Source organism: Python bivittatus, unplaced genomic scaffold (genome assembly GCF_059951505.1).
Source record: "Python bivittatus isolate LINGU-HERP-01145 unplaced genomic scaffold, Pbiv_v1 ctg000020_np1212, whole genome shotgun sequence".
In the NCBI taxonomy this organism is placed as follows: Eukaryota; Metazoa; Chordata; class Lepidosauria; order Squamata; family Pythonidae; genus Python; species Python bivittatus.
Window position 1 is genome coordinate 35,870,379 of NW_028277030.1, and position 70,786 is coordinate 35,941,164.

The following is a 70,786-nucleotide window of genomic DNA, read 5'->3' on the forward strand; positions in this document are numbered from 1 at the left end:
CACTCTCGAATTTAAGTGTGGCATCTTCAGCCAGCTCACCCACCTTCCACCCCTCCCATCTTTCCCTACCTCCCCTTAACTCCGCTACAGTGCACTTGAATTCAAGGTAGATAGATATGATGGCTGAGGGGAAGTAGGGAATGGAGGTGTTGGGTAGATTGGCAGATGACCTGGCAAACAGGCCATATGAGAGGAGAGACATGCCTGCCTTGGCCTGCTCAAATAGGGTTGAACTGCCACAAATTATATGAGGTTGAGATCTACAGACCAAAACAGCCATTCTGTAAACTGTAAACATACTGAGCAACCGAAGAGAAAAACGGATCTGGAGCAGAGGTAAAACTACCCAAAATTGAACAAGCCATCATTTAAATTAACTAAACATTCCCTGGCAACTAGAGCTGGCTTATTCCAGTTCTCTGAGGCTTTGGGCCTGAACCCATAGGCCCAGTGGCATCAATTTTGTCTAACGTGCCTGCTTCTTACAACACCTCCAGCCAAAAACTCATGTGAAGAACCAAAAAGCTCCTCCATTTCTCTCCTCCTTAATGCTACTCCCCTCCATCAGATGGGCAATGTCTGCGTTGGTCAATACTGAAGAGTCCTAACAAGTTACTTGAACGAAGTTCCCCCTCAATCCACGACAATCCAATTGCAGGCAGAAGAATTCTGAAGCACTCAATGCTTGCTAATCATTTTGAGACCTTGCAAGGGCTGGAATTAAAAATGGGATGGTCACCGAAGATGGCAGCACCTGCTAGCTGATTTTGACGGAGCTCAAAAGAAAGAAAAGTTTGGACATGTTGTTGTGGAATTTTAACTTCCTCTTTCCAAAAAGACTTGAAGGAGTCTTTTTGCCACCAAAGATGAACACGGGTCTCCCACTACAGTCTCTTTACTCTTGGTTTCTGCAAATTGGAGCATCAGGCAGAACCGGTCTGGGCTCCAAAATTAAGCCGCGTTAGACGTAGCTGGTACTTCGATAGGGCACTATGAGGACATCCTACGCTTGAAGGCCAAACCGGGAAGTAAAAAGTGCAATCTTGAAAGAAGACAACGGAAGCTATTTCCCTAGGCAGCCAAGGAACTCAACAGCCTCCAAGGAGATTTCAGTTATTTGGAGCGCGGGGGGGGGGGGGGAGAAGGAAAAAGCTCTCTCCTTTTAGAGCCTTGTTCAACTGGTATTAGCTTCCTTTTTCCACGCGGTGGCAGGATTGCTCTTCCCTTTACCTGGGTCAGCCTCCAGCACGGATGAAAAAGCAAGGACAAAGGAAAGGAGAGCAACCCTCACCTCTCGCGCCGAAGGCGAAGCCGCCCGGTCTGGGGAAGGAAAGCGCAGCTTCCCGCTGGGCGGTAGGGGGCGCTCGAGAGCGTCGCCTGGTGGGAGGCAGACCGGGCGGGAAGACCTCGGAGGAGGGTTTTAAGGAGAGGGGGGCGGCCTCGCTCCGCGTCCGTATCGAAGCACAAGGTATGTGGGGGGACGGGGACGGAGGAGGAGGAGGAGGGAGGAGAGAGAGAGAGAGAGAGAGAGAGAGTTCGGCCGGAAGCCCCTCTCCCCGAAGAGCGGGACTGCAGCGGCGCTGCTCAGCCCAGGGAGGAGACGGCGGTGGCCAAGAGCTGATCGCCTGTTTTCTCTCCGCATTGGAGGGTGGGATGGGGGTCCAGCTTGCTTGGCGATTGCGAGACGTTGCTGAGAGCGTGGGAGCTGAGCAGATATGCTCTGATTTGCCCACTGTGGACGAACAATCATATAGAAATTAAGCGTAGGTTTTATCGTCTTGAATCGGGGCTTCGAGTATGCCTGGAAGCCGGGGGAATAGGAGTCGGTTGCACGCATCCAGTCAATATTTGTGCCTTGCAGAAAAGATCTGGTTAACTAGCTCTTGTTTTGTCACTTGGGCATGTACACAATTTGTCTTCCTGCTTCCGGTGGGTAAATCAGTGCTGATCTCCAGAAGCAGCATTCCTGGTATTCAGGGATGTGATCAGTAAGTCTGTTCTGTGTATGGGGGTTTCAGGGCTCCCTAGAAGTGATCCAGCTGTATTTCTTAGAAAGGGTCCACCCCTCATGAAAAAGGCTGCCAAGTTCACATCAAGGATAGGCCCCAAAGATAAAAACCATATAGTAGAAGCAGCAGTCAATACAAGTGCATGTGAGACTCCTATGGTTGTTTGAAATATGAGATGTCTACTTGGTGCCCAGTACAAAAATGGCAAATATCCTGAGATCTGTAGGAGAGTTGGGCTTAATTTGTACTTTATCAATAAGTCAAGATTTAACCATGGCTTATTGAATAAAACATAATTGGCTGAGTTTGCACAGTGCATTAAGCCAGAGTGCCCAACTGATGAGTATCCGGCAGCAGCACTGAAGATATTGTGATTAGCTGTGCTGTGAGAAATAAAACAGGGCAGCCATCAGGTGCCAAACAAAGCCTAGTCATTTAACATCCTTGCTTATTACAGTGTCATCTGTTGGTTGCACCTTAACATTTATGATCTTGCCACTTCTGGTGTTGGAACTGAGTCAGTGTTCCTGGGACGTCTGAAAACAGCTTTCCAACCCCATCTCTGAAGGGCAGTCATTGATTTTGTCACATGTAGCAAATTACAGTGGGAAGTGCTGTGGCCACTCCCATTATATAACTCTGGGAATTTGCAGAAATAAAGGTACCAGCATCCCAAAAGGCTTGGAAGCAATCAGATATGCAAGAATTAAAGTGGAAAGAAGAGTCAAGGAAGAGCCAAGAATATGGGGTTTAATATAATAGCAGGCCATGATATTAAGAGACTTTCTGTATTAGGCTTTAACAACACCATCTTACTAGCAGTTGGTTTTTTTTTAACATATATATGAATATTATCATTTTGAAAAATTGCATGAGATAGCCATGGGACTTGGGGCAATGACCAGTCCATAAAACACATTGCATTCATGCAACTAATATTGATTAACCAATTAGATAAACAGATCATTCAGATTGCTGTGCATCTTACATAATATATGACAAAATTTGACCATACTTAAGGAAATAGAATCATTTGCATCTGAAAGTAAGATTTAAATAAAACTAACCAGAGTAACCATTATATTTATAGGGGTGGGGTTAATGGTTCATGAGTGTTGGCATAAAATGAACATGTTTGTTGGTTCCAGTGGTTCCTTCACCACATGGGCAAAGTCTGGATTTAAATGGGGTGCCCTTCTATCTCCCCTCTAAAACTGCTGATGGAAGTACATTAAACCATGCCAAGGTTAAGGCCCTCCTTAATTTGGGGACAGTAGTTTGGTTTAAATACCTGGAAGGTCTATAAGGGGTACAAGGGTTACTTAGAAATACATCTTTAGAAAGGGAGCTCAGGGCTTAATTGTACATTCTTGCCCTAGCATGTGCATTTGAGTTAAGGAGAAACCCCAAAGATCCAGTTTTATATGCATCGCCTTGGCCCAAGAGGAGAAAAAAGTTATTAAAAAGAACCCAGGGAATTAGACCTACTGGGGAGAAGAGCAGTTTGGTCCAATATGTGAAAATATGTATCCAGGCACTGGATTCCATCTTCCTAATGCCAGCTTCATGATGTAAACCCATGGGACTTGGAATAAAGTCCTGAAGAGCTAAGCCCAAAGGGGCAAAAGAAGTGCATGGACCTCTTTGGGCATCAGATAATGTGCCTGGACCTAGCTGAATACACTCAAAGTGCAGCAGGAATAGACAATGCCCTTTGGGTGTAAAAGAATTCTTGGAGGGCTGGCAGTTTGAGAACTTATCTGTTTAGCTAGAGCACGAAAGCTGGCATTAAGCCGGGAAAGAATTGTACCATCTTTTATTGCAAAATTGGGCACAGGGTAAGGCTATCTATTTACTCTAATCCTTACATAAACCAGGGAGTTAATTAATACCTCCTGCTACTCTGGCCTGTTTTCTCAGAAGATCTGGTTTCACTTTTACTGCTGCATGGTTGTTAGAACATTTCCTAAAATCCTGCTCTAGTTTCTCTCCTGTTGAGTTTGATTCCTGGTAATTACATTGCCATATCCATGTTGTTTTGTTGGTAACAGGGTGAAAATGATTTCCTGTCACCTTTTTCCAGATGTGTTAAATTTTCCATCTAGCCTTGGGATTTCTTAGTGGCTTCCCATTCATGTACTAACCAGTTCTGACCTTCTTGAGATAGCCATAGTCATTTACAAACTGCTTCCGTTGTGACAAAATCATTGTCTCCTCCCTCCTCTTGAATTTAGTTTTAGTGTGTTCACTTTAATATTCTGTTTTGTCCTCCAGACTTTTCACCATGAGTGTGGATTGGATTGGCTTTGGTTATGGTATGGTCGTGGCTCTTGGAGGTATCGTAGGATATATTCGCAAAGGTAATCGTGGAATTGTATGATAGAGAAAATGATGTAATTGTTTTCTGCTGTTTCTTCTGCATTTTCTCAAATATTTTTGTTAAGTTATACATTTTTTGCAATACATTGCTCATAAGAAGATAAAAAGAACATTTGTAAAAAGATTGGACATATTAAGATAGATTGAACGAAATCAATATAAATGTGGATATTTGAAAAAAAATCTAAAACAACTTAAAAGCTAAATGACCAAATTGCTAGACTAAGTGTGTAAGATATTAAAACATAAAAGGCACTAAAATTCTAAAATAGTGTGGGTTTTTTTTTTTAAAAAAAAAGAAATGTTACACATAGTTCAAACCTTAAAAATACACCGTTAACGAGAGTAGAATAAAGTTTTGTTTCAGAGTTTCTTTTTCTGGAATGTTAAAGGCCCTGTGAGGAGAGGGGGATTCTTGCTTCTCTTTTTGAAGAAAAAGAAAAATGTATTTAATAATGATTTTAAAAAATGTTCTCCAATCTAAAAACATTCTGTTCCTTACATTTTAATATTTTCTTAGTGCAGCTGCATCATTTTTCAACTGAAAACTAATAGATAGTATCTAATTCTTCCCTCTCACTGACAGAATGGCTTTCTTTAGCAGAATTGGAATAGATCTGGAAAGAAACAGGAGGCCATGGTGAGAGAATCCCATGGTAGGCAATATTAGATTACAGGAATGTCATGTGTCTTAATAGATTGGCTGCATGCTGTATATTTGCTCTACCTTTTGTAAATCTGAAAACCCTGCTTGAATTTCCCTGGAGCAGGTATCAAAGAATAATGGAAAGTTGGGACAGTTATGGAACAGAGTGCAGAAAAGAAAGTGATTGGGATACAAGGGCATAGAAGCTTCAGAATGAGTCTGTCCCTTGCCCAGCTTCTCACTGCACACTTGAGTTTCATCCCTGAAAGTTTGTTTCAGTAAGTTGGAGTTTAATTCAGAATAGCTGCTAATGCTGCATTGGCATAGCCAGAGGTCTCAAGAGCCTTTATACACTGTATGTCCCATGTTATTCTTTGGATCTTAGCCATTCATATATAAGAAATGAAACTCTTGTTTCTAGGTAACTTTTTCCAGAGAGAGAGAGAGAGAGGATCTTTGTCAAATTTTGTCACTTTGCATCATTATTGTCCCTTTTGTGCTCTTATTACCTGTTTACAGAAGAACAGGGTGAAAATATGCCAAATAATTAAATACATTTTTCAGGTTCCAAAAATCAAAGTCACATCTTTCAAAAACAGATGTATTCTTAAAGAGATAGTGTAAGACTTTTTTTTTTTAACTTATATATATCATCTTTATTTCAGGCAGTAAAATCTCATTGGTTGCTGGCCTTTTCTTTGGCTTGCTGGCTTGTTATGGAGCATATTGGGTAACTCATGATCCCAAAGATGTAAAGATATCATTATGTGAGTATCCTACTTCTTTGAAAGAAAGGCTACTTCTGTTTAACAGAAACAATTTTCAGTGTACTTTCACTATATATTGGGGTTATTATCTGAATAATCATAAACTGAAAACTAGCTGCCATCATATACATTATTTGTAATAACAGAACATGCAGAATAAAAGCTTGTTGCTGCCTCTAAATTGTATCTATATTGCATTTAGTTTCGATGTGTAAGATTGAGATGAGATAATTGATCTATGCTCTTTAAGGATGAGGAAACAATAATTGGCAGGGAGTTTGTGCTTGTGCATGTATTCACTGGAACTTTGAGAATTTCTCTGTCATGTGCATAAAGCAACCTTTGTAAAACGTGGAATTGAATGTTTTATCATTCTCAGTCAGCTTGCTTATTGGCTAGATTAGGTGAGATGATAGAACTTATCGACCCATATTTCTGACAGCTATCAAGTTGGAAACTAGGTTATGCACTCTATGCATTCACGTTAGACACTCTGCTACCATTTAATTGATATAGTATAGTATATCACATATAGTATAGAATATTCACATGACTCTGCCAAAATGTGTCTGATTCACACAACAAGATGTTTTGTTTTGTCTTGTCTTAGAATACATTGTGGGCCTGCCCGTTCTGATTGCTTACCATGGTTTATGGCTTAGTATGGTGGGAACATTCCCAACTATATTTTATTCAGTCAGACCTCATGTTGTAGCACAATGTGGGGACCCAGCCGACTGTTCTTAGTTGGCCATCTTTACCCAGAGATCATTAGGTAAAGTATCTTGTTGGGCCTATTAGAACTTCCTGTGCCGTTGATGAGATAGCATCCTGTATTTTGTGTAGCATATAAACCAGCCCTTAGAAATCTAAGCCTTAAAAAATCAATAAAATGTTCCTGTAAAACACAGGTTTGATCATATGCATTCAGTGTCATTAAACATCGCGGCATGCTAGATCTGGGGCAGGCATTATTGTGCCTACGCACCTCCTTTGGTGCTCCTCAGATCCCATGTCTCATCTGATCCATTCAAACTCTATGCCTTTCTGTTTCTGGAGAGTAAACATAGCCCCCGCCTCTACCCCAATCTGTTGAAATCAGGGTAAATAAGCAAATATATACTATATATTCTGAAAATCTCATATTAAAAAAATCAGGTTACTGATCAAAACACATTCTTTGAAAGGTACATGAGCTATTTCTGTGTTTCATTAGTGAAACTTTGTAAGATATATTTTGCTGCCAGAGTGGGTTGTGTATTTAGGAAAATATTTATGGAAAAAGAACTCTAGAGATCTCTATTGTTGAGGTAGAAAGATACAGGTTCGGCATTCAGGTTATAGGCACAAAGACACAGTCTGTCTTGGAGTATGTATAAAGATTTCTAATTATAAGATGGTGACAGTGTAGAAAAAAGTGCTCTTGTGTTTTAGAATTTTATGATATTTGAGTGCTTTTTTGTTTCAAGAGCTATCTGTTTAATTTGGAGTGATTTTAATTTGTTGCTGTAAACTATTGTGAGAATATAGTTGAAACACAGCATAACATTTGGTAAAATAAACATTTTGTATGTTTGCCTGCAGTCACAGCGTTTATGCTTACCACTATAATGGGAGTGAGGTTTAAAAGGACCAAGAAACTAATGCCAGCTGGAATCATAGCAGGTCTAAGGTAAACTGCTTCTGCTTTAAGATGCCATCCAAAGTTTCTTACCTAGTCCTCAGTGACTACAGTGGGGCGTACTTAGGATTACAGTTGTGTACAATTGTACAGCATGTGATTTTAAATATTGTGAAAGAGTTTCTGGGTGCAAATGAGGCTCCTTAACATAGAATCAGTTTATAGATGACTGAATGCTTGTTTTCATCCAGCTCTAATTATGCTATTTGAGAATGTCAGAGTTTACATTCTGGAGCATTCTATTTCACACTGAAATAGGGAAAGAGTGTGTGTGTGTGTGTGTGGGTGTGTGTGTGGAGAGAGCGAGAGAGAGGTTGTGGTTGTGGAATTCAGTCTCCTGACTTCAAAAGGAACTATTACACAAGAACATTATCTTTAAGAGTTGAAGTTACGCTTTCAAATATTGGACTTTGGACGCTATCATTCCCAGGCAAGGTTCAAGCAAGCTTAGATTATAGTGGTTGAGGCCCAATATACATGAGCTGCACCAAGTGGGGAAGCCTGCTTTTAAGGGATATCTGCAGTAGAGATGTGCAACATGTTTCACTCCAAACCTTTTTGAGGGTGAAACTTCACAAAGGTCCCTGTTTCCTGTTGAAGCTCTCCATTCAGAGCAGTCTCTCTCTCTGTCTCTCTGTACATACAACCCTGAGTATGAAAATGTAAAACTGTTCATGTCTTAACTGATCACTCATTTCTTAATTTTCTTCTTTTGTTTTTCTGAACATAGCCTGGTAATGGTTTTGAGACTTGTCTTCCGGCTCATATGAGAGAAGGAGTTCTTCCAGATTTCCATGCAATCAGACAAAAGGTTCTTTGAATTATGAATGTCCCTTCTGAAAGATCAACCATTTTTGTTGTGATAATTATGATATAAAGGCGGTGTTATTCCTCATGGACTCAGAATTGCATTCATTCCTTATGTATGTGGGGCTGCATTCTTTAATGTTTTAAATAACATTTTGTTGGCTTATGTCTTTGTTCAGACCAGTGACTGACTTGGTCTTTAAATTATTATTTTAATTTGTGGGATGAGATTTCAATTTATGCTTTATTCCCCCTGGAATGAATAGAAGCCACAGGACTTTTAAAACTCAGGTTTGTCATATATAGTGACACCTAATAAAGTCATACCCAGTCCTGGATGATGATAATTTCATAGATCCAGGTATGCAGTAATACAAACTTACTTATATGGATTATATCATATTTCAGTTCTGTTAAAAGATTAATAAATGCTGTATTAATTTCATATAATACTAAAAACATTTTTAGCTTTGAAACAAGTCTTGCTTGTGTCTTGAAATGCAAAAGTTAACAAATTCCATATTAAAAATAAAAACACTTTAATATTTTGGATATAAACTCTCTTGTAAGTTTTTAACTTTCAGTATTAAAGTGATTTGAATAAGATAAGTGACTAGAAAAAAATGCTAAGTTATAGATGGGGTGGGACAAAATACAATATATGTATTTTTCTGTTGTCATTACCTGACCAAGCCAAAGGTTTGTTTAGCAAGGATCCCCCAAAATGGAGAGGTTAAAATTCATCTATTTTTAAATTGTTTTCAGCAATGTAGTTTCTACTGCCGAGGATAATCTACTATGAGTAATCCTCCTGATATCACTGGTGTAAATAATAGTTCCGATGTATTTACTTTAAATCAGTGCTCACCATCCAGCAAAGATGTTAGTCCAACTTAGCTTGTGGATGAAGTTCATGTTTGAGGGGAATGCTAATTATGCTTACATTGGTTTGTAGATACATCATAAATTATAGAACAAAATCAGCTTGGTCAAAATCTAAGCATAAATAATGACTCCCTCAAGTTGAGGTAGACTCTTGGTGAATACAAGAACCCATCCATGTACTTTTCTTAGCAACATTACAGAAGGGGTTCACCATTGCCTTTTCGGGTTTTTTTGTTTTTTGTTTACTTCCCAGACTCTCTTACAACCCTAATATTTCCTGGTGGATTCCCATCCAAATGCTAACCACATCTGCTTGTTTAAGCCTTTTTCAAGATCAGTCAAAGTCAGCTAGATGCTGCCATCTGCTGTGACAGGTATAGATACGTCACAAATAAATTAGCAAACTATATACAGAGGTGGCAAATGGTCAGAGGATACCAACAAATAGAATGCATTGCTGTAAATCTACAGGATTAACTTCTAGATAGACATGCACAGGATACATATTAAGTGGTAAAGGAGAAATTTATTGAGTTGTTAATCATTACAAAGGATAATTTTCTTAAGTTATTACTGCATAGGAACAACTACAAAGGCAAGGGATAATGATGTTACGAGTAAGGAATCCGTGATTTTTGTTAAGTTACAAACTGATAATGTACATGCTTGGGTAAGGTAGATCTTACTTTCTGTATCTGCCCATGTAAAAAAACAGCATTATACACTATAATTTTAGACAGAAGGCCTTCAAAAATATTTTTCATGTAAATTACTGATTTTTCATTGTTTCAAAAGGATTGCAATTATAACACTAAGAGGAATTGCTATTTTATTTATCTTTCCAACAATAGTTATAATTAGCAATATATTGGGAAAAAATGTAAGTTAGCAGAAGTATGCCAGTATTTGCAAAAGCCTTCAGATGTTGAATATCTTTCTGATTTGCATAAGCATGTTGTCATCAAATGGGGCTTTCCTTTGACTTCCAGGCTGCAAGAATTTCTTTATTGTAGGGATATTGCTTATTCTTGTCTTGAAAGCCTAGAGGAAGGGAGGGAGGGAGGGAGGAGAAAGGTTTACAGCATGAAAATGCTAAGTATTTCTAGATATAAAATGAAAACGTAAGTCTAGCAATCATTAAATGTTGAAGTATTAAAAGTTTTAAATGCTAACATTACAGAGTATTGCACAGAAACATGACAATGGGTAAGGCCAGAAATCTTAATTTCAAAATGTTCTGAAAAGTAAGTAGAAATTAGCAGAATAATGCATTGTCTGTCATACCATTACTGTGTACAAGCTTGAGGAACTGGCTGTGATTACAGAAATACTGTGAGATTTGGTTTTCCTTTTCCCTCCTCCTCCAAATCTATACAATAAAATTGGTGGGTTCCTGGCGTAAATATAATTCCTCTGCAGAAACAGATTCTTCAAATAAAGATTGTGGCTCCCTAATAACTGGTGTTGCAATGCTAAGAATCATGTATGACAGAAAATATGTAGGTTTATAGTTCCTGACACTTGCTTTGCAATCTATCTTGGAAGTTATTGATGGAAGCCCCCAACCATTACTCCCTTCCAGGATTTAGAGTGCCAAGAAGTCATTGGAAAGAGAACTGTAAATCTCTTTCTCTTCTTCCTTCCTTCCCTCCCTCTTCTGTCTTCTCTCTACACTCCCCTTTGCTCACCAAATCACCTGATGGTTGGGCAACCATTGGAAATAGTGCAGAAAGCTTCAGAGGAAGGAGGAACTAGACATATTGCTCAGCCCTCCACTTCCAGTCACAGAAGCTCAGTTTAGGATTCAGGCCAGCATCCTTGTTGTCCAATTAAATATTGGATTGTAAATTCCTCATTATTTGATCTTTATTCAGGTGGCTTAAATATTGAGCAATCTATACAGGAACAACCTGCAGTACAAGCTAGGCTGCATAGAAAGAATCTGGCAAAGTATCAAAGAGCTGTGATACTTCATGTTGTATGCAGGTGAGTGGGCGCATTTTAAAAGGAACTTTGTGTTATTGGATCTTTTAAATTTATACCATATATATTTGTTTGCAACTTCAAAGAAACATAAACCAGAAATAGTATTGATGAAATGTGCCACAAGGTCCTTCTGCAACTAAATTGGGGAGATCTACCAGTGTGGAGTCTGGTGGATCAGGCAATATACACATTTAAGAAAGAAATCAAGAAATCATGCTTAAGTTCTAGGTCTTCATGAAACAGATTCAAAATCCTGCGCATCTTAGATTGCAAAAAAACTGACTACATGATCTTAAACTGAGAAGGAAGATTGAATTAACAAGTTATGGAATGTAGTTAAAAACTGCAAACGTCTGACATCCTATTACTTATCATAATCTTGCGGGATCTTGTCCTCACCACTGTATGGCATCCCCCAGAAGGCCTCCATGGGATGCAGCGGATATTTGACATATCTGCTCTGCTCCAACAGCTCCCAGTGGTTTACAATATAAACATTGCTAGATACATACCACCAGTAAACCAATAAAAAGAAACCAATCCCACCTGACATCCTGAGTACCAAATCTGAAATCCAAAGTGATTTCCACTGCACAGGGATGGAGCAACAATGGAAAAACATTGTTTCCCACCCCCATGAGGTCTACATAGATGGAATCTGTCGTCATCATCATCATCACCATCATCATCTAATAGCCAGAGCACCTCCTGTCTGATGAGTTGGTGACTGGGAGAGGGTTACAGAATAGAGAGGAAATCAACAGCAAGCTTGTCATTTTAGTCAGTATAGAGACGTGCTTCAGTTGATCTTTTGAATTTGAACAACGCATCTTATTTGTATGCCTCTTCTAAACATTATATTTTGAGTCTAATCTCCCCACATTCCACTAAGTCACATTAATAGACTATACAGAAGTGCTCCAAAAAGTTCTGGTGATGGCCACAATACTAGGTGGGATCACTCACTACAGGATCATATTATTTCATATTATTTCTTTAGGAATACCCAAGTGATATACCAATTTGTGATGCACATCCCCGAACCTCATGTAAGGAGGGAAGTATTAGTATCTGAAATGAGCAGACTGGATAGATTGGCTGTACTTGGAAGAGATGGTGTTCTTTGCCAAGCATGCGCCATGTAGCAGCATGGGCAGTGATTGGGAATCCCTACATTTCAGAAAGGCTACATATCATCCATATAAAGCAAAGGGATAGAAATTCATACTCATTCGTTACATGGCATGTCAGATGTCAAAGCCATTATTATCATCATCATCTTCATGAGATGCTGGTTGCTGTACTGGTTCTTTTAAAATAGTCCCCAACAGTGGCTGACAATCTAGCCTCTGTATTTGCACTCTGTGAAAACACAGATTGCCTTACCCTGTAGTAATAGAGCTTGCAAATTACCAGAGTTTTGCTTTTAATAGTGTCTTTACCTGCAGCAGAGGAAATGTAGAGAGAACATCAGACTTGAATTCTTCTGCCATTAAGATAGCTTCCAGGAGATGGACATCTGCCCAACTAAACTGGTTACCAACAAGAAAATTTTGCCCATGGTCTTTCAAAATCTGCAACACATGAAGAAACCAAGTTAAGATAAAGGTATTTGGACCCTAAGATTGCAAAAGACAGCACAAACTGGAGACCTTTTAGCTGCATAATTGGCAAGACAGGATGTGGCATTCTATTAGTCATTTGCTTGTTATTCAATACGCATAATATGTATTTTTTTTATTACTTTAGACCAGTATTTCTCAACCTTGGTAACATTAAGATGTGTGGACTTCAGTTCCCAGAATTCTCCAGCCAGCACTGGCTGGAGAATTCTGGGAGTTGAAGTCCATACATCTTAAAGTTACCAAGGTTGAGAAACACCCACGTTTGACAGATAAGCTTCCCTGGTACGTTTCTAATAGATGCAATATTTGCAACAGGAGCAAAATAATTGCTTTGGCTGCTGGTGCTATATAATGGATGGTTCCAAACTGTTGAAAGTTAGTAGCCCACTGACCATTGCTTTGAGAGAAAATTCTGCCTTGTCCCATCTTTACATCTTGGGAGACATACATTGGCAGGTGTATATTCTAAGCCAACCTTCTCCAAGCTGGTAGGTACCAGACACACTGGATTACAACCCCCATCATCCTTAGCCAGTACAACCATGGGGATTATAGATGCTTTAGTCCAACGCAACTGGAGGGAAATACCTTGGGAAGGCAAGTTCTAAAGCACCTGCCTCATTATCATGTACCTTCTCATATGCTGGAAAATATCTGGTTGTGATTCTTTCAATAATCAGGGCCCTTTGCTTTTCTTTATTTTCAGCAGGCTGGAAAGGCAACGTCATAATCATTCCCATCAGATCAGTGGTTCCTTCTACATACATGTCAATCCTGAAAGAAATGGTTAATGTGGATAGAGAAAATATTTTAAAAATTAAGTGCCATTGAATTGTCCCCCAGGTGACTATATGGACAAATGTCCACTATCTTGACCTCTCTAAAAATTATTTAAAATTAGTTGTTACTTTTGAAAAAGAAAATGGCTAATCAATCAAACCCGATTCCTTCTTAGTTAATGTGTACAACCCAAAGCCTGGTTCCACTTTGCATGTATTAATGCATTAAAGATGACCATTTCGAGCTAAAAGTGACGAAGAAGTATTTAAAACATCTTCCTCAAATGTGAATAAAAATAAATAAATAAATAAAACATATTTTTCTAAGATCATTGTGCAGGAGGGGAACTTGCAGTTGTTATAATGTTGCTGACCTTCAAATGAAACACTCCAGCCAGCATAGCCAAAATTGAGAGAAGCTGAAAGTTTTCATTCATCAACACCAGGAAGGCCGTAAGTTCCCCATTCCTGCTTCAGAGGAACGCTTTCAAAAAAATAAAGTTTTGCTACATACATTTACAGTTTGCTCTTTTAACCATTGTTTTCCTATTGTGTTTCACTGCAACGTCACTAAATAACTACACATTTATTCAACAAATTGTTGAAGCCCAAATGAAAGGTCTTATCAGGATTAGGGTTAGGGTTTATTAGGTTTAACCCTAATAAGATTACCGGATCTGGGTTGCAAATATTGGACTGACCACCAGATGGGAGCAAACAGCTACAAAAAGATCCGTCTCTTTGTCACCATCTAGTGATTATCTGCATTATTGCAGTCCAGATCTGGCATCCACAGCTACAGTATTTCTCTGAATGCTCCTACACAATATAGAGTTACTTCCCAAACTAGATCTGTATTACACACTATATTTGTTACAAGTCTGTAATAAATTCTAGATTTTAATCAACACAGCCATAATCCCATACAGTGCTCTCTCCTTCAAATCCTTCCCATAAAGATTGTATTTTGCTGCAATGTAGCTGAGAATGGCTCGCGTTTGCACCAACTTCATTCCATCAATTTCCACCATGGGCACTTGTTGAAAAAGTAGCCATCCATCTGTTGAAAGGTAAAAAAGAGGAAGAGTAATTCAGGAAATTCAATTTAAATAAAACTAAAAATGTTAGTTGAATATTTCAGATTAATTTGACTAGCCTATTTAATATGTTCTACAATTTTAAAAACCCATGAACTAAAAATGCAAGCATTACAGCCTCAGGATAGAGAGCACATCTTAACAGAGCAACTTCCATTTCCATATTAGTCTGTATAACCAGGATAATATGTAATTAATATTAATTAATTTCTGGACTTCAATTCCCAGCAATCTTAGGGACAATTTTGCTGGCTGAGGAAAACTAATCAAACTTATCATAGGAAGGGCTCTTTTTCTGAGAGCCACCCAAGTCACCCCACATTGTAGGAACAATCCTTCTACTGATGATCCAAGTGTGCAGATAAGATATATGGAGCCCTCCTTGGAGCTAAGTAATACTAAAAACTCACCGCTTCGGACTGGGTCTAGAAACACTCAAGCTGTACAAGCTCCAAATATATCTTTACAATTCAGATGACATCATTTAATTCACCGAAAGCAGATGGTTTATAAACGCTTGCATTGATCTCATCATAAAGCAGATAATACATCTTATTTAAAATTTGCATCCTGACTTACCACTGCGCAACTTCTCCAAATCTTCATTCGTTTCTATAAATTGTTCTTCAAACTGAAATGCAGAAATAAAGCAAAATGCTTTTTTCTTGTTATATAAGATTATTTTGGAGAAAGGAGCTCATGCTTGGAATATTTTTTGAAACAAGTAAAAAAAAAAGCGATATAATAAAGACTTCTAATCTTTGGGGGCTGATTTAGACTTGTATGAACAAGTAGTAGGTGCCTTTGCAAAATGGCTCTTGAAGGAGCCTTGTGCATTTGCAAAGAGGCTGCCACAGGTACAACACCAGTTAAAAAGGTCACAACTCCTTCAAGGTGACCTCAGGGCCTGTAATTTCAGCCCTGTAGTTTTCTTGACCACAATTTGGAAAGGACTTGCTTTCCTTCTTCTGGAATATTTTTTCAATTTCCTAGTCTAGCATATGGTCATGAACATTCCTGGTGCTCTTTCTTCCAAATTCTAACCAAATTCAAGTCTGCTTAGCTTTTTGCAATCAACCAAGGTTGGCTAAACACAGCAAATTGCTTTACAAGTACATTACCTGCTTTTGTGTGTGCGTCTCTGCACGCGCCTTCAAGTCAATCTTGACTCCTGGCAATTGCCTGGACAAGTCCTTGCAGTTTCCTTGGCAAGGTTTTTCAGAAGTGGTTTGCCCTGGCTTCCTTCCTAGGGCTGAGAGAGGGTGACTGGCCCAAGGTCACCCAACTGGCTTCGTGCCCAAGGCTGGACTAGACCTCATGGTCTCCCAGTTTCTACCCTGATGCCTTCACCACTACACCAAATTGTCTCTCATATTACCTGCTACCCCCTCCTTATCACCCCTGCTTACATCTTGTCCTTCTCTGGACAGGTAGAGTGAGAAAAACAAGCCCTGGGCCCAGAGGCAGTCTTGGAAACAACAGTAATGCTGGCAGCTGTAATTTTTGCAGCATTCCAGCTCATTTTTAATATATATATTATTGTGTAAAGCCCTCTCATCTGTTACTCTGTGGAGTTGCAAAACTGGCTTGGCCAACCAGCTCATGAACATGGGGATCATCTTTCAAAGGCAGGTCTCTGAGGCCAGGGATCAGCATCCCCAGCCTTGGAGAGCTGGTTTTGAAGGATAGATCCATGCTCAGTGGTTCTGTGGAACTGGCTTAATTCTCTCCATATAGTAAAATAACCCAAAGGAAATCAGCTTTGTTTTGAATTCCACTGCAAAATATGGCTTTGACCTGGAATCACTCTAATCCCCCACCTGGGTTCTGATTTCATTGTCCAAACAGGTACTGTATGTCTGTCTTCCCAAAACTGGCATTCCATATCATCTCTTTTTTTTTTTGCACCTCAGATGCTTTAAGCACACCAATCCAGAGCCTCCCTAAAACTTTGAAAAATCTGTTTAAACTCACAAGAGACAGAAAAGGGAGCCCTGTTCCCCAAGGGGAAAAATATTCTTTGAGTGCTTTGATTCCTGCGCCTGTGGGTGTATAAACCCATTCATTTTATGAAGAATCTGTTTCAAGTGTGAATCATCTGATGCTAGTATTAGAAGATCCTTTTTAGATGCGAGCCTGAACATGAGCTGAGTTCATGCCACATGCCTGCAGCAAGCAAGATAAAGCAGACCTCTACACCAGCTGCTGCAAGTAGCCAGCGGATGGATTCCATTTTTCCTCTTCCTCGAGTGTAGTGCAGTTTGGGTTTCCCTGCCATTTTCTGGAAATTCTTCTGACCTCTCAAGCCCAGCCCAGTAGGAAAACGGACTTTGCAGATGTCCTAAAGTAGAAGGGGGAGAGGAACCATCATGAATCAAGAAGTAACTCCTTTCAGCACAGAAACAACCAAATATAGTCCATAGCGCTCACTGAGCTAGACTTCTGGGTTGGTCTTCTTCAAGGAGCTCTTAAGAATACTAAGCTGTCACTTAATGGTTGGTTCCCATCTGAAGCAGAATTCAGCAGATCTAATTTTCCTCAATGCTGTTGAATCCCAGTAGCTGGAAAACTTTTTTTCTACTTGCCAGCCCCTCTTTAAAAATGCAGAAGCCTTGCTAAAAAAAACTACAACCCATTTGAGAAGAATGACTTTAGAGAATCCAAACCTTTCTGAAGTATCAGTATCTAGCTTGATAATTATAGAGTTAAAAAACCTACAACCCCAATTATGGCTCCAATTCATTGTGGCTCAGTTTTAATCCAATACATCTCATCCAACTCCAGATTATTTATTTCAGATTAGATACATCTCAAAAAATCCACCAACTCCAGACAGCCTCAAGGCTCTAGGCAATTTCAGAATAAAAAGTATAATCAGAAAAAGTATCTAATATAATAGTATCCATTGCAGTGAGTTAATTTACCTGCAGTCACTGCCAGGTGAATCTAGCATGGAATGTCCATGCAGATACGCTGCTTATTATAGCAGGCACAGAAGAAGCCATTAAAAGCACTCACCAGATGCAACTTCTCTGCTGTGTAATCGCTCTGAGAAATGACCCAAAATCAGTAAAGAGTCTAAAGTCCTTCCTGCCTACAACAGCGCTTTTTTTTTTTTTTTAATTTAACTGAGTTGTTAAAATATGCTTAGTCATACCATTTCTGTCTTCAAGGGCAGAGGAGTAAGAATTAATTTGTGGACTAAATTTTGCAACAATTTTCAAAAAGAACTGATAGTGCAAATGATTAACCTGGATTTAGAGCTGCCTAAAGAAGGTCATCTATCAGCTGGTCATTCTTCAGCTGTGCAACAGATAGACCATTCAGAAGGAATAATTTCTTTCACACAAAGAAAAGTTGTATCAGCTGGATTTCATGCTGTCATGCAGCTGATAGAAAAAAATATTCACCAGCCTTCCTGCCTTTAAGTCCAGCTCAGCTTCATTCCAGGCAAATTACATGGACACATTCATGCAGTTGTCTTGCTACAATAAAGAAATGGCTTGCTATTGCTTTCTTCCAGGATATAATTTCAATCTCCCTTTTTAGTCTAAATCAATGATCTTCCAAGGTGGTCTCTTATTGAATTGCTAATCAATCTTTTCTCTCTTTAGCTTTCAGGTAACTAAAATTACCTAAATGCCATTGCCTGGTGAGGCTAGCTAATCAATAACAGAGTTGCCAACTAATCAGAAAAAGCAGCAGAGTTGTATTCTTGTTCTTTAAAGAACTGCTTGATGTGGATAAATCAAGAGGTAAATTGTCTTACATCGTGCAAGCAAATATTAAGGGAATGTCTAATAACCTCCCAATTCAAGAAATGGGTATGGAGGGCACACAATTGTGCTCTGATTAACTGGAGGGGTCCAGGTTATCCCCCACCATCATGCACTCAAGGAAAATGAGATTGAAGACCATAAAGCCATCCACAAACCTGTCCACTTTTTTTCACCATATACCCAACACATGCAAAATGACTTTGATAATGGATATAGCCACTGGGTGGAAGTTCACTGGATGAGCGCACACAGGCCAGCACCCACCCATCCATACACATGCTGAATAAATGTATCTGGGATCATCTGAATGCCATACTGAGACCTAAGCAAAACCACCAATTGGTGAAGGGCTGACAGTTCATCAGGTTGCAAGAAAAGCTGTATTCCAAATTATCCCTTGTGAATATTTAGTCTTTAAAGGTAGATGACCTGCTCAAAGATTCCAAGCTATAAATCATGGGATTCATGGCAAACTAGACATCCCTGAAGGAACGGGGACAGTATGGTGATGGAGATCAGTGGCCAGACAGTCCACTGAAGTCTCTCCAGAAAAAGAAGAGATTGTGAGATTGCCCACTTGTACTCCAGACAGCTGCTCCTCATGAGTAGACTGCAGGATTGAGGTTTTTGTGATTGACTTGTGAGTCAAGCGGCTGGGAGTTGAGGGATTTCAATCAAGCTCACAGACATAATGCAGCCTATATGGACACAAGATTTGCCAAGCCTAATTTCTTAATCACTTTTGGAACTACCTTTTAATTGCTTTTCAACTATTAGGATCCTTTGGAGCAACAAGTTTTATAGCACTCAGTGTGTTTCCTTCAATCCTTAGCAAAATAAGTTTTAAATACAAGTTTAAGTACTTAAAGAAACTCTCTCTCTCTCTCTCTCTCTCTTGAAATAAACAGTAAAAGGGTGATTTTGGAAAGTTACAAACAGATTAAGGGTCCAGATGGATTTGAAATAAGATTTTGAAATTAATCATAAGAATCTTTCCCATGAGAAAATGCTGTTGTTTGAATTCTTAAAAAAAAAAAAAGATAGATGGGACTTTGACAGTTGGACACTAGAGGGAGCCAGAAGGAACTAAAGATTACAATTAAAAGAGAAGAACACAGTATATTTGACTTACTAATACAGAATGGAGCAAAATACTTTAACATTGGATGTACTGAAAGATATTTGTGAACAATGAACTCAGAAGTTAATTTTAAGAGTGTCTGCAATTAATAGACAGACTGTGTTTAAAAGATGTTATCAAAAAGGAACAAGTTTTACGGGCAAGACAGACTGATTTGAAAGTGGATTTAAACATGACAGGCTACAAGAATGATATGGAAAAAGATGCTACATTACATATACAAATGAAACGGGCTGATGTCTTAATAATTAAAAGGGATATACAAATAACAAACCAAAAGTGTGACCTGGATAACTTTCCTATATTGGATTTACAAAAGAGGCTTGTTAAAGTTTTGAAGGATTCTGTGAGAAGGGGCAAAGAAAAAAATGAAAAGAAATCAAGTTCTAGAACATCATTTGAAGGGATAAAAGATCAAGATTGTTAAAAGCAAAAGGAAGGAATATAAAGTTAAAAGGTTGAAATAGATATGTTGTTATCTCTGATAAACCCTTAATGGACTTGTGCTGATCAGGACTGAATGAGTTTTTAGGTTTGGTTCATAGATAAGAGACGAGACATGGGAAGAAGAGATCATTTGTTGTATTTTAAGATACAGTTACTAAAATTGTTTATACTTGTTAGGATGAAGGGGGAAGTAATTTCTTTATATATTTCTTTTCTTTTTCTTTACTATATTCTTATTTTTCTTTCTTTTCTATTTTTATTTCTATTTTTTCTTCTTTTCTGCACTTCTATTTTTTCTTTTTATTCTTTTATTTTTTTAGTTTGTATTAGCTTTTATTTTTTGATTGTAATGTTTAATAAAAATTGTATAGATATATATAAAAAAAGTTTCCAAGCTGACAGTTCAGGAATCCACCCTGCTATTAGAGGTGCTGAATAAAAGGACATTATTTGTATAGATTAACAATCCAGGCTTTTTTGCTGAGCATGAATTTTTCAGGAAGTTTCCAGTAGCCTCCCACCATTTTAGAGTAAAGCATTTCTAGGCATGGCATTGTCCTAATATGAGTTTTTTGGAGTCAGATAGCAAGGAAATAATTATTTATTTACATCTATATGGTTGCCCATCTCACCACTGTGACTCTGGGCAGCTAACAAGAATTGAAATACCATATAAATACAATGCATATTAAAATAAATAAATAACCCGACTACTCAACGTAACTAACAGACAGTGGCTCCTGTACACACTATTCTCCAATGGCATGGGCTTGATTATTCTCCTGGTCCCTATGCCTGGGAAAACAGCCAGGTTTACAAGGCTTTCTGAAATAAATAAGGAGAAGCATTTATAACAGACTTTTAGTAAATCACCATAATATCGAAAGAGATTGTTCACCTACTTGCAAGGTGAAGGATGAAAGAGAAAGCGTACCCAGGGTGAATTTGGGCAGAAACCAAGAGAAATCGTGCCATTCTGAAACTCCCTTGGTTCAAAGAAGTACAGGTAGTCCTCGACTAACAACCACAATTGGGAGCAGAATTTCTGTCAGTAAGTGATGCGGTTGTAAAATGAGATATCATGTGACTGCATCGCTTAGTGACCACAATCCTGGCAATTCTCCTTGCCATTGTGAAGCAAATTTCACTGGTGATTATCCTAGGACCCACCCCAATCCAAGCCATTCCAGGCTTGGTCCCCCCCAGCCCTAAGCCTCAGTAAGGTAAGGGACTGCCTTCAGCTCCTCCAACTATCTTCCCCATGTCTCTCTGCCCTTTTGGCCGCCCTATACCCCGCCTTGCGGGGCAGCAAGTAGCCCCAGAAACGCACAGTTCTGGGGCTGCAACAAGCCCCTGAGCTGCAGCACAGCACAAAGCTGCAGCCACCTCAGCCCAGCCACGCCAAGCTACCAAGGAAGCTGCAGCTGCCCCAGCACAGCCACCCCAAGCTGCCTCAGGAAGCATTTGTTCACCCAGCTGCCTTCTCTCTCAGTTCCCCACACCGACCTTTCACCTTTTGCGCCCAGCCCACAGCAGAAGTGCCTCGCTGCCTTTGAGGTCTCCTTTTTGGACTTTTCCTACATGCTGCTTCCTGAGCTTGCTTTTGCCAGATGATGATGATGACGATGACGACGACGACTACTACTACTACTACCACCCCTTTGTGTGAAGCTGGCAAAAGCAAGCCCCTTTGCAAGTGGTTTCTCCAGCGAATGATTCCTACACAAGGCTCCCTGAACCAACCCCTGACCCTTTCCCACTGGGCAAAACCTCTTCCTCACTAGAGAAACCACTTGCAAAGGGGCTTGCTTTTGCTGGCTTCATGCAAAGGGGCTTCTTGATGCAAAGGGCCAGGCAGGGCATGCCTCATCAGCAGCGGAAGCAATAAGACAAGATGAGCTGGGGTGGCAGAGTGCAAGGCGGCAGGGGTCTCAAATTGCAGGATGGTGAGGGTGACTGCAGTTGGGACTGGGCTGGGGCAGCTATGACTTTCTGGGGCATGGCAAGCAGCCCCAGAGCTGTTTGGTTCTGAGGCTCCTTGCTGCCCCGCAAGGCAGGGTGCAGGGCAGCGAAAAGGGCAGAGATGGGGGGAAGATAGGCAGGGGGAGTTGAAGTGCCCCTGTGGTCATAAGTGCACCCAAATTTTGATTGTGTGACCGCAGGGGTGCTACAACAGTCATAACTTCAAGATCGGTCATAAGACACTTTTTTCAGTGCTATGGTAACTTCGAACAGTCACTGAACAAATGGTCATAAGTTGAGGACTACCTGTAAAGCTGCCAAAATCAATCTTGGGAAAATCCAAGTCTAATACTGTGGCTTTAACACAGTAACTCAGCTGTTTTCCCTTTTATAACAGATGCCAATGTCAAATCACCACTACTTTCCAGATCTCTCTCTCTCTGTGCATAAGCTGAATACTATAAAGCTGTCAGCGAGAGAGAGGGCTTCCCAAACCCTGAATAGGTGAAGGAACTCTGTAGTAGGAGTTCTGCAAAGGAGCTGAAATGCCAGCAGAGTACTGAGTAATCAAATTCTGCTTAGTGAGTTTACATAAGTATGAAAACCAGAAGTTTGACCCATCTAATTACTGTAGGAATGTGTAACAAAAGTTAACATGAATTAAAACTGGCAATCAGCACAAATATGCGTATCTCTTTGTTCAAACATGGCAACAACTTTGTGGCTTGCTAATGACCCAGAAAGATGACCCAGAGCCAGTTTGGTGTAGTGGTTAAGGTACCAAGCTAGAAACTGGGAGACCGTGAGCTCTAGTCCCACTTGAGACACAAAGCCAGCTGGGTGGCCTTGGGCCAGTCACTCTCTCAGCCCTAGGAAGCAGGCAATGGCAAGCCACTTCTGAAAAACCTTGCCAAGAAAACTGCAGAGACTCGTCCAGGCAGTCACCAGGAGTCAACACTGACCACACAATGACCTAGAAAAGTGTACTGTAAAACAATTGAAGTAATGGCCTGATGACCATTTATGCATTGATTTCCGAAAGTTAACTCCTGAAAGGGCCCGAAGTAACTTCAGAGGAACAGAGAAAACTTAACATTAATCTCCCCACCACTGCCAAGAAAGTCTCCCACGTGTGGTTAAATTTGTAGAGTGTAAAAATTAGATTCATACATAACAGTCCTACGCAACTGGCCCTTGTGTGCTTGTGTGTGTGTATGTCTTTTATATGGCAGCTTATCTCCATTAACAAACCACTCCAAGTGAGAAATAGGAATCAAATTGACAAGAGATGCAGGGGGAAGAAAGGGAAAGTTTTAAAAAGACTTGCTGTTCTGTACTGCAGTTTCTTGGAGAATCTTTTTAAGCATGAATGGAAAAATAAGAGCCAAGTCCTGAATTCTCCTTTCTGTAGCCTGCTGGCAAAACTAGTCCTACAAATGGAATTTCCTCCCAACCCCATTTTTTAAGTATTGCATTAGCAAAAATTGGATTTAATCTAGAGGTTTCCAGTTGTTGACTCCACTCCAAAGTACAATCCATACAATCTGGTATATTTCATGTTGACTTTTGCAATCAGTTAACCAATTAACTAGCATGAATATGGACTTTGAACATTGCACACCGCATTGCAAAGGATAACACTTGTCTTGGTTTTAATTTAGTAGCATGAAGAAGGCCTCACAACCCTGCCTTATGCATATTTACTCAGAAGAATGAAGCTCCACTGTGTTTAAAGAATTTTTCTTAGGTATTTACAGCACCAAACTATTCTAGCAACAGAGGCTAGCAGCCTACCAGAATGCAGGCATCAAAAGCTTTCCCTTAGATCTGCCAAAGCTTCATCTGTTAAATTGCTAGCTGCCCCAAAAAGAGAGAGATGAATTCTAATGGAAAAAGCAAGCAAAGGAGACTTGGAAAGGGCAACCCTTCCTGAAAATAAGTATCCAAACTCCTTCTCTTTTGTCATTTATTTATTTGTTTATAAAATCCATATGGCTGCTCAGATGACCTACAGATTCTGGGCAGCTAACAGCAATTATCACAAGCATAATTCAGATAAATGTGTGTTGTGTCAGGGAGCTCTTTCATCAGACAGGCTTTTTTTACACTTCTCAATTAATTAATGGATTGTGTCAATTCTCCTACAGGTTGTCTCATAGGACTCTTAATTTATTTTAAAAATCCAAAAATAGCTTGCCAAATTTATTTCATACAGCCATCTCCTCCTTCTCCTCCCAGCCAGTTTTCAGATACTAAGAAAACAAACCTCTATGCCTTTCAGATCCGCACTTTGGCCCTTTCCAAGTCTCCTTTTGCTTGCTTTTTCCATTAGAATTCATCTCTCTCTCTCTCTCTCTCTCTCTCTCTCTCTCTGCTTTCCTGTTCTCTAAAATCCATGTTCCCCCTTTCCCTTACCAGTACTGCCAAGATTACAAAATATAAAGAATGAGGGCTTTAAGTGGATGTTGTAGCATTCAGCTTACTTCCCACTCAGCTTGGTTTTTAAAATCAGGCAACATTTTTCCAAAGTACAATAAATGTTACATCAGCTTATTTCTGTGCTTGTCTGCTTCCGTCTGACAGCCTCTCAGACTAGTTTCTGAACCCCCCCCCCATTGTTCCCTTCTTCCAGCTCCGCTGCAAATACTGAATTTCTATTAAGTTATCTCAGGAATATAAATGAACATGCTTGCTTCACTCTTTTCACTTTGTATCATTTGCAGAGAGCAGGGTATAGGAATCCATTCGCCACAAATTTCTTTACTAACCTCCAAATCTGAGTCCAGCTCAAGGTTCCTGGCTGAGAACTTTATCTGGGGTATCTGCCACTTTATTTTATGTGTTTGCACAATGCCTGTTCCTGAACAAGTCAGCCAGTTTTATCTGAGGGGCCGCAAATACTCGAAATCTGATCTTCTTTGCTCAGCCTTGCTCGGGCAGAAGAGAAAGGGTCAATGCTCAGTCACAGCCCTCTCAAATTTCAGGAGTGTAATCCTTATGCAACGAATACAAAATGAGCTTTATGGCATCTTAAAAGGCTTTCAGATTTATCCTGGCATGCATTTTTGTGTGCTAGAGCTCAATGATGAGATGCATTTACTCTGATTCTCTGGGGCAGTGAGGGCAGAGGGAAAGAGGTTTGTGCACACACACACACTGTAGCTACTATATTTCGTGACCCTTTGTCGCCATTTTTTGTAAACCCATCTATACAGCTATGTGTAGGTGTGCATGCGTGAATTCATATTTGATAAAGCAGGGTCAGTGTAACTCTTATTCCCCTGTGGAAAGGCAGTGTGCTGCAATGTTAAAGTTTTAGACTCCACACTCAGCAGGATGCTGTTTTGTAACCCAGCTTGACATATCAACTTGGAGTGGACTAGTCACTAATTCTCTGCTTAACCCGCCTCACACTGTTGTGGTGTGAATAAAATAACAGCAAGGCCTGCTTCCTTGACCTCCTTCAAAAATGAAGGCCAGAAAGATAGATCAATAAACAAATGATGCCATGCCCCCAAACCTCACCCAAGGCATAAGGAGGCTGGTTAGGATAAGGAGGTTAATTGGATGCTAGTCACATTGGGAAGCTGTTTATTTTCATAGACCCCCCTTCCTGAAAATACAAGGTAGGGATCATGCAAGAAACTTGAAATTGGGGATTGATTAAACCAGGGGGTTTCAAACTTTTTCAAGCCACAGAACCTGTTAGTTAAAAAAAAAAAAAATTCCTGGAACCCCTGAATAAGAGGAAAAGTGATGCTTCTTTGGGTGGGTGTGTGGGTGGGGTGGGGGGTTGAATATCAGCCAATAAGCCTCACCCTTTCTGCTGCACCTTAGAAGAATTGCTGTGGTCACCCCGATTGTGTTCAAGTGAACTTTGTTCTTCTTGTTAGACCAGCATTTCTCAACCTTGGCAGCTTGAAGATGTGTGGACTTCAACTCCCAGAATTCTAGGAGTTGAAGTCCACACATCTTCAAGCTGCCAAGTGGAGAAACACTGTGTTAGACTCTCATAGAAGCTCATCAATTTCTCGCAGAATTCTAGAGTCCCACGGAATTGATTGATTGCTTATGTGCCATCACATCATTTTTGACTCCTAGCAGCCACTTAGATAGATCTTCTCCATGACAGAATACAGTCTGAAAAACCTGGGTTCAGCCACCAAATACCAGACCAGGAAATCATAGAATCATAGGAAGGCCTTGGAGGTCTTCTTGTCCACCCCTCTGCCCAGTGCAGGAATCCTCATATTTCAATAAATATTTCAAAGGGGGCCCAGGAGAGGGATCAGCCATGGATTTGGTCAGGAAACTCAGGCTTCAATCATAGTTTGAGGATGCTAAGGTATTGGCCTTGGTCCCATTCAGCAGCTATTCATACAAACATTCTTTCCACCCAGATATGCGGTTTAATAGTATTACCACTTCCAGATAGTAGAAGATCAGGGCAAAGCAAAACATATGGAAGAGGGAATCTTGCCTCTGTGTCATTTTGCATAGCTCTGGTCAAGCAGCAGTTGTCCCCATAAAACGTGAGCTCTTTTAAATGCCCCTTAAGCATCAGTTCACATTTCTCTTGAGACAGCTCTGTGCTCCAGACGGCAATCACGTTTGGGGGAAATGCATAGACATTACATAATGTGCTTCTTGACAATTGTGTGATGCATGAAAAGACATACATCCTTAAATATTGAAGTGAGTGGGTGGCCTTAGAACTTGAATAAATAAACCTGTGTGTACCTAGGCATGTCTTCTTGAATACAGTATATGTGGGTATGAAAGAATCTATTTTACGTCAATCACTGTTATAAGTTTGGCATGGGAAATGCTGGTGCTTTTCTATGAGTAGCTCCTGGGTGTCTGGGATAATGTCCAAGTAGCAAAAGTCATTTGGCAAACACTGACTCTGGGCAATCCAAATGTGACCTTCACAAACTCTCCAAGAGCCAGGTCCATGGAAGAGAGCCATGTCTTTGGTCATTTTCTATTCAGCTTTGAGCAGCAGCGTTGGTCCCTTGCAGCCAAACTAAGGGGAAGAGTTGTGTGGCCTCTTAAAGAGAAAGGACGTTTCCACACTTCAGTCTTAAGCTATTTGACTCCAGTATATGAATCAGTTGGAAATGAAGCCTTTCAGATTTCAACCCCTTCCCCCACTTGACAGTGGTGTGGGCCTGATTATCTGTTTGGACTACATTTACTACCTAAGTAATGGATTCCCCTGGTTCCTTCCCCCTCCCACCAAGGATAGTAAACACCAATCACTTTCCTTTCATTGAGGGGTCTTTGACAACATGTTGTTTCCATTGTCAAATCTTTTGTAGCCACCTCCCATCCATGACTCCCCCTTATACATCACTCCTTCTCATTGGGTGTATCCACTGTTGATGGGAGAAAGGAAGGAACGAGCGTCCAGATTTCACCTTTCCATCAATTGTTAAGAAAAATCGCAGCCTTTTACCAGTCCAGTAACCCAGAATAAATTGGCAGTTATGGAGAGTGTGGAGATGTTTGCCTACAATGAAATGAAGCTCAACATATAAACCAAGAGCACTGCTTGCACCAGCCCAGGTCAGAAAAACACTGCTTGTGATAGGCAGCAAGACAAGAGAGGTGGAGGAGGCTCCCTTCCTGGTGGACTGTGGGTAGGTAGAAGATGGCATGCCTTCCTACCTTCGAGAAATGGCCCGCCCTTGAGCTCCAGCAAGCTGTTTGTGCAGATCAGCCTTAATCCATTTCTTACCGTTTGAATTTTGGGGATCCAGATTAGTAAGATTATTCTCTGTGCAAAGTATCTGCTAAAATAGACTGTAATCCATAAAAGTGGAGCCGATATTTAATGTGTCCATCTATTTTTCTGTTCCCAGACAAGTGGCCCAAAATGAGCATGATGAAGGATGGAAAAGGTGAACCCAGGGAAATGTTATGAAATCCTTGGCTTCCTATTATATTTGACAATGAAAGCTTGTGATTTCCTGGTGCGGATGGAAGCTAACATAAGCCTTTCAGAAAAGGCTTTCCAGGCATTGACTGACTATATAATCAAAGCATTCTTTAGAGGAGAGTAACTGTTTGCCAAACCTATTGTCACTAGTTTTCCATTCGCCCCCTGTGACTGAGCTCTTTTATCAACGTTGGCTGCCTGAGCTTTGGCAAAGGCTAAGAAAATGGCCAGAGCACACCAGGTCATTCTTCCTCCCCCTGGTCCTTCTTCCCTGCTCTTAGAGTGACTGTGAAGAGTCTTTTGTGTGAGGAAAAAAAAATCTGCTGCAGGATTTTGAGTTGTGGACTGATCTGGCTCAAGATCTTGTGAGAAAGAAACCTCAGCATTCCAACAAATATTCAATTAATCAGATGCCATTAAATTGGGGTTGACCACTGGTGATTGCCAGGACAAATGCTTGCCAACTTGACTCTCCCAGCACACAGCTCTTCCTAGACCATTCAAGTCATCTTTTTTATCCATTCCTTCCACTTTAAGATTGACCTGGCTATCTAATGTGATACCTGTTGGGGTGCTGATGCTGTGAAATTTCACATTATGGTCCACTTGCCCCTTTATGAATAAATGAGAATGTTACAAAAGATCAGTAAGGCTTCTCCCAAGAAAATCAGTTGGAAAACTCTGTGTGTGTGTGCGCACATGCACACAATGATACTGAAGCTGCTCTTGCAGAAATGCTTGAGGTAAAGAAACTCAAGCACCTTTCCAGCCTTTGTGAATGAAACAGGAGAGTTGCATAAGGCAGACCTCCAGTTTAATCTGGGTAGCTGCCCTAATAATCGGTGCCCACAAGGGGAGACTACTTAGGAAGCTCATGACTGCCATCTTGTATTAGGCAAGGCAGGATAGAAATCTAAAAAATGGATAAAAACATCTCTGAGCCAAGCTGAGTTCCCACTGATAGATGCATATCATTTTCTAAGCAAAAGAAGAAAGATGGCTTGCCATTGATTTCCTCCAGGATGTTTTTTGGATTTCCTGGTGACTTAGGTTCATTTGTTTTTTTGTTTGTTTAGAAGTCAGCCACAGGCAATTAGATGTCTCTGTAAAGCTATTGCTAGCTTTAGCAAATACACTGGTGTGTTGCAATATCCATGAGAGATTTCTAAGAAAGAAGAGCTGAAAGCTAGTGTGATCATTGCAAGCTTTATTAAAGGTAAATACTTACAGGAGTAAGCACATGATGCTCCCTGCAACGGACAACAAGTATGTATACTATGTTCTGCATGTCTGTGCCAAAGGGCTGGTTTGTAGAGTTTTATAACGATCATGCCGAGTATGTGCAAAACAAGTTGGGTGAGAAACTAGCTTATCAGCCTGTGAAATGCCTTTCCTGTGAACTCCTCAGTATCTCTGCATCGGGCATTACCCCCACAAGCATTCCCTATGCTGGACATCTTACTATTTTTTATACTAAAATTCATGCAGTGGTTAAATATGGTGTTAGCTCGGTTCAGGGTACACAACTGGCCAATAGGAAGGATAGTTCAGACATCTTGTTCAGGTGCAGTCTTTTCATGTGCTGTTGTTGTTGTTCAAACTGCTCTCTTCTTAAGAACTCAGGTACATGACTTTTGTATGTAAGCTGTACATAAATGTATGCGAAAATGAGGCAAATGTATTGGTTGCTGTTAGGGTGCAAGGAATGTTGTGCTTTAATGAAATGCAACCAAGGGTCCATGTAGTCACCAGGAGCTGAACTCAATTCGAGGGTGTCTTAAAGCTTATTCTCAGGGATAGCAACATGCCTGCTCAAGATTTGAGATTCTGTATCTGCACTACCTTGTGATTAATCACTGGGTGAGGCTGATGGAAGTTGTTCTGAAACATCCAGAGGGCATCTTACTGAGTTTTATTGAGCTACATCAAGATTCTGACTGTATGGTCATCTGCAAGTACCCTGGGCATCTTCTTTTAAGAAGGGAAGCCTCAGTGGTGGGAGTTGAGTAGTCCCGGCTTTTGAATCATGAGAATGTGCCGTTTTAAAGGGATAGACTGTTCTTTTAAAATGACTGTAGGTATTGTGACATAGAGTAAGTTTTCATAGACCACAACCCCAATCATGTGCAATTGCTAATATTTATGATGCACAAGAGGCTGTGCTTGGATTCACGCTTTCCACTATACCCCAATTTGCTTAGTCATGTTTTGCTGATTGTGTCACAATTGGCCAGAATCTTTCGATATCTTCAACCAAATCAAACCTACTGCATTATAGCATAGAACAGTATATGAACCAGATGTTTTCTATTCCTGCCTTCCTACTGTTCAGTGGAAACCATCACTAGGAAATATTGTCTTCTTAAGGTGTTAATGGAAGATCAGACACATTAATGACTGCTTAATTCTGAAGGGATGTGCCCATAATTAACTAGTCAAATAAATATTGGTTTGGAATGTTTTATTTCACGTTAGTTTAATGGCAACATACTGTACCCGTTTCATCTTTACAGATCTTAATCTTGCTCATTTAGCTTTCCACTGCAATTATGTTGATTGATCCTGATATACAGGCCTGCACAGTTATACCCCCTTACAATCACTTGAAGTACAGTTACTGTCCCACCTAGACTCAGAGTTTCTATCCACAGCAGTGAACAGCCTCAGATTCTCAGCCAAAATTCAGTGGAAAATTTTTATTGCTTCAGCTGCCATTTTCTCAGTCATTTGAGGTTTTCGCGGACTACCAGGCTGCAAAAATTTCTTAATTGTAGGGATGTTACTTATCCTCACTTTAAAAGCCTAAAAAAAAAGAAAAAGAAAAACGTTTAGAAGGAGAAAAATGCATTTTTACAATAAAAAAAAATGACATTGCTGGGTAAACATTAGTCATCTGAACAACCTGCAGTTGTTGCATTTTGAAGATTCATTTATTTTAATGCTGCTATTTGATCGCAGTTGCAAATTGTAATCATCAAGTGAGGTATATATGTCAACAAAGGTTTGCATGATAATAAAATTTGTTAGTAGATTTGCTTTGTGTGTGTATGCTTTCGAGTCAGTGTTGACTCCTGTGACTCCCTGGACAAGTCCCTGCAGTTTTCTGGCAAGGTCTTTCAGAAGTGGTTTGCCCTTGTCTTCTCCCTAGGGCTGAGAGAGAGGGACTGGCCCAAAGTCACCCAGCTGGCCTTGTGCCCAAGGTGGGACTAGACCTCACGGTCTCCCGGTTTCTAGCCTGATACTTTAACCACTACACCAACCTGGCTGTCGGATTTGCTTTATAATGAATTATTTAGTAATAGCTGTTCCATGAATCTGGACCTCATATATACCTTGGCTTTCATCTTTCAGATCTGGGGCATTTTTCTCTGCATGATAGTGTTCTCCCTTTCTCCTTCCCCATCATATGAAAGTCATATGAAAAACGTTCAAGAAATAGAAGAAAAATAGTTGTCCAGACCCTCCCGCTTCATTGTAGACTGATACCTGTAGTGTCCTTTGGGCTTCTGCCAAATGGGTAAATACAGTATCAAACATTTAACAAAAATTATCCACTTTCAATCTCTTGAAGCCAGGTAACATGATTTCCCATCTAAGACTAAGTACAAAGAATAATTGTTAAATTTTTAAAAAGAACTCACTGAATATTTTTTATTCTATGTTCTGTTTGTTACTTTGCTTATTGCAGTATTTGCTGTTCTGCATATAGTTTTGTGACAAGAACAATCTAAAATAAAATATTCCAATAGCATAAAACCAGTTTGGCCTAGTGGTGAAGGCACCAGGCTAGGAACCAGGAGACCGTGAGTTCTAGTCCCGCTTGAGGAATGAAGCCAGCCAGGTGACCTTGGGCCAGTCACTCTCTCTCAGCCCTAGGAAGGAGGCAATAGCAAACCACTTCTGAAATCCTCCCAAGAAAACTGCAAGGACTAGTCCAAGCAGCACTGATCCGAAGGCACCAAAAAACAAAAACAAAAAACAAAAAACTGTAAAGCAGCAAGAATTGGTAAAATACACAAGGTTGGATTCAAAGGTGAAGAGCTCAGAAGAAGGGAAGACCCTTACCATACTCAGAATAAGGAATATGTTTTTTTTCCTTGAATAATAGAATTCATTCCTATGAGTGTCCATGGATTCAGGTAAGTAAGAGGCAACAATGGAACATGCATCTTAATGTTTTAACTCAAATACTGCAACTAACATAATTCCATCTGATTTCAGCGTGCATTTACCTAAGGCCAAGATTTGTGTCAGAACTTTACTGCACACGTCATGATTTTTGCGTCATTGGTGAGGTTGCTGCTGTCTAGTCATATCTATGGTGTGGAACAAGGTGCCATAGCACTTAACAAGGTGTTCCACAACATCTTAACTGCTATGGCAGCATAAAATGTTGCATAATATCCCATGCTGAAATGTGAATATACTGAACTCTTAAGTGTGTAATTACTGATTTTGTGTAGATTAGATATATGCAAATATTATCAGACATTTTGAGCCACATGCCAGGTGCCATAGTCTCTACAGTTGACGGAGCCAGGTCAGAGAGAATGGTTTTAATTAACATGTAAATTTAATTAACATGACTACATCTCATGTACTTAGCAATCATTGCCTTCTGTCACATTAAACATATGAGGGAACTTATAGGAAAGCTTATCTAAAGCTTTAGGCATGCTTGTAAACTTTGGTCTACAGGTTGTATACTTATGACTTAAGTGAAGGCAGAAGATATGGAAGGAATGCATGCAAAGATTTCAGATGAACCATTAGGGCAGCAATTCATTAGTTCACTGTAGCTGCTATAACTGAAAAACAAGACCCAGATTTGAATTAGGGGTCTAGCATCAGTACACCTGCATGTTATCTTTCATTATCAACATGATGTGTGTCAAATGTACCGGGGAATTAAATATGGGATATAATTACTGGCAGATTGGTCTGAGTGGCAATTGAAATGACCATCCTCCTTATTATCTATGGCACAGCAAACTGCCTTGCACTTCTGTCATCACTGTTTGGAGAACTTGATCTAGTACCTGATCAAGGTATTTTGATTCAATGTTGTGCTGCATGTTTACATTACTTGCTAAGTATAGTTGCTTACCTTTAATAGAGGAAATTTTAAGAGAATATCTGCTTTTAGCTCTTCCACCATCAAAATGGATTCAAGCAGTTGAACATCTGCTCTGCTAAGCTGTCTTCCGACAAGGAAGTCTTGTCCATGATCTTTGAGAACCTTCAGAGCATAAAACATGTTAAAGACTTATGGTATTCTAGATAAATATAAAATACTGAAAAGGACTATTTGGAAGACCTGGAAGTTAGCCACCTGGAGAACATTCCATCATTTCGCATGGAATGGATTTTTTTATAATGTTAATTTATAAACTGAGCTTTAATTTCAAAAGGCACATCTTAAGGATTTTTTAGAAAAATGAAAATGCAGTCCTAGGCAAAGGGAATGAACAGAACCATTTCACTAGCTCACTTTTCAATTTTGGAAAATGTCCAGTGAAGTGCAGTCCTTTATTTATCCTTCTCCTCTTAGCTGAGAGGGATTCTACCATTCCTTATGGCTTCCAGGAACTCAAAAGCATTATGGGGAAAAACAAAAGGGGACAAAAACGAATTATAATCCTCTTACTCTATATCCATAAGGATTGCATAAAGGAATTTGATCTTTTTCAACAGTTGTACTTCTCTTGCAAGGAGCGGAAGAAGAAAGGAATGTGTGGGGTCCCCACCCCTCTGCTGTTTCACTGTGCTCATTTCCACTACCAATTGTGTTTTGGGATGGTAAATTTCTGCAGCTCCCTGTTCATTTTAGAAGCCATGATGAGTAATCTCCCTGCTATACGGATTTCCCACGCAGTACATGGAAGTGATATGACAAAGGCAATTGCACAAATAGGATCGTCTATGGTCTCCCTGTCTTGGTAATTGGAGAGTAAAGAGTTGCCCCAGGAGAGCTTTTGGGTGCTTCCGTTGTGCCATGCTGAGATGAAAGTTGAGTCTCCCTGATACAAAGTTATATTCAGCCTAACCAGATGAGCTACTGTGAAAGTATATAACATATTGCAATAGTGAACAAAAAGGTCATGTTTTGGAACAATACAGGATTTTGTACTTCCTGCTCCAACCATTATTGTAAACCTTCTTGATCAGGAGAAAAATGTCTAATAATAAGTTGAATAGTACTGATTATCCTGACAGAACATAACACAAGCATCTCTCCTCCTCCCAGGCAGATAAACACATATAATTATAAGTTAAAAATGCTAGCTATCTTTCATAATACTCAAAAGCTGTTGCCGAGAGCAGTCTCCTTTCAGCCTAACGATAGGTCAGATAGGTATCTGTAAACTTCTATTCTGGATGGATATTTCTGCCATATCTTTGTAGGAGAGTATTTAATGACGATATGGAGGAAGTTGGCAGAATTGTACTCTTGCTGAGGAGAGTTCCCAGAATTCCCAATTGGTCTGCACCAGGTTGGAGAAGAGAGACCAGGGTTTTGTTGTCGCTGCTGTTTGTTTTAGAACAATATTTTTAGACATATAAGGGGAATATAGAATTAGAGGAAACAGCAGTTACCAACTCCCAACAGTTGACCCTTGGACACAACCAGCGAACCATTTCTGAAATAACCATGGCCATCACTTTACCTTCCCTTTTGCTTCCTACCTTTTCATAGACTGGTAAATATCTAGTGGAGGCTTTTTCCAGGACTGTCATTAACTCCTTCTCCCTGGTATCAGCTGGCTTGAAGGGAAGCATCATAATTCCCTCATTGAGATCTACGGTACCTTCACAGTACATATCGATTCTGAAAAGGAAAAGAAGGTTCCTGTGTTTCTAGACCTCTGGTGAACACAGAGTTTCCTCCACTGAATTCCAGATGCAAAGATGTTGGAGCAACATGCTTCATTCTTCCACTACAGAAGAGTTCCTCCTTTCAATTATACAACTATTGACTAAAAGCATTAACAGAACTTTGTATTTATGTTTCAAGTAATCCTCACACTTCACACACATTGTATCTTCTGCATAATACTGACAATAAGCCTGTACTGCATTCCTTCATTAATGGGGCGAAGAAGAGGATACAGCTTAAAATCAGTCACATATATCTGAAGTCTACTTGCAACGTGTTCCTGTTTATCCTGAACTTTCCAGGTGGATCTTCCTTTCCTGCAAGATTTGATGTTCCTTTAACTAGCATTTTATTCTTGCTAGTCAACAAGTGACTCCTTTCCAGAGAAAGAAGCCCTTGACCACCAAAAAGGCTGGTATGCTGTTTAGCCATAAAAATCTTCAAAAGCTATATTTTCAGTGAAAAACAGCTCAAGGGAGAGAGAGAAACTAGATGCCTTAATGTGATGTTAGAAGCAAATACATGAATACTAGGAAAGGAGCACTGACCAAATTTATCAGGTTTAAATAGTCCCAAGAGATGAAATCCACTGCCCGGACTTCTAATAATGTTGCTTAAATGAACTTCATTCTAACTGGGAGGGCGAGAGAGGGCCCCTCACCCATTGCTTTCGGCAGAATGCTTTTCTCCTCCTTGGAGGTGATTGAAAACTGAAATATGCTGACTCATAGTATGTCAGCAGCTCTCATCGTTTGCCAGGAACTGCCTGTTCCCTCGTGTATTCTGTACAGGAAATCGTTATAAAATGTTACATTACAGTGCTCTCTCCTTGAGGTCCTTCCCATAGAGATTGTATTTTGCTGCAATGTAATTGAGAATGGCTCGCGTTTGCACCAGCTTCATCCCATCAATTTCCACCATGGGCACTTGCTGAAAAAGCAGCCATCCATCTGGTAAATGGAAAAGGACATATTAATGTAAGGGTTCTCCCCAGTTATCAGCATGGCAGAGGATCTGGAGATCCACTTTATAAAGCATGCTTGGAATTTCAATATTTTCCCCTATACCTCTGAGAAGATGTCACTGTATATTTCTTAGATCAAAAGTCTTATGAGACAGTTTTGCTGAATATTACATGCACACACAAGCATGGGGTAATGTTATGCTCACCATTTTTTAACTTTTGTAGATCTTCTTTTGATTCAATATATTGTTCTTCAAACTGGTAAACAGAAAAGGCAAAAGATTTCACAGACTTCCAAAATGATTGCAGTGCCCAATTCATCCCCACTTACATAGTCCCCGGAAGAGATATGTAAGAAAAGGAACTCCCTGTTCCAAGAGGAAGTTGGATAGCTGGATTTACTGAGCTCAGCTGTGACCTAGCACATTTTATGAACCCAGTCATTGTCATTTATAAACCATGGTGTAGCTTTTTGTGACAACCCAGCTAATGTTAATGTTATGGAAATTAATCACTTAATCCATTTTAGGAATTGGAAAAATTACATGGATTTCCATAATGTCACCATCGTCATGCTTGTGGATTATTTGCCCATTACAGTTTTGTGCCTGAGAACTAAGGTGTAAAATAGTTTATGTCTGAATTCACCAACTGTTGTTCCTCCATCACATTAATGCATAATATTTAAGTCTGGACAATTTATTTTGACAATTAAGTGAGAAAAATCCCACAAGTGGCTCTTCTTGAGAGGAAAAATGCAATTTGTTTTTCTAAATGTATTTATGATCTATTTTTCCTCCCCCCCCCCCATTTTTGGGGGAGGGGCAGCATACATGGTTTTCCATTTTATCCTCATAAATGCCTTATAACACTGACAGGCTGAGAGACCAAATCTGGACTTTATGTTATTTTCTGACAGTTCCTCACATTAAATCACCAATGTTTCGTGGCCCTTTCCTGACAAGTCATTTGCCTGTGGCAGCTGTTTTACTAATAAGCTGTTTTCATATTCATAACTTAATAGTAGGGCAGCCCATAATGTTGGGGTGTTACAAATGTAGATGTGTTTGTTTAAAATGATGATGTTCATCTTCAAACTTGAGAGAAACAAATTATCCACACTGGCAGAAATAGATTCTTACACAAACGTTATTAAGTAAGAGATGTTTTGAGGACCAACCTCAACCCCAGCTGCAGCCAGCAGCCACTTTATGGTTTCCATTCGCCCTCTTCCATTGAAGTAGTGAAGCTTCGGTTTTCCAGCCATGGTTCTAGTAACTTGTTTTCCTGTTATATTAAATAGATAAATATAATTATTCTAGATCTAGATCTAGACACAGATATCTCCAGACAGAGCAATATAACATTTTACAATGCTCCTTTGTTCACTGGTTTTAGCAAACAATTTTATAGCAACTTTTTTTAAAAAAAATCCATATTATCTTGAATAGGAGTGTGTGTGTGTGTATGTGTACAACTTGCCTTTGTAGAAGCAAGAGAATAGCATTTTCCTCCATCTCACCCATTAGTCAGATGGATGATCTTTTCACTAAAACTCTGCCACCTGCAAAACTCCAGTTTAAGACAAATCCAGCATAGCTGCTTGAGAAGCATTCTCTTTCTAAGATTTCAAATTCTGATCCATTCTTCATTTTTTTTCATCTGCTCCACTGGGAACAACTGGTTATCTTTTGGACTAATGACAAGTAAGTATTAACATTAACAAATATATGTTTATTCTGAAGGAAATCCTTCTGAGTTCAATGTCCCTACTTCATAGATAAGCAGGTATGGGATTGCAACATATATTTATTAGTGCAATTCTACTAAAAGGGTTAATGGAATAATAGTTCATTCATCTCAATTGAAAAACATGTTGGTTTCAGAAATTCATAAACCCACGACAGCTTGTATTTCTAACAAAGCTCTCCTTCTACTCATAATTCTGCCCTTTCCTCCAACTCTTCCTTTGGGCTTTCAGAGAAGAATCTTACAATAATTTCTGTCCTTGTTTATTAGTCACCACTACGTAAAGTTTTGCCAATCAATAAGCAAGGAGAAGACAAACTTTAAGATTAGAGAATTGCACCTACCACCACTTTCTTCTCAAGTTCCTACCTTTGAATACTGACCTGCTGAAACGTCTCGGTAAGTGCAAGTTCTTCTTAAGCAAGATGTATTCCATGCACCTTCAATATATAAAGCTCCAAAGCTCCACCTTCTGACAGAAGAGAGAGAAGGAGCAGCCCAGATGGAGGAGGAACCCCACTGGTGGCAAATAGAAGAATTTCTATGCCTTTCCCCCAACAGAACAGCTGACTTTCAAGTTAATCCATACTGGGAAAAGTTGGCCCTCATGTGAGTCTGATGCAGCTTGGTTCAGCGATGGTCTGGGCAGGTGTGTTAAAGGCACAAGCACTCATGTAGTTTTTTGTGTTGTGTTGTTTTGTTTTGTTTGGTGTAATCTCCCCTAAACATCCTTGAATCAGTAGGGAGGTAAATGGAGAAAAGCTCACTACACAAAAGGATCCTTTGGTTGGGGAGGGGCAGTTTGGTGAATAGTTTCCTTAATTAAATGGTAGTGGTGTACAGGTAGTCCCTGGGTTAAGAGCACCCAGTTTAAGGATGACCCATAGTTAAGAACAGAGCCTTCGTTCTTCGAGTTAAATACACAATGGTTCGAGTTCATTACACAACACTACTTATACAGTGTTATACAATAATACTGTTCCGGCTTACATACAAATTTGACTTAAGGACAGACCTTGGGAACGGAACTCATACATGAACAGCAGGTTAGGGCTTTGTTCCATGCCTCAGATGGCCTGCTTGACTCACCAACCACAATAAAGCATTTGTCAGAGCAGACTCCTAACTTGACCAAAATGCCATGGGGTAGGTCCTAGGTTGGTTGGCCTTTTGTAGGGGTGGGCAAGCTCTCAGAAACCTGACAATGCCCCTTTTCTTTTTACTTTTCTTTTCAAAGTTTGCCAATAGACACCTCAGATGGGAAAATGTCAAATATGAGAGAGAATCAATGGAAGGGCATCGTACAAAAGATCTATCAATGGAAACCACATGTCCCCAAAGACCTACCTATGAAAAGGCAAGCAACTGGTGCTTTCTTTCCCAGCATGGGGTGGAGGAGTAAAGAAGAAGGGGAATCCAGCAATCTGGGGCTGTGGCAAGTACAGTCCAGACATAACATCAGGCTATCACTGTAGCTGAAGCAGAGAAAGGGGTTGAAATTCTGAATGGGATTTCTTGAGCTCTCTTCACTCCTAGCTACTTTATGCATAGGAGTCAAGCAACTTAAGATTGCAGAGTGGAAAAGCTCTTCATTGGATAGTGTGGGAAATTAAAATGGCAGCTTATCCAGCTACCCAGCCCTGTATAGAATATTGGAAGGGCTCCATGCAAATATTTCAGTGGGCTGGCAGGCATCCAAGAATGCCTACTAGTGATACCAGTCTGCCATGTGTATCCAACAACCCCCAAAGTCTTGGATTCATTAGTTACAACCAAATAGATTTGAATTACAGATGCTAAATGCAATTAACTCAACTTTATAGTGGAATTTGGTTTGTGAAACACTCATTTTTAGCTAATAATGAATGATAATCTATACCTCATACTTATCAGATTTAAGATCAAGACTAATTTTCTCTGATTTTAGAAACAGTAACTCTGAACAGTCATGATCTTTGTTTTAAGAGTGGAAAGGTAGGATATAAACTTTTCAAAACTATGATGGATAACCTGTGGCTCTCCACAGATGAATATAGCTGCCATTCAACTCTATTATTTATGTCAACTGGGGCAGATGAGATTTGAAATCAAATAACAACTTTACAGACACTCACACCCACACTTATCTACAGGAAGCGGATTCTAGCTGAAGGTCTGAAAAACTTACTAAAAGTAAGAGCAGTTCAACATCAAAATCACTTCCCCTTTGGTAGGTATGTTTATGCAGAGATTGCATATCCATCTGTCAAAAAGCCTTTAACTCCAGAGTCCACTGGAGTTGAGTGGCCATAAAGTTAAACAAACAAATAAATAATTTGAATTCTAGCATTGAATTCAATGGCTCCTTCCAGTTCTATGATTCTATGTATGTAAGCAAGATACATGAATGAATGAATGAATGAATGAATGAATGAATGAATGAATGAATGAATGAAATTTTCCAGAAGAAAGAAAAAACTTCTTTATGTCAAATGTATGAATGCAAGAACTTAAAACACTTTAATGATTTGCACCAAAGAGTAAATCATTTATTGCTTTTGATCCCATCAGATAATCATTTGCTTTTAGGAAACAAAAAATAGGATTTTGAATTGTCCCCTAAATGAGATGAAGGCAAGGTCCATGCATTTAGCACACCAGACAGCAGTGTGCCATGATAAACAACTGTGGGGGTGCTCTGTGGCCAAACATCATTGCATAGAAACCAAGGTGGGAGATGTACTACCACTTGAGGTTAAATAACAATAGGAACCCTTTGAGATAGCTTGTAACGGTTGGGCTGTGTTCCTTGCTGCATGATGGAAATCTTGTTGGCTTATGCTGGGTCTTTCTATTGCCCGGAGATATTTGATATTCTGGCAAGCAGACATGATGTTATGCTAAGTCCATCTTAAAAACCTTCAGCACTGTGGCTACATAAGCATCATCAGGAGGTGGTTTCCTTTGGCTTCCAGGTTCTAGGAATTTCTTAATGGTGGGGATAGAGCTTATTCTTGCTTTGAAAGCCTAAAGCAATAAATAAACAATATTTACTATTATTATTTATTGTTATTATTATAACTATAAGTAATTATTATATTACTGTTGAACTTATAACCCGCACATTCCCAGCCAAGACAGCTTGTAGTGGTTGACAATATAAATCAACAACATTGATAAAATCCAGCCATCATAAAACACCGTAAAACTTCAGAACACAATAGAGATCTGTAAATAAAATAATGTCCCAAAAAAACTTCAAATATAAATATATCAAAGATATACCCCTGTTTATATCTATGAAACACAAATTCCTGGACAAGAAGGTTTGAGTCTTTTCTTTAAACAAACTAGGGAAGGAGAAATCTGAATTTCTTATGAGGAAGGAATTCCATACAGCTGGTGCCACCACAGAGAACCACCCTAAGCAGTTCCGACCCAGCCTCCCTCCAGCATCTGTAATAAGCCCTTTAAAATAATTGGACGTTTCTGTTTGTGACATATGGGAGAAACCCCTCTTCCATATAAGTGAGTTCAGGGATTTATAGATCAAAATAAGCAGCTTGAATGTAATCCAGACATCTACACGTAGCCAGGGCAACTTTGCCAAACAGTCTCCCATGCTCCCATATGGAAACAGCTGACAAAAGCTTGGCCATCACATTCTGGACCCACTATAATTTTCAAGTTTCTTTCAAAGGCATCACCACTTAGTGTGTGTTACAATGGTCAGAGCATGGGTAATAGTGTCAGGTTGGATAAATCAACAGTTGATAGATTAGTTATTCATCTGCAGATGAAAGAAAGGTATTCCTTGCCACCATGCTGACCTACATACTCAAGGACAGCACAGGGTCCAAGAACAATGCTCAGGTTGCCTAACTGCTCCTTCAAAGGAAAAGAAACCCCACGTATTGAAGTAAGGTCCCATCTCTCTGGATTAAGTCTCCCCCACCTATCAATTACGCTGTAGTGCTTGGATTCAGCCACTCATCCAGTCTGTAATCCAGCCCCAACAGACACCCACCAGACAGCCCAGCACACCTGATTAAGAGGGAAAGGAGAAGCAGAGCTGAATGGCATCTATATGTAGATGGCGCCCAGATCCATAACTCTGATGATCATTCCCTACTGCTTCATACAGATATAAAAAAGCCCGGAGGGGAGAATAAGAATTTGTGCCACTCTGAAGTCAAGAGCCGCAAAGTGGAACATACTTCCCCAAGAATGCCATCTAAAACCTGCCCCTGAGATAAGAGAGGAGCCATGATTTAGCTGTGGTCCCAACTTCCAACTTCCCAAGGTGATTCAGAAGGATTCCATGGTAAATGGTATCAAAAGGTGCCAAAGATCCAGGAACTTAAGCAGAGAAATATTAACGTTGTGCTCCCTTAACAGATTGTCAGAGCAACCGGTTACCATCTCATGAGATGCTCCAGACTAAAATGGATCCAGAATATCAGTTGCATCCAGAAGCACTTGGAGCTGCTCAGCCACTATCCATTCCACCACCTTGACCAGAAATAGCAAATTTGAAATTGCCCTGTGGCTAATAAAAAGGGAGGGATCTAGCAATGATTTCTTCAACAGGGAGTAGAACTGCCTCCTTCAAAGTAGGATGCCACTATTCTTTGGTTGAGGAAGGCATTAAAGAAGCATAATTTACCAGCCTCAAAAATCTGTTCCAGCCAGTATTAGTCACAAGGGAGCTGTATTTAAAAGACATGTGATGACCCAAGCTTGTTCAAGCACTTTGTTCACATCTTCAAGCTGCACAGGGGAAAACCAAGGCATATACATTAAGCCCTTTCCTGCTATCTTCCCCACAACATTGTGAATCTGCTTATCTCAGAAAAGATTCATAAACCCTTCACAGATGGGTCAAGGAGGCCTTCCCAGCCTTCCTGGCACAAGCTCCTGAACCACTCAAAAAGTTCCCTCCTGTGAACAAAATAGAGGCAAAGAAAAAGCATTGCTGGACTTCAGTTCCTATGATCTCCAACTAATGGCTTAAGTAGCAGCGTAAGTCAGAACTAGCACGTTCATTTATATTGTGCAAGTAAACATTGGCCTGATAGGCATGACTAGATTACCTGTAGTTGAGGGAATGGTGCAAGAACATCAGCTTTTTTCTCTTCCAACATTAAAATTGCTTCAAGCAACTGTATATCTGCCCAGCTGAAGTGATTGCCAACCAGGAACTCTTGCCTATGCTGTTTCAGAGCCTATAAAATACAAAAACACCATGGCTGAGTCAAAACATACATTAAGTAAACTCTGCCAAAAGGCTTTTGGACATTAACTACTCTCTTCGGATGATATATGCCTTACAGCCTACTAGAAGCATCCTATGGTTGTTCAATAGGAACCAAAGGGAATACTCTCTCTATACAGTAAACATGTATGTACACATATCAAATGCTAAAACTGAAATAATAATAATTGGAAGCAAAGAAGACAGAACATTTAAATGCTGGGGAGAAATAAAAATCAGTTAGGAAAGCAATTAAGGCCTGGGTGTTATAAAAAATGAAGAGGAAATATAACACAATTGTAAACTGTTCACATAAGGCTGATAATCAGAAACAGTCTTGTATTTCCCAAAGCCTAACTAATCTATTCTCTTCGGAAAACAGACAATATAATATGATTCCAGTTTCTTGTATTGTTCCAGTTCAAGGAGGAATACAAGAAACTATAGGTCATTTAATTTAACAAGTAAAATGATAGAAAGTTTTGCTTAATTGAGCAATATTCTGAGGTCACAAGTCTGTCCCATAAATTAGAAAATTACTTGGTAGTTAAATCCATTTCCCTAATTACTCAGTATAGCCAACTAGTTTTCATCAGTTAATGCATTGTTTACAAGTATTGTGCTTGAAGAAACAATGAATTCCAGTCTATCTGGGCATTCTTGGCTAATTTCCCAGTCCTGAAGTGCATTGTTGTGCATACCAAAATATTTGGAGTGTGTCATAAGTTGCCACAGGAACATTTTTGGATGGTGACAAGGACAAGAGCAGACCAAGCATTGATTGGAGTGTTTTATCCAGTTACAGCATCAGAGGAGAACACCATCCTGTCCTACCTTAGACTGGGATCACACAGTACATGGTTTACAAGCCATTTGGTTGTTTCAAATAACATGCAAAGCTAAATCCAAGCAAAATACATTACTGCTTGGGATCTTGTGTGGATGGGCCTAAATTTCAAAGGCAGAAAGACAAAAATATCTAAAAATGTGCCTTCTGTGTATGCTCTGAAGCCAATGCCATTCATCTGAATGAAGGGGTAGCTGCTAGAAGAAAGGTAACTGTTGCCCTACCTTTTCATAGACTGGGAAGTACCTGGTTGTGGCCTTTTCAATAAGTGTAGCAAGCTGCTTCTCCTTTTCCTCAGGTGGAGAAAAAGGATACAGCAAAATAATAGCCATCAGGTCCATGGTTCCTTCCACGTACATGTCAATTCTGTGGAGGTAGATGGGAGAAATGTTACATAAAAAAAAAGCCACATTTTAACAAATTAAATTTAACTTAGCTGACATCATGACACAAATACTGTTATTTACATGCTTGTGTCACGCATTGAGACTCTCAAATACATAACGGCAAGATTTGTGTCACAATGTCACTGGCCATGTTGTCATTTCAAAATCATCTTGGCTTGCTGCAGAAATCTTGTCTTGGCTATAGCAACTGATCCCCAGCTTCAAGAGTTGCATGTAAAATGCCTATTCTTCTAAGAAGGACCACTGCCTGGGGCCACCTTCTGCAACACTGCAGTTCCTAAATGTGCAATAGCTCTTTTTCTCCTTGGAGACTGGAAAAACACACACATTGTCCTCTGACCAAAGCTAATTCATGGCAAGATGGCAGGCTGTGCACTGAGTGACACCTTAGTCTTTGTGAGTGTGAACTCAAATGTGCACTAAAGAAAAAATTTCTTCTTTTGCCCTCACTCATGGATTTCATTGTTGAAGAGCCTAGAGATGGAGGATAACTCCTCTAGCAACAGGGACTAAAGAAGAAATTTCAGAAGAGATCCCCAACAGGAAGAGCAACTGACCAAGAACAGGAAAGAGAGTCTGCATCTATCAAACAGAACCACTCTCTGCAAGTACCTGGTCCCTTCAAGAGGTGTCGGCTAGCTCATGCTGGCTTAGGATGATGGGCACTGTAACCCACTTTACCTAGAACTTGGAGATAGCTCTATTGGCCTGCATACCTATATGCTTCCCTGATTCTCCTTCTCTATTCCCACGGAATAACACAAGAACTATGACCTACTGTATGACTATCATATAAAAGGGGGAAGAGCTCTGCCAGCACGAAAACTAGGCATGAGAATGCCAGTCATGCTTTCACAAAGTTGTGTGCTCCCAGCCCTTTAAAATATTGCCTAATTGCAGAGTGCATGTCACATGATCTATGCTATGGTACGGTGTTTCCCAACTGGGACATTTTCCAGAATCCCAGAAGTATCATCTTCTGCTCCCAGATTTCCCAAGCCGGCATAGTCATTGCTCCCAAAATGCTACTAACAAAGGAATTAACTGCGGAGAGGGAGTTCTACCTCCTTTCACACTTCTTTCATTGGTTCGCAGCTGCAAAACCAGACCGTTCCAGTTCCACCTTGACTTGGTTGCTTGTTTGGTTGTGCCCAGAGCTGGTCTCGTTTACCTATGGCCTTATTTCTACACAAAATACCTGAGTCATTGATTGTCAGCAAAGCAGGCAGGATCAGACAGGCAAGGCCAATATTGATACTGGCAATCAGACAAAAAAGGAGTATGTTCAGAACAAGTTATGAATGTGATTGTGCAACTTGCTTGTACCAAAAAAAGAGGAAAATGTGCATTGTATTCTGAAAGGAAAGATAGAAGTGCTGTAATGCTGATATAATAATATTACAGATGATCTAAAACTGATCTTGATCTTTCTTTTGTTAGTCAGGCCACTGGTTAGTAGTCCAGAATAGTAAATTGCTTTTTCACCATTGAAGCTAATCGGCTAAGACACTCTCTTTTGAAAAGCTAGGCATCTCTGTAAGAGGTCAGAGGTAATGGCATCTTTCCCACAAAGAGATTTTTTTTTTTTTTAAGTTAGTAGCTCCAATGGATAGAAGCAGAGGGCCAAATTGTGCAAGAAGTCAAATGTGACATTTTTTTTGAAAAAAAGAATGCTGTACAAATGGCTTGAGGTAGAAAGCCAAATTACACACCATGTTAAACTTGGCACTTAACTTGCAGATTTTTCAAAATGCCACTTTCATTGGGGGGAGGGGAAGGTGTCCATGAAATCTGAGATTGGAGTCCACATGAGATTTAACCCTATGCTTGGATTCACTGGCTGGTACATCAGTTATGGCCCTACCTGGATCTGGAGGACTTTGCAATGGTAACTCATCATTTTCTGACTAGACAACTGCAATTCATTGTACATGGGGTTGCCCTGAAAATCACACAGAAACTGTAGCTTGTACAAAAGGCCACGGTCTAATTGTTGGCCAATGCTAGTCACCAAAAGTATATTATCCCTCCATTGGCTGCCAATAGGTTTCCAAATGCAATTCAAGGTGCTCGTTTAACTTATGATACCCTTTATGACTTGGAGCCCATATAGCATACCTGAGTTAGCCCAGCTGGTACATTCTTCCCAGAAGAAGCTTCTGCTAATACCAGGAAGTGCTGTTTCTCACCTGTGGCTCTGGCCTTGTAGACTAACTCCCCCTTGGAACTAGGACTCATATCATCCCTCTTAATGTCCCAGAAGCTGCTTAAGATGGAACCTTTCTGTAGAGCTTTGGGTGACTAGTTAATTGTTGTTTTAATTCCAATTTAACTGTTGCCTTCTATTTTTGTCTTGTATTTTGGCTGTGTGATTTATTTAGTTGTTGTTGTTGTTGTTATTATTATTATTATTCTGTATTGTTTACCATTTGGATTTAAATGGTGTTTATTATGGACATTTAATTGGCTGTATGTTTCATTGAGTCTTTTTAAATTTGGCACACACAAATAGAATAAATAAAATCATAAATAAAGAAATTTATGGCTGTATGTTTCATTGAGTCTTTTTAAATTTGGCACACACAAATAGAATAAAATCATAAATAAAGAAATGTATATAATTAATTTTAAATAAATAAAAAGATTTCTAGTGGAATGCCCTAATCCTGGAAGGCCCCTTAGGGATAAGTGTGGGAGCTACACAAATTATTTTTCTGGAAATTACTGCCGTTCATAGAGAGCCTAGTAGCTTCTGATGTGCAAAGGTGTCTTTGTAAGGAGGGGGGAGGCTGTGTGTTGGGGGAGTGGGGGTTGGACAACAAATACTACAAAGAGACTATAAGCCTTCAATTCTCTCTGTCAATAAAGCCAATAATGCTGCTCTCTTTAACTTCTCACAACTAGATGCAAAAATCAGGCGCATGTGCCAGTAGAAAGTTAATGGATAACATAGGACTGGCAAAACATTTTCCAGAGGCTCCAGGACTATTTTAGACACCACACCAGAAGCCAATGGTCCAAAATGTTTTTGTTCTTGGCCTGCAAGAATCGTTTCTCATTCATAGCCAATGTATATTGATATGCATGTGGGAATGCAGTAATATTAGGGCAGAGACTTTTGATCTAGTCTAGTATAATGAACTGCAATACAGTACTGTGCTCTTTCTTTCAGATCCTTCCCATGGAGATTGTATTTCCCTGCAATGTAATTGAGAATAGCCTTGGTGTGGACCAGCTTCAGCCCATCCATCTCCACCAGGGGGACTTGATCAAACAGCAGATACCCCTCTGTGGGAAAGGGGAGAAAAGAAAAGAGAGAAAAACGCAGCATCACTGAGCAGGCCTAGGATGTCATAGAGTAGCTTCAGAGAGTTAGGCAAAATGGAAAGATCCAGCTATACTTAAATACAGTTTCATGCTAGTATGTGACCTACCTTCCAGACTGAATTTAATCAACTAGCAAATATAATAGCTTTTTATGCAGAATAAAACAAATTAATTAATGGGATATATGTATATTGCACTTTCAGCCATGGAAATATTTGCTGTGCCTTAAATTTTAAACTGTACCCCAAATGTTGGTGCAGATTTAAAAACAGATTGCCAAGCTCAGAAAAAGAGAACAGTATCTTTTATTAGGAATAATTACTCTACAGCCTTTTCCACATCTTCACTTTTCCATAATATTTACAGATATATAAACAAATTTCTATTTCAATTATGAAACTGCGTAAAGTGTGAGAAATTGTTGCTGAGAAGTCAGCCATTTGCTTTACCCTTTACCACAGACATCTTGCACATGCCATCAGCTCACCTATTTCTCAAACTTCACTCATATCAAATTTCTACAGATAAAACAAGTAAATCAAATTCATGGTGTGAGAAGGAAATCAAACTCTTCCTCCATGAAAGCAGGAAGCCAAACCTTCCCGCTTGTCTCATCCTGCCATTCAATCTTTCCATAGCAAACAAGGTCAAATTTACAGTTAGAATGAGTTCCCCCAAAAGATTAAAATGTGGCAGGAAGAGTCAAGATTCCTTGAACCTAGCCAAAAAGATCCCCTAATAAAATAACAAAAGATCTGACAGGAAGAGCTAACATTCTTTGAACTTAACCAAAACCTTAATCAAATAACAAAAGATCTTTTCCCAAAGAGATCTGTATACCAGTCAGGCAGTGCTAGACAGGCAAACCCAGGATGCCTGAGTAGAGGAAACCAGCTCAAAGGGTGCCTGGCCTCAGTGGGGTGCCTGACCTCCTGGAACTCCGGCTAATTACACTTTCTAAGAATTTCTAGAGGGCGGGCTCTCTCTTGGTGCGCTTTTTCAAGAAACAAAGGCAAGTTTTCCCTATATAAAGGGCTCTTTGGGAATTCTTGCTCATGGCCACTTCTGAGATCTGATTCTGCACGCTGTGCTTTTGGAAATAAACGTTTACCTCTGTTTCAAGCAACTGTCCATGCATTTTATTCTTGGCTCGGAAATGAACTTGGTAAGATTTCCTTCTTAAAAAAGGCTTTACAAAAAAAGCTGCATGATGGGTCATCCATAAACCAGGTGTTCTTAACCCAGGGACTACCTGTAATAAGCAGCCTTCCGCAGCATGCATTCTGCTCAGTTTAGCTTTACCCACAAGCCATTATCTGATTGGACGTGATGAGACAACTTCCTTATTGGTTGTAGTGGCTGATCAGGCATTTTGTGGCTTACGCAGAACAAAGAAAGCTCTACCTGTTCCAAAGGCAAAAGTAAATTGCACCCACGGCACAGCATTCTCTGTTGCATCTCTTGGCTACAGGCTACCTTAGGAAGCCATGGCTGTTTCTGCCAGTCTTTTTGCTTCCACCTCCCAGGATCTGCTGCCTGGGATGACTCTGTCATTCTGCTTAATGGCGTGGCCTGCAAAGCTAAACTGGGCAGAATGCATGCTTCAGAAGGCTGCTTATTATGGGTAGTCCCTGGGTTAAGAACACCCAGTTTATGGACGACCCATAGTTAAGAACAGAGCCTATTGTACCTAAATTTGAATTAAGTACGCAATGATTCGAGTTAAATGCACAATGGTTCAGGTTCATTACACAATACTACTTATATAGCATTATACAATAGTACTGTTCTGGCTTTCATGTAAATTTGACTTAAGGACAGACCTTGGGAAAGGGACTTGTTCTTAAACTGGGAACTACCTGTATACAACATGAGAACCCAAATGATTTCTCTTTACATGCACATGTAGACCACGGTTGACTCACTGTCAGCCTTCCCGGGTAGACCAGATAGGAAACGTGACCAGGTGAGCTAATTCTACCTTATTGTAAGGCTACGTTAACATAATCTTGTAAGTTTGAAAACACGAATCTCCCACCGTGTCTTTCACAGCCTGATAAGTTAGGGAAGTTCCTTTCTGAGTTTCTTTCTCTGCCCATTATGCAGCTGTCGGCTATGCCCCCTCTTATCTGATCATTCCCTAGGCAGCATCCCTTCCTCCCATTTCCCAAGGTCATTCCCACATACCATTATATTCACTGAAGAAACACTACAATTTCTTGTCCCTGTTGGAGATGACCTTTCTCATGGAGAACAGAGAGGGGATAGCAACAATGATTTCCTGAAGGAATCCCTGATAATGACCGCTGCAGATCTGGGAAAGTGCCTTGCCTTCACTGGATAACATCCCTCTCTCTGCTATTCTCTAACTATACTGGTAAAGCCATATAGTCCCATACAGAAAGGAGCAATGGGGAGGGGACCAAATACAGGAGCTCCTCCAGAAAATGATGCTGAGCATATTAAATGTACTAACATACCTAGACCAATTTTAAGTATCACTAACAACTTCAGCATCTCATCAGATTTTCATATTTTTCTGGAAAAAAATTTGATCAATTTAAAATTCTTAAGTAATCAGGATCTTAAGGCTATCGTATAAATCCCCACTCCAAAATTATGAAAACTAAGTAGCCTAAAGAAAACAATTGTTCAAAAACAGGGTGATACAATTCAGTGGTGCAATCTACTTCCCAATCACTTGAACTCAGTCCCTTTCAAGGTATTTCAGAATAAAAGGTTATGACCTGGGATTATCAGGTACACAGAATTGACAGATTAGGCAGTCAAATTAGGAATTTAATTTAAAATTAAAATTTGTTTTGACTCCTTCTTCCTGAAAGAGATCTTGGAAATCATTTGTGAACTGTAAAAAGGTGCACATTTTGAGAATATGAATCATCAGTAGTAACTTTTTATTTCTTGGTAGAAGGGTTTAGTCTGCATTATCAAGTTGCTGATAAACTGTCAAACTGTAGATATATTAATCATAAACAGTGGTGTGTTTATTGAAGGAAGGAAGAACACAAACTCACATTAAATTGGGATGAATGCAATTCAAAGAAGTGCTCCCTTTGTATATTCTCCATCCTCTTCCCTCTTGGCAACTGTTTCAGTTCCCACTTACTAAGCCTCCTATTTTCCTCTGCATTTTCATCCCATTCAAAGGCATCCATGAGAGTGCACAGGGGTGGGGTGGGGAGAGCAAAATGTCCAGAAGACAGCTGTTATCTCATGATCAATGCCCCTCTGCAATGCATGTAAAAATAGGCAGGGCTTAAATTGCATAGTTTCCATCTTGAATTTTTTTGACTCCCCCTGCAGTCACCCCTGATCTCATTCAGCCATAAGTCCCCAAGTTACTTACTATCTTATCCTAGCAACTACTGTTCAGTTATCAATAGTAAAGCAAATAAACCACTTCCTTAAATAAGGAGCAAGGAAGCAACATTCAGCAACAGTTAGTAACTGTCCGCCTCTGTTTTTTCTCAAAAATGTGACAGCATAACTTAAAAAAAAACAAAATCTGAAAAGTCTGAAATGGAACAAATTAATAGAAGCTATCAGTTCCACTAATCTATTTCAAATATAGCTTTGTACATTATTAGCACATCACTAAATCGAAGGAAAGAACACCAATTATTAGTCAGTTCTGAACTGAATGTATGTCCTTTGTGGTATATGACACTTATTTTAATGATAGAGGCTTAAAGATTAGTTGCTGTATTTACCTTTGATTAATTTCAAATATTGTTCTCTTGTTTCCAAAAATATTTCTTCAAACTGGAAAAAGAAAAAAAAACATGTTTTAACTTAGTATCACAGGGATACAGAATTTTGAAAACTGGGCTTAAAAGTACCTTTTGGGTCCCATAATTCCCCAAATGGGAAAAGTTGGGCCAATGGGGGAGATTTAAACCTGCCATTTCATCTAAATCCCTCCAAATCTCCACTCCCAGACCTAAATCAGGGGAAAGATTTGGGCTCTGCCTACCCTCAGGTAGGGCTACTAGACCTTGGCTGCAAAAGTAACAATGACCACTGGATGGCAGCAAAAGGATAGAGAAAATATTTTGCTCCCACCTCATAGCCATCCAGATCTTTGCAGTCTAGATCTAGTACTCTTACCATAAGGGACAAAAAGGAAAAAGAAAAAAAGAATGGGGCAGTTGCTTGTGGGATACATGAGTCCTTTACCCATCCCCAGAATAACCCCATGTGAGTGGTGAATTGAGAAATCCTTAGCTCAAATCTCAAGGCAAAAAGAAACCCTAATTTCATTTTTCTTCTAAAATTGTAGAGGGCAGGGGGAATGGCCTTGAAGGACAGGGGAAGAGCTGCTACCAAGGCAACGGTTAGATAAGCGGGGCTTGAGCCCATTCCAGGAAACTAATTTGAGTCAATGTCTGAGGCCTTGCCCAGTTCACATGAAGATGAAGTGAGGAAGGGGGAAACACATTCAGACTTGCAAGATTTGGTTACTATAGCTATTACGATAAAAATAGTCCTGATCTATATGGCATTGGTTTTTTAGTGCGGTCTACCTTATAGGCCTGACAAAAACAGAAGAAACAAACCTCAACTCCAGCTGCTGCTAACAGCCACCGAATGGATTCCATCCGTCCTCTGCCATTGAAATAGGTCAGTTTGGGTTTCCCAGACATATTTGGCGAGTTCTGGATTTCCTGATAGATTGCAAGATAGAAAATAAATGAACTTAATATAATCTGCCAATATATTTATTTCTAATAATATATATATAATCTTGCAGGAAAAGCAAGTCATAAACCTTGTGAGAATTCAGGCTGCAGGTGTAGGTAATGTAACTGGAGAAATGTTAAAATATGGATGTGATCTGCTTATAGATTGACAATGCAACTAGTTTTGTTATAAAGAGAGAATGAATGAAGCTTGAATCACAAAATAAACAGATGAAAGAAGAATGAATGGGCAGAGGTAAAGAGGAAGACAAAGAATGTTGTGGCTGAATGGTGTAGATTAGAACCTCAAGAAAAGACAGACAAGAAGTTTAAAGTGCTAATGGCAAGTATCAAGCAGTATATGACAAGATGGAAGCAAGGATGGATTGCAATTATGTGAATGGAGTTGGTATAAACTGGTTTTAGCTATATTTCCTTTTCTTGTCTCATGCCTTTAACTTCCTTTGCTTACCATTTATTACTTCTTTTCTGTGCGTTATAATAACAAGAGGGGTGACTTTTGATGGGTCCCATTGGCCAAGGAGCTTCCTTTGGCGGACCCAGGAGGGGAGCCTTTTCTCCCATGGCACTTGCCCTCAGGAACATCATTCCCCCCAAAGTGAGTTTGGCCCCTGCCCTATTGGCCTTCCAGAAGTGTAATGGTCTGTGGGAATGGCCTTGGCAGATAGGAGGGACAGTTGCAGATGGGACAACTGGCATGTAAAAGAAATCTCAGCCCACAGAAGGAGAGAGGGTGCATGAGAAGCATTTCAGAAGAGATCCTCCCTAATTTTCCAGAGAGTAAAAGGAAAGGAGAGGAGAAATACTTTCAGCCTTGCAAGATTCTGTTAATGTAACCTTACAATAAAGAAAGTGTTAGTACTCCTGGCTGTGCTTCCTGTCTGGACTACCTCACAGGGTTAACAGGAAGGCCCTTAAAACATGGTTCCATCATGGGGCCTGGGGATCCCATGGTAGTGTTAAATGGTTGCACTGTGTGTAAGCTCAGAATGCACTCTCCCGTGTTTGTTGCTGTTGTTGTTAGAGTTTTAATTGTATTTTTAATGGTTTTCTTTTTAATTATTTTGTTTGTTTTTTATTCTTTGAATGCTGTGAGCCGCCTAGAGTCACAAGCATAAGATGGGCGGCTATATAAATCTAATAAATAAACAAACAAACATAGCCTGTCTCAAAAGGAAATAGCATGATGGATGTGGATGGATGGATGGACGTAATGCATTTTCCCGGTGAATTCTAGATGAAAGAAAACCAAGGAAGCAAACGGAAGAAAGTTTTACTCCCTCAGTTATTATTCAGAATCCACTGAGAAACTGTCATTTACAATTTTGTCCAAACTGACCTTTTCTTTAAAAATCACTTAATCTGTCTGTTATATCAGGAGCAGACAGTCATGTATTTACTAATACCTGACAGTAATCCAGATCTTGGAGAAGAAGAAGAGGGAGAGAGAAAGAGAAAAAGAGCAGCGGTTGAGGCATGCTTCTGAACTAAGCAGGTTGGCCCAAGCGGAGTCAGGGACATTAGTATTCAAAAGCTAGATTAAAATTTCTTTTAAACCCATGTCAAGATTTACACTGTTCTCAGAAATTAAGGGAGTTGTTCCTACTCTGTGTTGATTGTTACAGAAAATTCAAAGAGGCGTTGCCAGTTCTACAAGTCTGAGCAGAGCTTTTAAGCATTACAGCTGAGAAATGGAAGGCAAGAATTCCCACAACTCACAGCAAGTTAACTATATTAAGATGCATTTTCCACCTAACTGGCATAAAACGTGCGTCCCCTGTCAAACATCTTGCATAATTGTAGAAAACTGGACCAACAACCTGTTCTCTGTTTTCTTGCCTTTTTGCTTCGTTTTGCATCTTTATAGAACAACCTTATGCTGTAATTTTGCTCAGTGATACCTACTTTCACCAAATTCCTGCCTAAAGCAGCACTAGACAACTCAGTGCCAGCTTCTGGGTTGGGAAATCTAAAACAGCTAGAACCAGATGGTCTCTTCCTTTAAAAACTGCAGTTTTATAAGCTATACCACAGTCCAATATATAATGGCTGCTTCCTGAGTTCAACGGTGCTGTTTCCCAGGAAAAAGGACTAGACCAGTGTTTCTTAAAATACGGTCCTAAGTCCCCTGGGGGTCCCCCATGAGGGGATCAATATCTAAGTGGCAATGAAGCAATATCTAAATTGGCAATGTTAACTTTATAGCTTTAGAGTATGCACAGAGTTCTCTATAGCCAAGCTTCAATACTAACAGCACTTAGCGAAATTGCAAGGGGAAGCAACTAACCACAGATAAGCTAGCTCAGATAATAGGGAAAACTCCTCCCGAAGAGACTACGTCTGAGGCCTGATAAGGAAGGAGGACCCAGAACAAGGGTCTGCAGGGACTGACAAGGTATAAGAGTTAGGGGGAACTCCTTTAAATTAATGTAAGCAAACAAGGGCGGGGAATAGAATTAATGTAAGCAAACAAGGGCGGGGAATAATGTATTCTGTTTAAGTTTCTTTGACTGGTTGTAAAACTCCTCTTCATTATAATGGTACTAAGATCTGCCTTTTTAAAAATACTATAAAAGGCTGTGGTTTTGTCTCCAAGGGTGTGCCACCCTGGTCTCTCTTGGTGCATGGTGTGAGCACCCAGACTTTTGCTTGGCCAAATAAAACGCTGCTTAGAGAAGTCCCTGCTTGAAGTCTCTTATTTTGTGCTGCTGACTGATTTCAAGTTTTCTGGGTAGCTGTGAACCTTACACCCAAGATCCTCTCAGGGGTCCCCGAAATCAGAATTATTTGCCAGCCTATACTGAAAAATAATACAATACAGTATTAAAATCCTATCAAACAATCGTGAGAAGTGGAAACACTGGACTGGAGGATTGCTAAATGGGCTGCTTTCACTTCATCCTAAAATATTTTCAAGTGCCTCATTCCAAGGACAACTTTCTTCTGTGTAAATAGAAACTCACCATAATGATGTTTCTCTTCCCTGCAAAAATACCACCCTGCATAAATTCAGGAAGGGTATGTTACGGACCCCGTCATCTAGACAGTTTTGACTGGTGGGGTCCAGGAGGAGACCCATTTCTGCCATGGCTCCTGCCCCCTGGAACATCTTGCCCCCTGAGGTGAAATTGGCCCCCACTCATTTGGCCTTCAGAACGGGCGTCAAGACCTGGCTCTGCCAACTTGGGGACCCAATGGGGATTTGCAGCACTGGGGGCGGCTGGTAGCCTGAGGATGCTCTCTCCGCCTTTTTAGTTTGCATTTTAATTTTAACTTTTTAGCTTAATTTTAACCTGTTGTCATTTTTAACTTTTATATATTTGTTTGTTTGTTTTTGATTTTATAGTTTTTATCTGTGACGCCACCTAGAATCACTTCTATAGTGAGATGGGCAGCAATATAAGTTTGAAGAATAAACAAACACACAAATAAATAAATAAAACCTATCCCCTTTCTTTTCCCTTCTACTCCCAATTGGGGGGAAATTCTGTTGCAGCACTTCAGAACAAAGAAGGCAGTTTTAATCCCCACTTTGATGCCTAATCATACAGCAATAAACATTGCCCTGCTTACAACTAACCCAACTTCAGCCTCTTTTTATTTTTCTTTCTTCCTTTTCCTTCCCTTGTTGTGCTTTATCCTATCTAATCTACTGCTTTAATAGCTTAATCTGTAATTTTGCTCCTTTCTCCTATTAAAGGTCTGCAAATAGCATGATCCTACAAACAAGCTAAAATATTTCTATATTGCTTTTAGGCAATTAACCATTTTCTTTCAATATTTAATCCCATTATGCCCACAGCAGTTGATATAAAACACCTGAAACTCTGAAAAGGTCATTCCATATCAACATTTAAATACGAACCTTCTGAAAAGCCTGATCTTATTTGTATCTCCGCCAAGAAAGCATATGAAGAAATGAAGCTGTGTCTACTTTGCCTATACAGCAGCCGCCGCCGCCGCCGCCGCCTCCTCCTCCTCCTCCTCCTCTTCGGTTAGAAAAAGGAGGCAGTCCCACCGAACAGTCTGTTTGAATTAATCATAGCATACAGTACATTGAACCTTGGAGCAAAATACTTTGGATTTGGTCCAGGTCCACTATGAAAAAACCGACTCTTTCATTATGGGCACTGCCTAGAATTATCTACTGTTTTGTAACACTGTTACATTGCTTGGGCCAAAAAGGTATTTAAAATTTCTAAACAAACCAGAAGAAATAAAATGGAGCAAACTAAAATACACTATAAACACAAGTACTAGGATACTAATGTTTTAAAAATACTTGAAACTAACCTTCTGCATTACAAAACTACATTGTGAATAAAATATTAAATTGCTAATTTATTCACTAAATATTAAGCGAATAAAACATTTTGTTACCGTAGTACATTAAGCTTCTTGACACTGATTTGAGAAGATGCTAAAATCGTCAAATACTTACTCGATCAGCATTCCCTTGGGGATTATGGGAATGATAATGACCACAGTATAGCCCAACGCTTTTGGAAGCGTTGGGCTATATCAGGTATGGTTAGAGGTGTCCCCAGGGAGGGTGTCAAATAAGTCAAGATGGTAGCTAAATGAATATCTCTAGGAATCTAACAGCATGAATAGGGTTACATCGTTTTGTGGCATTCTGCATCTATCAGAGGTGGTTCACACAAAATATAATATACAAGCCCTTGTTGATATAAAATTGGAAACTTCCATTCCCAGACTGTTCCCTTCTGTAGCAGGCAACCATTTTTCCTCAGTTGCATAACCCTGATGCTGACCCAGAAAAATGTTTATGAGTTTTAGAGAGAGAGCAAAATCCAACCCCCCGCTACAACTGCATTCCCTGAACCTAACTTAATACTGCCTGGTAGGATTCTCCAGCTTCCTGGAGAAGATTTGGGGGCTGCAGTCTCTGGGCTCAAAAATCCAGAGGACCATCAGATGGCAACTAAACTCTGCAGAAATCTGTCTCTTTCCTACTATCTATGGGTCGTCCGAATTTTTGCAGCCCATGTGGGGTAGCCCTACTGAAAATGTACCTGTTACTGTGCAGTCTGGGATATGAGGAAGGTTTTAATTACATTTTTCATTTTAAATAATAGAGTCACATCTCTATAAAAAGAAATTAATTTGGGAAAAGGGAAAGGTAGGAAAAGCCAGGAAAAGCGACAAGTGTGCACACAGAACTCAGATACAATCAATAAAGATAGATTATGGCTGGTGTGGGTCTTCCGGGCTGTGTGGCCGGAAGACTTCTTGAAAACTCCCAGAACACGGCCACACAGCCCGGAAGACCCACACCAGCCATCGTATGCCGGCCATGAAAGCCTTCGACAGTACAAAGATAGATTAATTGCACTGTACAAAATTAGTAGGATCTCTGATTTCAGAAGAGGTGGAACGTTAGTGGCACCACAGCTTTCTACCCTGGTCAAAGTCTTTGTCGCCTCTTCGCAGTTAGCTGATTTCTGGAGCTGACCTTAAACAGTGATGTTGCTGAGACAAACTACGTCCAGTGTTTTTTGTGCTTGCGGAAATCAGCACACCTTACTCTTTTGATGTTACCTATTATGATCTGGTATGTAACATCAAAACTAAACAATTACACTATCTGTGTGAAAACATCTAATTGTAAAAGTCATCACAAGGAGAAACAGCTTCTAAATATAATGGAAAGAAATCAAATTCGGGAGGTCCATCACATAATTCGATGACCGATATTTAAACTGAGCTATGAAGGTTAAGTATAGGTTATACTCTAGAAAAACGACACAAAAAAGATCCCAATGAGCATCTATGAAATGGAAAGAATTTTATCTGCTCATTGCACCTCCATAATATGTAATGACTTCTTAGTCATATTCTGCATGGGACCATCTTTTGGGAAAAATCAAGACATTTCAGCTGCATCGAAATGCAACATTTTTTTTTACTTCAGCTTTCTCTCTCTCTCCTTAAGAAGCAAATATGATGTTACCATTCTACCAACATTAAAGACAGACAGACGTTTCTTCTCAAAGTATTTCCATATCATCACTGGTTCCACTCTGCAATCCCACAAAAGCAGCTTGAAGATGATTCATAATCATCTTCTCTTGACAAGGGTGAAACAGGGAGAACAAGGAGCAAAGAACGTCATTTAATTAGTGCCCCACCCCTTGAAGGGTTACAGGTCCTAGAATTACACAAAGGTGCATCCTCTTTTTAACTCAAGTTATATCATGCTAATAAATCATTCCAATAAATCATTCCAACTGTTGTCCTGCTTTTGTAAATAAAGCTTACCATCATAAACTGATAAAGCTGATAGAAATGAACGTTATTTCCCTATGCTAACAAGCTGCAGAATCTCTAGGGTTTGGAAAAAGGAGCTAGGATTTCAAAGTTCAGTTACTTCTGTCAGCTGGGGGAAGAGGAAAGCAGGGGAAGGGGCTCCTTAGCTACCAATTCCTGCCTAAAGCTCTCCCCACTACCCCCCCCCCCGCTGCAATGCCTGATTTCTGGATGACAAGATGGATACATTTTTTGACACATGCCCAAAGGTCTTCTGGAATACCACTGCATACATATCTAAACATATCAGTTCAAAGTTTCTTTCGGTCAAAGACTAGTACAGGTAGTCCTCAGGTTATGACCACTCATTCAGCAATTGTTCAAAATTTTGACAGCCCTGGATAAGGGGGACTTACAACCGGTCCTTGAAGTTGCTGATCACGATTCGGGCGCTTGGCAGTTGGCTCACAATTACGATGGTTGCAGCATCCTGCAGTCACGTGATCACCATTTGCAACCTTCTCTGCTGACTTCCTACAAGCAAACTCAACAGGCAAGTTGGCAGAAGATTGCAAATTGCTCCCCCAAGTCATTCCTGCTCCCGCCACTTTTTCTCCCGAAGGGACCCTGGGTGGCATGGGGATCTCATGCTCCATAGAGCCTGCCCATCCATACTCTGTAGCACCCACCTGCCTGCACTCTGTAGCACCCACCCTCGGCACCCACATGCCCGACTGCACTCCATAATGCCTGAACGCAGCACCTGCCTGCCCGTACTCCATAATGCCTACCTGTGGCACCCACCCAGCCACCTGCCTGCCCACCAGTAGTTCTCATCCACTGGTCTGCTTGCCTGGGATGTGGTTTCAGTGCCCCTTCCCATGTCATGGTCACGTGAGGTCCTTTCACTTAACAACCCATGCAGTTCTCCTTTAACAATGGCAACAAGGACTACCAGGATTGCCGTTGCTAAGCAGTGCAGTCACATGACATTGTGCTTTATGACTACATCACTTAGCAATGAAAATCCCAGTTGCAATTGCTGTCATAACCTGAGGACTACCTGTATAGCACAAAACAATCAACAAACTGTTTAAAAGTGGAAGAGGAAGACCAGATATGAAAATGTAAGCTAAAAAGATAGTACAGAATATTAGTACCATTGTTACCAGTATAAACTGTGTCTCTAAAGCTAGGAAGCAGGCTGTTATTTGTCTTCAGTACTTAACATTAGTGATCTAAAACTAAAATTCTAAGATAGAAGTAGGCAAAAAGTGAAGTCTCTCTATCTATGTATGCACTTATTGAGAGTTATTCAAGGCTTAGCCACAATTGTGCTATATTAAGGAATGTGTGAGTTAGACAACTTGGATTTTATCTTGCTGGCAGCATAACCAAATTTGGCAAACTCCAGGAAGGTAGAAACCATTTGATAGAAAGAAGAGTCTGAATATAGAAAGTGTTAGATTGATTTGGATATTTTACCACATAATGATTCTAATATTCCTATAAAAACATCAATATCATACAGTAAAATGTGGGCAACTGAGTCTACGGCACCCGTATCATATGAGCATAGTCAGACAGCATATGGATGTTTTTTTGTATCTTCCTTCCAGAGTATCTGAAGGCAGAACATTAAATCAAGCCAGTGTTGAAGCTCTTTTCAACTTGGAGAACATGATATAATTTACATATCTTGCCACTCTGACAATATAAGAGTGACTGCTCAGGAAAACATTCTGAGCAGGACAGACTGTCCTTGTTGTCCTTCCACGTCTAGAACGTTTTGTGTCAGAATTCTCTTGGCTTGTTCATACCCCAAAGGCAGGAGAGTCTCTTGAGAAAAAGCCATCGAAGTGGAGACTTCCAGGGAAGACAATGCGAACTGAAGACAGCTCTGCTGAGAGTGGAGCCAACGACCATGGCAGAATGAAGAGCCAGCAAGTAGACCAGCCCTTTGATAATTCCTCTCCAGAAAAGGAGAGGACTTGGGATCACCCACAAGTGCTCCTGACAGGTGCTCCTGACAGCAATCTCCAACGGGTTTGGAGCTCTGAGTGAGAAGGGAATAAGCCATTTTAGCCCAAACCGCAGTTGGCACCTTTATGGAGGCAGGGTTCACATACTTCCTTTTCTAAACATTTCTGGAAATTGCTTGTTAACTGCTTTTCAACTATTAGGAACCTTCAGACCAACAAGCTTTATACACCAGATGAGTTTCCTTCAATCCTGAGTGAAAGAAGTTTTAAATGCAAGTTTAAGGACTTTAATATATATATTAAACAAACCATACATGGACAAGACAAGAGAACTTGGAACTGATGGAATGCTACTACAACAGCAGACCTAATGAGAGGGGATATATGGAATGTATGAGGGAACTATGGATAGACAGAAGGCCTACATCCACACTAACTGAGAAACAACTAGTTACCCAGTGCTTCAACATAGTGAAGAAGAAGCTGCTCTCACAACTTGAGATAAACCAACTCCACATTACAACCCAGACTCAAGCAGACCTGGAAGAACAAGCAGATGTGCAGCCAACACTTGAAGCTGGAATGTCACTGCCACCTCTTCCATTACAGAGCACAGCAGCTGATATGAGGCATAAGATCATGGATAAACTAGCTACAGTCAACCCTCGAGTCCGATTACCAAGGCTCAGTGGAGAAGTACCATCAGATAGTATGCTAGAAGATGCCAACAGAGCCCTCCAGACAATCCCTACTACCACCATAACTGAACCCAATGAATTGGTATATGCTACAGCAACTGTAATCCTGGAAATGCTTGGCTACATGATCAAGAAGAACAGCAGTACATACCCACCCTGGAAAATGAGATTGGAGGCTAAGATCAAGGCAACTCGGAGAGAAGTCAGTCAGCTGGTAGAACTATAGAAGCGTGTGGAGATTAAGGATAAGACTCAGCTACTGAAAAACTACATGGGCCTGACTCCATCTGAAGCCCTAGAGACTGCTACACAAAGGCTCACAACACTGGCTACCAGGCTAAGGAGATACACTAGAGAAGCAGAGGCCAAGAAGATAAATGCCCTGTTCTCCAAAGAACCATCCAAAGTATACTCCCAACTGCAGTGCAACCACAGAGTAACAGCTGAGCCACCAGCAGCAGAAACTGAACAGTACTGGAAGAACATATGGGAGAAAGAGAAGATGCATAACACTAGTGCAAAGTGGCTGCAGGACCTGAAAGCAGACCACAGCAATCTCCCAGAACAGGAACAGTCACCATCACAGTAGCAGACATCCAACAGCGGGTCAAGAACATGAAAAGCTGGAGAGCACCTGGCCTGGATATGATCCACACCTACTGGCTAAAGAAACTAACAGCAGTGCATGAACGCCTAGCAGCACAGATGAACCAACTGCTAGCAGCAGACTCCCACCCAGACTGGCTATCACAAGGAAGGACAGTGCTGATCATGAAAGACCCTCACAAAGGAACAGCACCATCCAACTACCGGCCAATAACCTGCCTCCCCACAACAGGGAAAGTTCTATCAGGCATCCTAGCTGCCAAGCTACAAGACCATATGGGCCAGTACATGAGCACAGCTCAGAAGGGCATTGGGAACAACACCAGAGGCTCAAAACACCACTTACTCATAGATAGAGCAGTCACCCGAGACTCAAGGTCTAGGCAGACCAATCTGAGCACAGCCTGGATTGACTACAGAAAGCCTATGACTCAATGCCGCACACATGGATCTGTGAATGCCTGGTGCTATACAAAGTCAACAGGACACTAAGGACCTTCCTCAAGAACTCAATGGGACTGTGGAAGACAACACTGGAAGTGAACTCAAGACAGCTTGCACAAGTGACCATCAAGTGCGGCATATACCAAGGTGATGCACTGTCCCCACTGCTGTTCTGCATAGGCTTAAACCCCCTCAGCCAGATAATCACAAGGTCTGGATATGGGTACAAGTTCAAGAGTGGAATCACCATCAGCCACCTCCTCTACATGGATGACATCAAGCTATATGCTAAGAGTGAACGAGACATCGACTCACTGATCCACCTGACACGGATCTACAGTGAGGACATTGGGATGTCATTCGGACTGGAGAAGTGTGGCAGGATGATAGTAAAGAGAGGGAAGGTAGCTAAGACCAATGGAGTGGAACTACCAGTGGGCCGCATAGCAGACATAGAGACCAGCTATAAATACCTTGGTGTCCCACAGTCACACGGGAACCATGAGGAGGAGGCAAGGAAGACAGCAACATCCAAGTACCACCAAAGGATCAGACAGGTCCTGAAGAGCCAGCTCAATGGGAAGAACAAGATCCATGCCATCAACATGTATACCCTGCCAGTCATCAGATACCCTGCCGGTATAGTGAGCTGCCCAAAGGAAGACATGGAGGCTGCCGATGTGAAGACCCGGAAGCTCCTCACAATGTATGGAGGTTTCCACCCCAAGTCCAACACCCAGAGATTGTACACCAGCCGCAAAGAGGGCGGGCGGGGTCTGATGAGTGTCAAAGCCACTGTCCTGAATGAAACCCAGAGCATCCAGGAGTACATCAGTAAGATGGCACCCAAAGATGAGCCGCTGAGAGAATGCCTCAGGCAGCAGCAGACAAGGCAGGAGGTTCAAGCAGAGGAAGTGCCATGGCAAGACAAGCCCCTGCATGGGATGTACCATCGACAGATAGCTGAGGTAGCTGACTCTGGGAAATCCTATCAGTGGCTGGAAAGGGCTGGACTAAAAGGCAGCACTGAGGCACTGATCATAGCAGGACAAGAACAGGCACTAAGCACCAGATCCATAGAAGCAGGGGTCTACCACACTAGACAGGACCCAAGGTGCAGATTGTGCAAAGAGGCCTCAGAGACAGTCCAACACATAGTGGCAGGGTGTAAGATGCAGGCAGGAACAGCATACACTGAACGGCACAACCAAGTAGCTGGCATTGTGTACAGGAAATCTGCACAGCATATGGGCTAGACCCCCCCAGATCCAGATGGGAGATTCCACAGAAGGTCGTGGAGAATAACAGGGCTAAGATCCTGTGGGACTTCCAGATCCAGACGGACAGGCAGGTATTGACCAATCAACCAGACATCGTGGTAGTAGACAAAGACCAGAAGACAGCAGTAGTGATAGATGTAGCAGTGCCAAGTGACAGCAACATTAGGAAGAAGGAGCATGAGAAGCTGGAGAAGTACCAGGGCCTGAAGGAGGAAGTAGAGAGGATATGGAAAGTAAAGGCCAAAGTGGCCCCAGAGGTGGTAGGAGCACTCGGGGCCATGACTCCTAAGCTGGGAGAATGGCTCCAACATATCCCAGGAACAACAGCTAAGATACTGTGCAGAACCCTCAAACTCCCAGGCCTCTGGTAGAGGACCCGAGATTGAGGAAGACACATACCACCCATAGGGGTGAGAGGGGAATTTATATATATATATATATATATATATATATATATATATATATATAAGAAACAGCAAAGGGTGATTAGAACATTGATTTTGGAAAGTTACAAATGGACTAAGGGTCCAGATGGATTTGAAATAAGATTTTGAAATTAATTATAAGAATCCTTCCTGTGGGAAAATGCTGCTGTTTTGAATTCTTAACAAAAAATATGATAGGATGGGACTTTGAAGGTTGGTCACTAGAGGGAACCAGAAAGAATTAAAGATTACAATTAAAGGTGAAGAACACTTAAATTTGACTTACTAATATAGAATGAAGCAAAGTACTTTAACATTGGATGGTATTTGTGAACAATGGACCCAGTAGTTAATTTTAAGAGTTTCTGCCATTATAGATAGACTGTGTTTAGAAGATGTTATGGATGAGGAACAAGACTGAGACTGATCTGCCCTTATAGATAGACTGTGTTTAAAAGATGTTATGGTTTTACGGGACAAGACTGAGACTGATCTGAAAGTGGATATAAAAATGATAGGCTACAAGAATGATATGGAAAAAGATGCTAGGCTGGATATACAGATGAAACTGGCTGATGTCATAATAATTCAAAGGGATATACAACTCACAAACCAAAAGAGTGACCTGGATAATTTTCCTATATTGGATTTACAAAAGAGACTTTAACAAGTTTCTTTTGTAAATCCAGTATAGGAAAGTTTAACTTCAAAATTAAATCCTAATTTAAACTTCAAAAGTTTTGAAGAATTTTGTGAGAAGGGACAAAGAAAAAATGAAAAGAAATCAAGTTCTAGAACATTATTTGGAAGGATTAAAGATTAAGAAAAGTAAATATAAATTAAAAAGTAAAAGTAAAGGAAAAGGAAAAGTAAAAGGAAGGAATATAAACTTAAAAGGTTAAAATAAATATGTTGGTACGTATGTCTGATAACCCTTTAATGGACTTTTGCTGATCAGGATTGAATGATGAGGTTTTTAGGTCTGGTTTATAGATAAGGGATGAAACATAGGAAGAAGAGATCATTTGTTGTATTTTAAGAGAAGGTGATAAGCTACTAAAATTGTTTATAGTTGTTGTGATGAAGGAAGAAATGACTCATCTCTTATCTATAAACCAAACCTAAAAAACTCGTCATTCAGTCCTGATCAGCAAAAGTCCATTAAAGGATTTTTCTTCACTATATTCTTATTTTCTTTTCCTTTTTTAATTTTCTTTTTTCTTCTTTTTCTTTTTGCACTTTTCCTTTTTTCTTTTTAATCTCTTATTTTTCTTAGTTTGTGTTACTTTTATCTTTTTAATTGTAATGTTTAATAAAATTACTATTAAAAAAGAAAAAAGCCATACAACTGCAATTTGTCTAGGAGATATCTTTTCTGCCTAGCATTACAGTTATCTGCTAGTGTCAGTCCTATGGAGAAAAAATAAAACTTCAGCCAATACATGAAGAAGAGTAGCCAGATTAGCCAGATTAGCCAGATCTTCAACTCAATCTTAACTGAACCCATTTCACAGTGGAGAGCAACATTAGAGATGCACCATGGTACCTGGAGGGTGTATCTTAAGAATTTGGAGTGCATAGTTTCTAATTTTGAATCATTGTCATAAGGGCCAGGCTGTATGCCATGCAAGAGCTGGGCACATGCTTTAGCTGTACATAGCTTTAGGGGGGCTGGAATAAATAAGGCGCCTCTTATTCAAACATATGTCTAGAGGTGCCCTCGACAAAATCCCCCTACATACTGCTCATGCAATGGACCATCAGCGCTATCCCGCCATGCAAACAGTCAATCAGCCAGGGCCTTCTGTTCTGTAGGCAGCAAGATTAGACACATGCTGGAAAAAAAATCTGTGACTGGCAGGCAGCTTGGGTACAATGAAGCATCTGCTGGTTTAAAATGTCGGCACATAGAACAGAGCTATGTGTAGCTTTAGAGGGTCAGAAGGAAAGGTAGCCGTTTCTAAACGGCTACTGCATTTGTGCTTGTGATTGTGCAGATCTACATAGAATGAACTTTATAAATTACAGGTAGTCCTTGGATAACAGTGGTAATTGGGACTGGCAACTCCATCACTAAGCAACATGGTTGTAAGGTACGTCACATGACTGCACTGACTTACAACCACAATCCTGGCAGTTTCAGTTGTTAAGCGAATCCCGTGTGGTTCTTAAGCATGATGTCACATGATCACCATTTGCGACCTCCTGCCAGCTTCCCCACTGACTTTGGTTGTTGGAAGCCAGCAGTGAAGGTTGAAAATGGCAATTGCATGACTGCAGGACGTTGCAACAGTTGTAATTGCAAGCTGGTTGACAAGCACCTGAATTGTGATCATGTGACCATGGGAACACTGCAATGGCCACAACTTCGAAGACTGGTGGTAAGTCTCCGCATTCAGCACCGTCGTAACTTTGAACGATCACTGAACAAATGGTCATTAATCGAGGACTACCTGTAGTTTTATCAGGCTGTCTGCCAATGTGAATAAAAAAAAAGTCAAGATGGTGGCCACAGCCATAGGATTGAAACACTGCTTCTTTTATGGGTGCCATGACTTTTTTGACATCCCCCTCTGCCTGGGACACCCCTGAGTTCTGGGCTTGGTCATTGTGCACTTCTTTCCTAAAGTGCTTCATTCTTCCACATATTTAGAAAGAAATCAGGCTAAAAGCCTCATAAATCACTTCTGACAAGTTCATAGCCTCTTCTTAACCAAGAAACTGATCTCATCAATTTCATAATCCCTTCGAGTCAGTTTCGTAGAGCCATAGACTGAAATATAAATTGAGCTCTCTGAGCCGCTCGGCAAACCACCTCAATGGAGCAAAGAAGAGTTTTCTGTGACTTTGCTACCGTCTACTTGACATCTGGATTGTTGCAGCCTAGATACGGTATGTCTATGCTCTTTTCCCTCATTCCTTCACAAGTGGGAATGAGGGGGAGATTGAGAAGAGAAACAGAGAAACCTGCAGTAACTGACTTGGAAGCTGCCTGGGTCTCTGAAGGCTCTGATTTCAAAGCATGCCTTGTTGCATGCAGAAAATGATCCAGCCTAGCTTTTGAATTAATCAGAGTTTTGTTTTGTTTAATTACCCATCATAGCTTTTCTAATTTCTTTCTGGAAGCACCCATCCAGCAGATAAATGTACATAAAACTTTTTCCAAATAGAAGCAGAGCTAATGTTGAAAAAAAAATAATCATTTTACTGAATATATAGTCAAGGCCCAAGGGAAAAAATAAAGGTAAGTTGCATACAGAATCATTTAATTTTTCAAGCCAAAAAGTTTGGAATAATGTAGAGATGAACTGTGTTTACGTCAACCGCTCCCCCCCCACACACACACAAACACAAATGGTGAAATAAAACTTAGGTAATTATAAGCTTTCGTGACCAACTTTAAGATGAAGATCAGTCCTCCAGGCGTTTGTTCCTGTTGTTGCAGAAATACTGTTTTCCTGAAACTCCTCCCACCGTCTTTTCCAGTCATAAAATCTTGTAGCTTCTGGTTGCACAAATCTGAAACCATTTTCACAAAGTCTTTGCAGTTAGTCTCTGAGCCAGTTAAATCAATCCTCACAGAGCTATTTTGCCCCTCAGTTTTAAAGTAGTTATTTTCTGCTTTCTGCTCCAGACTGACCACTGTCTCGTGCAGCAAAGAGCAAGTCCGCCCTGTGTGGAAGTTGCTGGTCCCCCATGCAACAGTAATCAATATAACAGGGAATAGGTTGGTTTTTCGCTTCGTGCTGTGTAGATCCATGGAAACTTTGAAGCAAGGAAGTACTAGAGATCAGCTTCATAGAAACGAAACAGTAACTTTCCTAGGTTGTAATTTAAAGATGTTTTTAAAGGGCAGGGAGGGGAAGCTTTGCAATACTGTGGGAAAGCAAGGGGCCTATGCTTGACCCAGCCTGGGCATAAACCCAAAAGGTGCCCACTGGAAGGTGGAAGGGTTGAATGGAGCCTGACCTTTTGGGGTGGAGGGTGATTCATTGGCCTAACAAGCAAAAGCAGCAGATAAACCAGGGTAGGAAACAGCCACTGGAAGTGACAGAGCTGCCAGGCCGTGTAGGCAATCAGAGCTGGGGCTACTCATAGAACTGGACAAAATGCTGGAGACCGTCCGCTCAGAGGGGCTTCAGTAGGCCTGAATCAAGGCTAGAAAACATAGGTGTGGGGTGTATTTGTGAAGGCTGGGCATAGGAGGAAGACAACAACATCTCTTCCTGCACTCAGAAAGCTGCGAGTGCCCTGTCCGGGTGATGAGGTAAGCAGAAAGTGCAGATCTGCCCAAACTGGGAAAGAGAATCAAACGCAGCTTTCAGCCAGCCTATTGGTATAGGTTACTTGGAACAATCTGAATGCACTGAATTCCAGAGTGTTGGTCAGGTTCATCTGTTCTACGAAATTCAGCAGGAAGTCATCAGAATCTTTAAACTCTAGGTTAAACTATATTGTTCATATCATGCCATGCTCCACTTAATTCAAAACTCTGTTTTATACTACAATACACTTACTGCCTAGAACAGTGTTTTTCAAACTTGGCAACTTTAAGATGCGTAGACTTCACCTCCCAGAATTCCCCAGCCAGTGTCTAAGTTTGAAAAACAGTGGCCTAGAGCAAGCTTTCTCAATCTATTTACCCTGGAAGAACCCTTGACATATGTTCAGGTCTCAAGAAATCCCTCCATAAAAATTGCAAAACATACAAAAACTTCACGGTACAATTCACTTCTAACTTACATGATCCACGTTTTACGTTTACAACAACAGCAAAGCAGCAGGCCAGCAGCTGAGTCATGGCATGTAAAAATTCTCACCACTGGAAGTGCTACCATTGTGCGGAACCCATGTTCTGTTCTTTTTTTCAGTTGTGATCTCCCACAGAACCCCAGTTGAGAAAGGTTGGCCTAGAGTATCAGACTCCCAGGCAGAGCTTTTCTTTAATATTTCTCAAACTTTTACGAAGAGAATTAGCCAATACTTTTAAAGATAAAGATACGCCCCTTTGTTTATGTGAGGAGATGGAAATCTCAAAATCCAAATAGTATCAGCCCCACTTGGAAATAATAATGGAGCTGTGCACTCATATATTTTTCATTTGGCCACAGTGCTGCACGGGCATAAACCCAAGAGCATTTTTCATGTGTGTGCATTGGTCACTGAACTTGATCGGCTGCACAGAAATTCTATAGCTGTCTCTGCACTGAACCAGTATGTGTGTAAGAGACGAGCTGGCAAACCTGACACGGGGGGGAAAAATCCTCAATTAAAATCAAGTATCCCGTGCCAAGTATCCTCATCAACTCTTTAACACAACAAGTTGGCAACCAGGAGCCGTTGAATTCTGGGAGGCCTCCTTGCACTCGAAATGGAGGCAACCTTTTCCTCAAGCTTCAGCTCTGCATTCTACATTGTCCCATTTCTCCCCCTCCTTTCCTTGGCACAGTATTCCACAAGAGAGAGATTTCTTCTGTATTTGCATTCCCAGTTCAGAGGTGAAGTTAAAGGAAAACAAGGATCAGCCATGAAACTGCCTTGGGGAAGTAGTTTTTACAAACCTCTCCCCTTCAGTTTCAAGTTCCAGATGAAATACTTTTTCTGAAAATATTTGCTGTTGATGCTCTCAACTGGAAGCTATGGAATGTCATCCAGTAACCGCTAGATGGCAACAGGACATCATACTTGAGGCATTTGATTTAGCAGCCTGCCAATTTCACTCTATTCCATTCTCTTTCAAAGTGATAATTGTAGCCTGTCTTCATTACTTATTTACCGCATCACTAAACAGCTTGGCAAACCCAATTTTAGCTCATCTCCAAGCTGGCCTGATTCTATTCCCAGGCCATGATTCACACAGCCTTATCCTCGTGATCTCTGTATTGCCAAACATGTGATCTTTCCTCCCTAGGTTATCAGCCATGGTCCTGTTGCTGGTCCATAGTAGGAAAAATTCAGCGCTTTCTGCATACAGTGGTACCTCGGGTCATGAACGCTTCTGTTCACGACCAATTCGGGTCACGAACAGCACCATTCGCAAAATTTTGCTTCCGTTCGCGAACTCCGCATCAGGTGACGAACAGGATCCGCAGCCATTTTCCCTGCCGTGACACGTGGTCGTGGCTTCCTGTAGGGAGGGGGACTCTCCCTCCAAACAATAACCGCCTCCCCCCCGCCTTCCTGTCCTCCACGCCTCAAGCAAGGTTAGCGTTCTCTCTCTTCATAGTGTACTGTACTGTACTTTGTGTCATATTTTTGTGGTTTAAAAAAAAAAATACATATGGTTCAGAATGGATTAACCATATTTACATTGAACCTTATGGGAAAATTTGATTCAGTTGGCAACCAAAATCGGTTGGCGACCAAATTCGTAGGGGTCAGAATGGATTAACCGTATTTACATTGAACCTTATGGGAAAATTTGATTCGGGTCGCGACCAATTTGGGTCGCGACCAGAGTCACGGAACAAATTAAGTTCGTGACCCGAGGTACCACTATATTTGTGGAGAGGCAAGTTCATGTGACCAGACCAGCCTTAATTGATATTGGTGAATTTCTGAGCCCCGGTAAGATTGGCTGGAGGGAAGTGCCTCTACCTTAGGAGGGAGAATGGATTAGATATGCATCAGCCAATTAGCAACGTCAAAATATTGACCCACCCATATGGACCACACACTTTGGTTAGCCAGTTTCAAAATAGGTACAATAGTCAGAATCGGGACAATCTGTCATTATGCTGACAGGACTTGATATTGGTGTAAAAAGGCCATAAAAAGGTCTAGGGGTTAAGATTCCTGGTTTTCACCCAGGTGACCTGGGTTTGACTCCCGGTATGGGAACCAGAGCCAGTTTGGTGTAGTGGTGAAGGTATCAGACTAGAAACTGGGAGACCGTGAATTCTAGTCCCGCTTGAGGCAGGAAGCCAGCTGGATGGCCTTGGGCCAGTCACTCTCTCTCAGCCCTGGGAAGAAGGCAAGGGCAAACCACTTCTGAAAAGCCTTGCCAAGAAAACTGCAGGGACTAG

The 70,786-nt window shown here is 40.5% G+C and overlaps 4 protein-coding genes across 9 annotated transcripts; 1 reads left to right on the forward strand and 3 right to left on the reverse strand.

Moving 5' to 3' along the window:
- Positions 1-1,250: 1,250 nt before the first annotated feature.
- TMEM14A (transmembrane protein 14A) lies at positions 1,251-8,381 on the forward strand. Of its 2 annotated transcripts, none has more exons than XM_007435161.4 (5): positions 1,251-1,468; positions 4,284-4,369; positions 5,700-5,801; positions 7,386-7,473; positions 8,213-8,381. In XM_007435161.4, the coding sequence occupies exons 2-5, from the start codon at positions 4,294-4,296 to the stop codon at positions 8,250-8,252; spliced, it is 306 nt and encodes a 101-aa protein (XP_007435223.1). In that variant the 5' UTR covers positions 1,251-1,468; positions 4,284-4,293; the 3' UTR covers positions 8,253-8,381. The 2 variants fall into 2 exon arrangements, with proteins under 2 accessions (XP_007435223.1, XP_015744752.1); XM_015889266.3 differs by lacking the exon at positions 1,251-1,468 and adding an exon at positions 3,906-4,019.
- Positions 8,382-9,680: 1,299 nt separating this feature from the next.
- LOC103064705 (glutathione S-transferase-like) lies at positions 9,681-24,937 on the reverse strand. Of its 4 annotated transcripts, none has more exons than XM_088136902.1 (7): positions 24,759-24,937; positions 16,853-17,002; positions 15,241-15,292; positions 14,573-14,624; positions 13,418-13,559; positions 12,603-12,734; positions 9,681-10,215 (listed from the first exon to the last, which is right to left on the reverse strand). In XM_088136902.1, the coding sequence occupies exons 2-7, from the start codon at positions 16,937-16,939 to the stop codon at positions 10,093-10,095; spliced, it is 588 nt and encodes a 195-aa protein (XP_087993028.1). In that variant the 5' UTR covers positions 16,940-17,002; positions 24,759-24,937; the 3' UTR covers positions 9,681-10,092. The 4 variants fall into 4 exon arrangements, with proteins under 4 accessions (XP_087993028.1, XP_007435222.1, XP_015744750.1 ...); XM_007435160.4 differs by having other exon boundaries at positions 14,492-14,624; positions 24,759-24,934; XM_015889264.3 differs by lacking the exon at positions 24,759-24,937 and adding an exon at positions 17,680-17,777 and having other exon boundaries at positions 14,492-14,624.
- Positions 24,938-30,375: 5,438 nt separating this feature from the next.
- On the reverse strand, positions 30,376-38,002 carry LOC103064299 (glutathione S-transferase-like). 2 transcript variants are annotated; one of them, XM_007435158.4, is made up of 7 exons: positions 37,905-38,002; positions 36,953-37,059; positions 35,979-36,030; positions 35,626-35,758; positions 34,619-34,760; positions 33,039-33,170; positions 30,376-30,733 (listed from the first exon to the last, which is right to left on the reverse strand). In XM_007435158.4, the coding sequence occupies exons 2-7, from the start codon at positions 37,037-37,039 to the stop codon at positions 30,614-30,616; spliced, it is 666 nt and encodes a 221-aa protein (XP_007435220.1). In that variant the 5' UTR covers positions 37,040-37,059; positions 37,905-38,002; the 3' UTR covers positions 30,376-30,613. The 2 variants fall into 2 exon arrangements, with proteins under 2 accessions (XP_007435220.1, XP_007435221.2); XM_007435159.4 differs by having other exon boundaries at positions 37,891-37,981.
- A 1,995-nt stretch (positions 38,003-39,997) lies between these two features.
- On the reverse strand, positions 39,998-56,053 carry LOC103064061 (glutathione S-transferase 3-like). Its single transcript, XM_007435157.4, has 7 exons — positions 55,922-56,053; positions 51,913-52,020; positions 51,067-51,118; positions 47,164-47,296; positions 43,826-43,967; positions 42,594-42,725; positions 39,998-40,527 (listed from the first exon to the last, which is right to left on the reverse strand). The coding sequence occupies exons 2-7, from the start codon at positions 51,997-51,999 to the stop codon at positions 40,396-40,398; spliced, it is 678 nt and encodes a 225-aa protein (XP_007435219.1). The 5' UTR covers positions 52,000-52,020; positions 55,922-56,053; the 3' UTR covers positions 39,998-40,395.
- Between the last annotated feature and the right edge of the window lie 14,733 nt (positions 56,054-70,786).

Coding starts and splice junctions, on each gene's coding strand:
- TMEM14A (XM_007435161.4), top strand. CDS start 4,294: ATGAGTGTGGATTGGATTGGCTTTGGTTATGGTATGGTCGTGGCTCTT. Junction 4,370..5,699: donor CGTAGGATATATTCGCAAAG/GTAATCGTGGAA, acceptor TCTTTATTTCAG/GCAGTAAAATCTCATTGGTT. Junction 7,474..8,212: donor GGAATCATAGCAGGTCTAAG/GTAAACTGCTTC, acceptor TTCTGAACATAG/CCTGGTAATGGTTTTGAGAC.
- LOC103064705 (XM_007435160.4), bottom strand. CDS start 16,939: ATGGCAGGGAAACCCAAACTGCACTACACTCGAGGAAGAGGAAAAATG. Junction 14,625..15,240: donor TTTGGAGAAGTTGCGCAGTG/GTAAGTCAGGAT, acceptor ACCTTTCAACAG/ATGGATGGCTACTTTTTCAA. Junction 10,216..12,602: donor CTACATTTCCTCTGCTGCAG/GTAAAGACACTA, acceptor CCCTTCCTCTAG/GCTTTCAAGACAAGAATAAG.
- LOC103064299 (XM_007435159.4), bottom strand. CDS start 37,957: ATGGAATACATCTTGCTTAAGAAGAACTTGCACTTACCGAGACGTTTC. Junction 35,759..35,978: donor TCTACAAAAGTTAAAAAATG/GTGAGCATAACA, acceptor TCCATTTACCAG/ATGGATGGCTGCTTTTTCAG. Junction 30,734..33,038: donor TAAAATTTCCTCTATTAAAG/GTAAGCAACTAT, acceptor CTTTTTTTTTAG/GCTTTTAAAGTGAGGATAAG.
- LOC103064061 (XM_007435157.4), bottom strand. CDS start 51,999: ATGTCTGGGAAACCCAAACTGACCTATTTCAATGGCAGAGGACGGATG. Junction 51,119..51,912: donor TAGCAGCAGCTGGAGTTGAG/GTTTGTTTCTTC, acceptor TTCTTTTTCCAG/TTTGAAGAAATATTTTTGGA. Junction 42,726..43,825: donor ACTTCCCAGTCTATGAAAAG/GTAGGGCAACAG, acceptor TGTATTTTATAG/GCTCTGAAACAGCATAGGCA.